Genomic DNA, 72089 nt, shown 5'->3' on the forward strand with positions numbered 1-72089 from the left:
CAAAAAGTTCACTAAAGAAGATTTTATTGCTAAGAAACATGGTAATGAAAGAGAACCTTGGGTTCAAAAGCAAATGCCTTTTCCTGCTAAGAAACTAAAATCAAAGGAAGAAGAACACTATAATAAATTTTGTGATTGGATGAAACCTTTGTTTTTGCAAATCCCATTGACTGATGCTATTAAATTGCCTCCTTATTCAAAGTATATGAAAGATATTGTCTCTAACAAACGGAAAATTCCTAATGAGGAGATTTCTACTATGCTTGCTAATTACTCTTTCAATGGCAAGGTTCCAAAGAAGCTGGGCGACCCAGGTATACCGACTATTCCTTGTTCCATCAAGAATAATTATGTTAGAACTGCTCTATGTGATTTGGGAGCAGGAGTTAGTGTTATGCCTTTTTCTCTTTACAAGAGACTTGATTTAGATAAGTTGATACCAACCGATATATCTTTGCAAATGGCTGATAAATCTACTTCTGTTCCTGTTGGTGTATGTGAAGATGTTCCTGTTCAAGTTACTCAAAACTGCTTAATATTAACTGATTTTGTTGTATTGGAAATGCCTGAAGATGATAATATGTCTATTATTCTTGGAAGACCTTTTCTTAACACTGCAGGGGCTATTATTGATTGCAATAAAGGAAAAGTTACTTTCAATGTTGATGACAAGGAACATACTGTTTATTTTCCCAAGAGGATTGATAAAGTATATTATCATCTTTCAAAGTTTTCAAAAAATTACAAAAATTATACCGTTGGTCTTATTTTTCGAAGAGCAACCTGGGAGTGCCTGGGGCTGACCAGTGGGGCACCCCAGGGCTGCCCCCCATGAGCCGGCGCGGCCAAGGAGGGGGGTGCGCCACCCTGTGGTGTGGGCCCCTCCTTGCCCCACTAAATCATCTCTTCCTCCCATTCTACTCTCTCTCCCGAAAAAACTCGTACCAACTTTCTCTCACTCGCGTTTTTGCTCAAGAACTCAGGATTCTTCGATCTCTTTGCTCAACCCAGATTTCTGTCTGAAATTTGGCACATTTGCTCTCCGGTATGTGACTCCTCCGATTATCCAAATAGAATTTTGTTTGGTTGAGTATATCTTGAATATTTTGTTGTTGTAGGTAACATGTTAAGTGAGCTTGCATGCTTGTTCTAAGTTGTAAAAATTAGTTTTGATGCATGTTTAGCACTCTATCAAGTTCCTAGAGTAGTTTCCCTCAATTATATGTCTCCAAATCAACTTTTATAATGTTTGTTGAAAAATTTCAGAAAATGGAGTGGAATAGGAACCAACTGAACCAACAAGAATTGGAGGTGCAAAGAGTTATGAGAGTTCACCGCGAAGAGGGAGTATACCCCTCTTACTACCCATGCGTTGATTTTATGAGGAGTGCAGGAATCTTGCGAGATGTTCAAAATCTGATTTCCAATGCAGGTTTGGAAGGTTTTGTTGTTGGTGAACCTTACCAATATGCAAAACTAACCATGTCAGTGGTGCAGGATTTTGAATTCAATTGGTCCCAAACTAACCCCATGGTTCGATACAAAATTTATAATAAAACTGTCAACTTGCCCTTTGATGATTTTTGTGCAGCAATTAGAGTGCCACAATGGGGATCATGCGAGAAGGTTAGGGGACTGCCGCAGGAGCTCTTGAGTCTATACAAGATAATTTGTCAAGGGAGAAGCTTCTCAGATGATAGTGGTAAAATCAGTAGTATTCAACTCCCAGCTATTCGCTACTTTGCTTATTTCATCACCAAGTGCGTTCTTGCTAGAAAAAATGCAAATAAGTTATCTATCCAGGATTTGTCTTTCCTAGCTGCTGCATTGCAATGTGATAGGACTTATAATTTGGGTGCTTTGATAGCCTATAGACTTGCTACTAACCGTGAGAAGGGAGGAATTTGTGGAGGTCTCATCGCCTCTCGTTTATTAGCTATGCATGGTGTAGAACCTCACCATCTTGATATTCAGCTCTCCATGGAGAAACTTGACATTGTTTCCATGATTAAACATGACTTTGTTTCTGATTTGTCTAATTTGAGTAATATGTCTTACAAGATAACATTTTACAAGAAAAATTGGAGAACAACTAAGAAAACTGAAAGGTTAGTAGGATTGCCTGCACCTGTTTTATTTAACCTTGATTCCAGGAAAAATTGGTCAGTCACGGAAGATGAACTGAATGCATACATAGAGGGGGATGGCCATCATGCAGGGGACGGCACGGAGGAGGCCGAGGAACACCTCGACTTGTCATCCGATGCAGCGATCTCTTCGCATCAACATTTTGGGCATGTGGAGCCTTCACCCTTTTCTTCTGCACAGGGACCTTATTATGACCACACCATGTATGATCCACCGGCGTGGAACCCTGACCCTCGCTGGGGTTGATCTCCACTTAGGCCAAAAGCCTAAGCTTGGGGGGAGGTATACCGGCATCACTCATTCATTGCATATTACAATTGCCGGATACTTGTATATACTTGTTTAGCTTCTTAAGGTGGTTTCTAATAAGAGGGAGATGATATTTGGGGAAGTGCTGTTTGAAAACAGATTCTGGACTGATACCAAAAACATTCCCAAAAACAGACAGAACGTTATTTTGCGAAGACAATTTTTTTTCATGTTCCCCAGGTTATTATCTAACTTTCATTAGTTGAGCACTTTTCGATTTGAGCAGCGGAAGATTTTCGTAAAAATAGATTATTGTACTGTTGTCAAGTTTGACGAATTTCTGCTACTTTGTGTTTATGTGACTCTTTTAGTTTTCATTTTCTTGTTTTTGCTTTGTTTCTTTCCTAAAACACAAAAAGACCAAAAATATTTCTGTTGTTTCTCTTTACCATTTGTTTATTTTGGTTTCTTGTTCTTATTTTGCTTTATTTGCTATCGTTGGTTTGCTATGAGAAAATCCAAAAATATTTTGCTTTGTTTGCCTGTTTTCTTTTGTTCTTGTTTCCAATTCGAAAACACCAAAAATATTTGTTGTTCTTCTTCGGTTTTGTAAAGTTCATTATGGAGTTCAGCGGTCTCCGGTGGCTGGATCTTGGTTTTCATTCCATATTATTCAAGCTACACAAGTGAAAGGCAATAATGACGATCTACGGCAACTCGACTGTGGTGAGAGGCTGGTATGAACTCTATTTGTTTTCATTTTTGTACATATACTCATCCATGTGAGCATGCTTAGTTGGTTCATGTGAGGTATATGTCATTTAATGAAGTCTAGTAGTTCATGATCTCTCATGTTTAGCTCCAATTTATTAATATGAGTAGCATGTCATAAATATTTGTTTGTATTGTTTTATTCATAGATAGATATGACATTGTGGTATCCTCCTCTGAATAATTCACTTGAATCGACTTGGCACATGCTCACGCATGCATATGACTGAACAAAAGTCAATTAAGCCTCGATGATTTACTTTACCTCAGAGTTCTTGTATCACCTTTATGCCTCCGTTAATTTATTTTGTCGCAAGCATGATTATGACAGTTATTGCTCTCTTGGTTGTCGCTTCCCAGTCTATTGCTAGCCTTCACTTGTACTGAGCGGGAACGCTGCTCGTGCTTCCAAACTCCTGAAAACCAAGTTATTCCAAAGTGTCCACCATAAATACCTATGCATGGCATTTCAAACCATTACAAGTAAATTCTCATGTGCTACCTTTAAACCTTCAAAATACTTCTCAAATTGTGTTAATGTCTTATAGCTCATGAGGAAGTATGTGGTGTTTTATCTCTCAACCTTGTCATTTACTCCTGACGGACTTTCACCAATGGACTCGTGGCACATCCGCTTATCCAATAATTTTGCAAAAAGAGCTGGCAACGGGGTTCCCAGCCCCAATTAATTAACTTTCATCAATAATTCTCTTCACATGTTTTGCCCTGATTTATCAGTAAGCAACTTAATTTGCAAATAGACACTCCTCCATGGTATGTGAATGTTGGAAGGCACCCGAGGATTCGGTTAGCCATGGCTTGTGTAAGCAAAGGTTGGGGGGAGTGTCATCCATAATGAAACTAAAATATATGTGTAAACAAAAGAGAAGAGGGATGATTTACCTTGCTGGTAAAGATAACGTCCTTCATGGGAGCCGCTCTTGAAAGTCTGGTTGATGAGGTAGTTAGAGTGCCCACTATCATTCGTTGACAACAACAAACACCTCTCAAAACAATTTTACGTCTGTTTTTAGAAAAATGAAAAGCTCTAGCACATGTTAATCCCTGCTTCCCTCTGCGAAGGGCCAATGTGGGGACCCCGGACTAGCTGTCCGAAATTCCCTGTTATGTATACAGTTCACGATCCCATGATCAGTGCGCCGTGAACACATAACCGAACTGATATCAAATTACACCATCCAATTACAAAGCGGAATAAGAAAATTACAACATGGTCACATGACCGATAATTACATAATAGCCTCGAAGGGCCTAACTAAACATCAGAGTAGCATCATCACTTCAGCAGCGCAGTACCCAAGTCATCTGCCATAACCCTACAGGCAACTGACTGGGAAGACGTTCCTAGCTCGCATAGACGTCGCCAACTCCTTCTTCATCTGTTGAACTCCTTCAAGTCTGGCCAAGTAAATAGCCAGGGACAAAGCCGTGAGTACATTTGGAATTGTACTCGCAAACCATTTACAAAGTAACATATCAAGGAGAACAAGGTACCGAGGACTAACTAGGAGATCAAGAGGGAATGACCACTTATATAACAAGAATATGTTATGTAGAAGAGAAGAAGTGTTTTAGTGGAGTTAGCATCTCAACTTCATGGGTGAAGGAGATGAGAGAACATATCTAAGACCTCACTACTAGACTTAATTTCGGAAGATCTTTCACGACATAAATGCTTAGGAAGGGTAGACCCAATTTTTATCAATTCCTTTCCGACCACCTCATTGTGGTCATCAACCATTTTACCAGTACACCAAGTACTCCAACACAAAACCCGTTTCTTTCCTTTGTCAAACATTTTCACAAACAAAACACATCAGGCTAAGCAACAGCCAATCCAACCGTCCATGACCACGGACGCGGCTATTCGAATAGATTTAACTCTGCAGAGTTTGCACACTTTCCCCACAAGATCCGCGAGTTTATCATGTGGGCATCATCCCCGCATATCAACTATGCCATGACAAAAACTCGGACATAGCCTTTCGCCTATTCGACTTAGCACGGGATCCTACCCTATGGAGTATGTACCTCCCCGGCACCGTGGCAGCTCACCTCACTTTGAGCGTGGCTCCACCGCCAAGCCAGGAGACCCATAGTGTCTTCCGGACGGGTCAGCCCCGAAGGCCTCCCGTTATACTATTGTCTCCACCAACGACAATCCGGATTCAGGGGTAACCTTACCCTTATATAGTTGTGCGGTGTCCCATGTTAAGAAGAACAAACTACGAGCTAAGCCCCGTCCCACCCCAGGGTAATGTGGTTGCGCGGGTTAATTGTCACGGGTGAATACTTAGTCGCCAAAGTTTTCATAAAACCCAACCTTTTTCACATCCTCATCATTTTTACCAAATCCTTTCCTTTCATAAATCCTCACTTGGGGAAAACATCATGCCCAAGGTTTTATCAAAAACTTTTACAACAAGGTAAAACCTTGAGGGTTTTCCCAACCTAAAGTTTATGTGTGAACTAAGGAGTATAATAGCCCAAAAGTTGCCATTATACCAAGAAGGGTGACAAAGACATCCCTACTCACATTGAGCATAAATGTAGATAATCAAAAGTGGAGCAATTTTAATGAGGTTAACCCATATCTTTACTAGAATTAGAGGTGTCAAAAGGCGATGAACGTAATTCGCATACTTAGAGTAGGTATGCAAAGTAACAAGGAGAACCTTACATACTTGGTGGCAAGTATGTAAAGAAACAAAGTAATCGAAAACCCAAGGAACACAAGGAGCCAAGAGACCAAAGGATGGCAAGATCTCAATCAAGAACATAGAGAACGATGGATCAAAGTAAATGGCTTGCCTTGGCTTATTTGTCCCTGTACTTCTTCAACTCTATCAATATAAGAATCCCAACAATATAAATAAAATCCTTGTCCAATTCCACTTCTTCTTCTTCTCCGGAATTGCTCGCGTCTATCGCCGGAAAATATAAAAGGAACACAATCAATCACATTGCACCAACAAAACAAACATACAACAACCATAACTAACCATGCAGCCAAGGTATAACATACTAAGGACTTATAGATACCACACGACAACTTTAAGAGTTTTAAATTTAGAAAACCCCATTTATTTACCTAGTAAAGGTATGAGAGTATCATAACTTAGCAATTGCCTCTCTCGGTTATCACCATGGTATAAACCAAACATCCCCTGGTACATAACATCATAAAGAGGACAAGAGCATTAGTTTGACATCAAATACATTCACAAATCATTTTCAAACATTTTTGGAAAAGTAGAAAACAGTTTTCCTAACTTAGTTGGCTCACACAACACAACACCCAAAATAGGAAACAACCATATTCCACATCATTTGAAAACTTAAGCAAGACAATAGGGCTAATATTAAGTTGCAGAGGTTTTGTTTTGCAAGCATAAAACAAAGGTTGTCCATTTCTAATAAAAAGAGTTGGTCAAGGGTTTTAAATAAACCAACAAGTTTTGGTCCAACAATGCATGTCACACATATACCTTACTAACAGTAACGAATATGCATGAACAGAGACTAATAATATTTTTCCTAGATGGCCAGTACTAATACAAGACTAACCCAGTTGGAATCACCCAAAAATATTAAACCTACAATTTTAGGAATTTCTTTGAATCTGACTGTACAGAAAACAAGATCTGTAAGCCATAAATCGTAGAAAAATCCTAAAAATATGAGACCACTGGCATTTGAAAGATATTTAAACATAGATGCACACACAATTGGATTTGGGTTCAAATTATTTCTGAAACTCTCACAAATAGATTGACAAGATTACTGCATGTCTATACCATTTGCTTTACCTCTGGAGTTACAGAACAGATAAATGTTTGAAACTTGTTTGAGAAGATTAAGAAAACATTCAGTAGTCCTACAGAACTGGAATCACTCAATTTGGTTCAAATATGGATTTTTGGTGATTTAAAAGCTAACAGCCATGTCTGCAGAACACACAGAACAAGTTTAATTCACCACGAATCGTACATCAATCACAAAAATATGAGGTCAGCTGCATCGGAAAGGTATTGAAAAGCTGGTTCTTACCCAATTTGTTTCATTCAAAAATTCGTTCCCAAGCTCCTGGTTTAATTCGACAAAGTCATACCTGACCAGATCTTGATCTGTGAACCATTTCAGTTTCAGGAGGTCAATCGAAGTGAAACCACCGCCAAAATGAAGGTATTGAAGAGGGCTTTCACCTACAGTTGAGTTTGCTCAAAAAGGTTTCGTAAAACGGAACAAATCTAACAAACAGTGAATCTGCATGTTTACAGAACTTTATTTACCGCGGACAATCCGTAACGAATTTGAGGATGAGACCAACGCCAAGTTGTAGGTCTTTTCCGTATCTATCTGTGGAACTTTGAATCACTCGATTTGGATCTGCGCACGAGATTTGGTAGATTTTACAAGTTCGTACCAGAATCTGAAACAGCAAGATAGCAGAAATTACTGCAAGGATTTGGACGAACTTTGCTCAAGAACTTCAGATCTGAGGATAGCTCAAGCTTCTCCATGCTTGGACCAACATGCACCTGCATCAAGATCCAATCTTAGCAATGGAGGAAGGGGAAGAGGAGAGAAAACCATCTAGGGTTGGGGAGAAGAAGGAGAGGGAGGCTCTCATGGTGAGGAGGAGCTTGAGGGAGGAGGGAGCTTCATCTTGGAGTTCTTTCCATGGCCATGGCCGGCCATGGGAGCTAGGTGGAGCTGAATTTTCGTGGGGGAGAGTAGGAGAAGAGTGTGAGGGAGTAGATAAGGTGGAGGAGTGAGTGGAGAGAAGAAAAATGAGAGCAAGAGGAGTGGAGGTGGCCGGCCAAGGGCCATTTATAGAGGGAGAGGGGGTTGGCTGCCTCCTTTTTGATTGGCTAGGATGGGTGGCTGCCCATTTAATTGTTGGGGTAGTTGAGAGGCAAGTCTTGCAAGAGAAGAAAGTGAGGAGGAAAGTGGCTGGCCGAAATTGCCATGCCAACATAATTGGCCGGCTCCATTCTTGCCAAATACAAGTGAACAATGTGAGGGAGAGGCACAACATCCATGTGAATAGATATGTGCATGATATTGAGGAGAAAATGTCAAAGAGTGACTTTGATGATGATAAAAATAGGAGTAGATACATATAGATAAAAAAGGAGTATGAAGGTGACATGTGCCATGAGAATAATCTCCACCACTTTGGTTGAGACCAACTTATGATGAAGATAGTTCCCAAGGTATATTTGATGATTAGTAGCTTTTATAAGAATTCAATTTTGGAAAGATTGGGATTGACCACATGCAACAATGCGTGAGCAGGTCAAGGTATATGGGATGGTGATGGGGGTTTAGACAATTATAGAGCAAGACTAAGAGACATGGTGAGTGAAGTAACCATGTACTCACAAGGATGAATATGGTGGCAGAAATCACCAATTCATGAGGTCAGGGTGATGATGGAAAAGAATAGAGGATTGAGATGGGTATGATGAGATATAACTTGTTCTTCAAATAAGAGGTAAATTGGGAGTGATTTTGAAAATATCAAATGATCATCCATTTGATCAAAAATTGGAGGATGGAGGGGATACAATGTGGTGGATCAGAGATGTGCATAAGATGTGCAAGAGTTGCCATTTGAAAAAGAGTTTAATTGAAAGGTATGGGACACACCTCAATTGTCTAGAGACAATTGGGAAAGAACCCAAGTGGAAATGGAATTTGAAAAGGTTGAGAAAAAACTAGTTGGAACATAGGAGTTCAAAATATTCTACTTGCTTTCTCAAGTTAGGTAGAGTTTTTCTCTAAGGTAAAAAAAATCAAGAGGGAAACAAGAAATGGTATAGGTACCATAAACAAGCTTTTTGTTAAAACAAAGCAAAATAGAGATAATGTTTTATAAATCAATACTTGGTAGAAATGGGATGAAAAACAAAACCCATTTCAGTTCCTTGTTTTCTTTGAAGAGAAATCTTGGAAAGTTTTAATAAAACTAGAAGTAGTTTTGTGATCAAAACTAGAGAAGGAAAACTGTAGGATTTTTGAGGAGGGAAACTAATTTAGGGAGGAGTGTTCTCAAGGGTAGATGGTGGCTACAAAATGTATCCATCATTCCCACTCTTGGTTTTGTGAAGATTAATCTTGAATAAAAAAAAGAGGTAAAAGTGAAGGAAGTGATCTAGAGTTGAATCATTGGATAGGGTATAAGATCAAGTTGAATATATGTGATGCAAGGGTAGAATGAGACATGCAGGATGTGGAAATTGTAGAGGGAGATGCACAGATGAGATCCATGCATTGAGATCACCAAGTTGTGAATTAAGGATGATTGAGCTATCTTGTACCACAAAGAGAAAAATCAAGATGGCACACCCATGTTGTCATCAGGAGAGAGGTTTGATGTAGTAAGAAGGAAAACAATTCTTCCTAAGCCACACATGTGTTTTATTTGGTGAGTTGCTTGTTTAACCACTAGGGGTGTCGTTCTATGAGGTAGCTCAAGACAAAATTCAACAAGCAAATCAAGACAATTCATCTACCAACAGATCAAGGCAATTCATCATAGCAAACAGATCAAGGCAATTCACCTTAATTAGTCTATAGAAAAAGTTTTTGTTCCCCCTGATTTTTGAAATAAGGACAACTAATCAAGGTTGAAAAAGTTGGGGTGTTACAGATCTTCCACCCTTAAAATAATCTCGTCCCGAGATTACTGGGTGTAGAACTAGAGGGGTTATAAAGTTTAACCAAAGTTAGACTCCATTCTTCTGTAGACGTGCCGTTGTAGAGAAAGTCGTTTGCTTCATCTTCTAGGAGACATGTTGGATTTCGGCCGATGGCGAGCTTCATGAAGAGGTTGACTACTCCATGCAGGTGTTGGATCTGTAGCTTCTTCACGATCCTGGTGGAGGTTCAAGACTGGGGGAGGGTTAGTGCACCCAACGGTGCTTGAGCAGGGTTGAAAACCTTTTTAGAGTTAGCTTGATTTTAGTGGAAGACGAAGTCTTCCACCCTTAAGATTTTTCATCGGGTTCTCGGAAAAACTCAGAGCTTCTGCCTTGTAGTTCTGTCTGGGGCTTCGGAAGAAGTCATCGGTCTTCCTTGTTCAGCTGAAGAATCTTCGGGGGTGACGTGCAGACCACCACTTCAAGAGGCACTCACAGTGTTAACTGAACCATATGGGACGCGCGGCGAGTTAGAAAGTTGAAGAAACGCCTGGTTGGTACCCATATGAAGCAGCAACAGGGGTCGTCGAAGACAATCTTCAGCTTGAGGGTCAGTGCTGATTTCAGTAGCAACTAAGAAGTTAGCGGGTAAACTACGCCTAAAGTCTTGAGTCTTGGAGTATCTTCAGAAGCTTCATTTGATGAGGACCAGGTGAACCATGTGGTGTAGCTCGGCTTTGACGCTATTGTTCTCTCAACTTGTTAGACGGTGTGTTCGAGGGTAGTTTCAAAAAGATATCCTCGCGGTTAGCGCGAGTATACTCCAAGGTTAGACCAAGTTAGCATGTCTTCTCGTAGAGGTGCAGTCACTCTTGAAGGTAGGGCTTCTTCTTTCTTGGCGTAGTGGAGATGCTCCAGCTAATCTTGAAGGAAGTCAGCGTAGATAGGGGTCGGGTTAGTTTTCTTGACGGTTGAAAAACAACTTCCAACGGGTTTAGAGTTAGAGTCTTTCGTTAGTCTACCCAATTTAACTAATAGTTAGCAATACATCGGCGAGGCAAACTTTAATCCTATCATTGCATGTGACACCCATACAACCATAACCAGAGACACAATACCACTAACAGAGGCTACTGGTATTTTTCCTAGATGCACAGTAACAAAACAAGATCAACACAATTGGAATCATTCAAAAATATCTATTTTTCAATTTTTTTTTTGAGACTCAAAATACTAACCAGAAATAGTGATCAAGTTTTATTTATTAAAAATCGCACAAAAATCCTAAAAATACAAGGTCAGTGGCGTCTGAAAGATAATTTCATACTGGTTCTAGTGCAATTGGAATCACATCAATCAGAGCTACCAAACTATTTTTATTAGCAAAACAGTACACTGGCAGATTTCCATTTTTAATTTCTGTTTCACAAATTTCAAACAATTAAAAAGGGCGGAAACGTCTAAATAGCAAGACATACATGCACACAGCAAACAGATACAAACATTCAAGGCAGCACACTAGGGAACCACAAGCAATCATCACACCAGACATGGTACTCTAAGTACCCAGAAATTCCTAATGCGCGGGGTAGCTCAATCAAAGCGATTGAGTTTGTCCTATCCATCCTATAGGTTTGGGGCTGGTCGCATATGTTGACGTCTTCATAACATTAGCATCAGCTTCAACTTGGATCCTTGTAGCAGTTGGTGGTGAAGGGGCCGGGTGTTGAGTCGTTGATGTTGAGGCGGAGGAGAAAGCTGCGTAGAACTTCTAGTCTCGACATCCCGGAAACATGAGGTCTTCGAAGAGGTAGCTGTTGAGGTGCTTCTGAAGTAGAGATCTTCTCGTGGCTGGCCTAAAAATAACTAGTCAAGAAATTGAGAACTTGATCCTTGACGACTGCGAAAGTGCGAGTCCAAAGAGGAACAAGGTCAGCTCTCTGACAGACTTTGGTGACAACCAAAGACATGATCCTTTATCCCTTTATGTGCACGACTAAGTCAGCATCCAATCTTCAATAGCTGTCGTTGGAGATACACGACTCTTCCCGAGGGATTGATCCATCTTTGAGTTTGAGTCTCCGGTCTGAGTTGGGGACATCGTCTAACATGTGGGTTTGAAGTGGATGAGACAATAGAGTAAGAATTTTCAAACATTTTAATAAAGCGGAGAGATAAGAATTTAGAAGCTTTGAAGAAATAAGAGGAGTAGAAGCTATGCTTCCTACTAAAGAAATAATTTGTTTCGTAAATAGTTTTTCCCCATTACTTATCTCCTAACTAACGTCCATGCTAACTAAGGTCTCCTATAGTCAGGATAGCTCTGATACCAGCTCTGTGGGGACCCCGGACTAGCTGTCCGAAATTCCCTGTTATGTATACAGTTCACGATCCCATGATCAGTGCGCCGTGAACACATAACTGAACTGATATCAAATTACACCATCCAATTACAAAGCGGAATAAGAAAATTACAACATGGTCACATGACCGATAATTACATAATAGCCTCGAAGGGCCTAACTAAACATCAGAGTAGCATCATCACTTCAGCAGCGCAGTACCCAAGTCATCTGCCATAACCCTACAGGCAACTGACTGGGAAGACGTTCCTAGCTCGCATAGACGTCGCCAACTCCTTCTTCATCTGTTGAACTCCTTCAAGTCTGGCCAAGTAAATAGCCAGGGACAAAGCCGTGAGTACATTTGGAATTGTACTCGCAAACCATTTACAAAGTAACATATCAAGGAGAACAAGGTACCGAGGACTAACTAGGAGATCAAGAGGGAATGACCACTTATATAACAAGAATATGTTATGTAGAAGAGAAGAAGTGTTTTAGTGGAGTTAGCATCTCAACTTCATGGGTGAAGGAGATGAGAGAACATATCTAAGACCTCACTACTAGACTTAATTTAGGAAGATCTTTCACGACATAAACGCTTAGGAAGGGTAGACCCAATTTTTATCAATTCCTTTCCGACCACCTCATTGTGGTCATCAACCATTTTACCAGTACACCAAGTACTCCAACACAAAACCCGTTTCTTTCCTTTGTCAAACATTTTCACAAACAAAACACATCAGGCTAAGCAACAGCCAATCCAACCGTCCATGACCGCGGACGTGGCTATTCGAATAGATTTAACTCTGCAGAGTTTGCACACTTTCCCCACAAGATCCGCGAGTTTATCATGTGGGCATCATCCCCGCATATCAACTATGCCATGACAAAAACTCGGACATAGCCTTTCGCCTATTCGACTTAGCACGGGATCCTACCCTATGGAGTATGTACCTCCCCGGCACCGTGGCAGCTCACCTCACTTTGAGCGTGGCTCCACCGCCAAGCCAGGAGACCCATAGTGTCTTCCGGACGGGTCAGCCCCGAAGGCCTCCCGTTATACTATTGTCTCCACCAACGACAATCCGGATTCAGGGGTAACCTTACCCTTATATAGTTGTGCGGTGTCCCATGTTAAGAAGAACAAACTACGAGCTAAGCCCCGTCCCACCCCAGGGTAATGTGGTTGCGCGGGTTAATTGTCACGGGTGAATACTTAGTCGCCAAAGTTTTCATAAAACCCAACCTTTTTCACATCCTCATCATTTTTACCAAATCCTTTCCTTTCATAAATCCTCACTTGGGGAAAACATCATGCCCAAGGTTTTATCAAAAACTTTTACAACAAGGTAAAACCTTGAGGGTTTTCCCAACCTAAAGTTTATGTGTGAACTAAGGAGTATAATAGCCCAAAAGTTGCCATTATACCAAGAAGGGTGACAAAGACATCCCTACTCACATTGAGCATAAATGTAGATAATCAAAAGTGGAGCAATTTTAATGAGGTTAACCCATATCTTTACTAGAATTAGAGGTGTCAAAAGGCGATGAACGTAATTCGCATACTTAGAGTAGGTATGCAAAGTAACAAGGAGAACCTTACATACTTGGTGGCAAGTATGTAAAGAAACAAAGTAATCGAAAACCCAAGGAACACAAGGAGCCAAGAGACCAAAGGATGGCAAGATCTCAATCAAGAACATAGAGAACGATGGATCAAAGTAAATGGCTTGCCTTGGCTTATTTGTCCCTGTACTTCTTCAACTCTATCAATATAAGAATCCCAACAATATAAATAAAATCCTTGTCCAATTCCACTTCTTCTTCTTCTCCGGAATTGCTCGCGTCTATCGCCGGAAAATATAAAAGGAACACAATCAATCACATTGCACCAACAAAACAAACATACAACAACCATAACTAACCATGCAGCCAAGGTATAACATACTAAGGACTTATAGATACCACACGACAACTTTAAGAGTTTTAAATTTAGAAAACCCCATTTATTTACCTAGTAAAGGTATGAGAGTATCATAACTTAGCAATTGCCTCTCTCGGTTATCACCATGGTATAAACCAAACATCCTCTGGTACATAACATCATAAAGAGGACAAGAGCATTAGTTTGACATCAAATACATTCACAAATCATTTTCAAACATTTTTGGAAAAGTAGAAAACAGTTTTCCTAACTTAGTTGGCTCACACAACACAACACCCAAAATAGGAAACAACCATATTCCACATCATTTGAAAACTTAAGCAAGACAATAGGGCTAATATTAAGTTGCAGAGGTTTTGTTTTGCAAGCATAAAACAAAGGTTGTCCATTTCTAATAAAAAGAGTTGGTCAAGGGTTTTAAATAAACCAACAAGTTTTGGTCCAACAATGCATGTCACACATATACCTTACTAACAGTAACGAATATGCATGAACAGAGACTAATAATATTTTTCCTAGATGGCCAGTACTAATACAAGACTAACCCAGTTGGAATCACCCAAAAATATTAAACCTACAATTTTAGGAATTTCTTTGAATCTGACTGTACAGAAAACAAGATCTGTAAGCCATAAATCGTAGAAAAATCCTAAAAATATGAGACCACTGGTATTTGAAAGATATTTAAACATAGATGCACACACAATTGGATTTGGGTTCAAATTATTTCTGAAACTCTCACAAATAGATTGACAAGATTACGGCATGTCTATACCATTTGCTTTACCTCTGGAGTTACAGAACAGATAAATGTTTGAAACTTGTTTGAGAAGATTAAGAAAACATTCAGTAGTCCTACAGAACTGGAATCACTCAATTTGGTTCAAATATGGATTTTTGGTGATTTAAAAGCTAACAGCCATGTCTGCAGAACACACAGAACAAGTTTAATTCACCACAAATCGTACATCAATCACAAAAATATGAGGTCAGCTGCATCGGAAAGGTATTGAAAAGCTGGTTCTTACCCAATTTGTTTCATTCAAAAATTCGTTCCCAAGCTCCTGGTTTAATTCGACAAAGTCATATCTGACCAGATCTTGATCTGTGAACCATTTCAGTTTCAGGAGGTCAATCGAAGTGAAACCACCGCCAAAATGAAGGTATTGAAGAGGGCTTTCACCTACAGTTGAGTTTGCTCAAAAAGGTTTCGTAAAACGGAACAAATCTAACAAACAGTGAATCTGCATGTTTACAGAACTTTATTTACCGCGGACAATCCGTAACGAATTTGAGGATGAGACCAACGCCAAGTTGTAGGTCTTTTCCGTATCTATCTGTGGAACTTTGAATCACTCGATTTGGATCTGCGCACGAGATTTGGTGGATTTTACAAGTTTGTACCAGAATCTGAAACAGCAAGATAGCAGAAATTACTGCAAGGATTTGGACGAACTTTGCTCAAGAACTTCAGATCTGAGGATAGCTCAAGCTTCTCCATGCTTGGACCAACATGCACCTGCATCAAGATCCAATCTTAGCAATGGAGGAAGGGGAAGAGGAGAGAAAACCATCTAGGGTTGGGGAGAAGAAGGAGAGGGAGGCTCTCATGGTGAGGAGGAGCTTGAGGGAGGAGGGAGCTTCATCTTGGAGTTCTTTCCATGGCCATGGCCGGCCATGGGAGCTAGGTGGAGCTGAATTTTCGTGGGGGAGAGTAGGAGAAGAGTGTGAGGGAGTAGATAAGGTGGAGGAGTGAGTGGAGAGAAGAAAAATGAGAGCAAGAGGAGTGGAGGTGGCCGGCCAAGGGCCATTTATAGAGGGAGAGGGGGTTGGCTGCCTCCTTTTTGATTGGCTAGGATGGGTGGCTGCCCATTTAATTGTTGGGGTAGTTGAGAGGCAAGTCTTGCAAGAGAAGAAAGTGAGGAGGAAAGTGGCTGGCCGAAATTGCCATGCCAACATAATTGGCCGGCTCCATTCTTGCCAAATACAAGTGAACAATGTGAGGGAGAGGCACAACATCCATGTGAATAGATATGTGCATGATATTGAGGAGAAAATGTCAAAGAGTGACTTTGATGATGATAAAAATAGGAGTAGATACATATAGATAAAAAAGGAGTATGAAGGTGACATGTGCCATGAGAATAATCTCCACCACTTTGGTTGAGACCAACTTATGATGAAGATAGTTCCCAAGGTATATTTGATGATTAGTAGCTTTTATAAGAATTCAATTTTGGAAAGATTGGGATTGACCACATGCAACAATGCGTGAGCAGGTCAAGGTATATGGGATGGTGATGGGGGTTTAGACAATTATAGAGCAAGACTAAGAGACATGGTGAGTGAAGTAACCATGTACTCACAAGGATGAATATGGTGGCAGAAATCACCAATTCATGAGGTCAGGGTGATGATGGAAAAGAATAGAGGATTGAGATGGGTATGATGAGATATAACTTGTTCTTCAAATAAGAGGTAAATTGGGAGTGATTTTGAAAATATCAAATGATCATCCATTTGATCAAAAATTGGAGGATGGAGGGGATACAATGTGGTGGATCAGAGATGTGCATAAGATGTGCAAGAGTTGCCATTTGAAAAAGAGTTTAATTGAAAGGTATGGGACACACCTCAATTGTCTAGAGACAATTGGGAAAGAACCCAAGTGGAAATGGAATTTGAAAAGGTTGAGAAAAAACTAGTTGGAACATAGGAGTTCAAAATATTCTACTTGCTTTCTCAAGTTAGGTAGAGTTTTTCTCTAAGGTAAAAAAAATCAAGAGGGAAACAAGAAATGGTATAGGTACCATAAACAAGCTTTTTGTTAAAACAAAGCAAAATAGAGATAATGTTTTATAAATCAATACTTGGTAGAAATGGGATGAAAAACAAAACCCATTTCAGTTCCTTGTTTTCTTTGAAGAGAAATCTTGGAAAGTTTTAATAAAACTAGAAGTAGTTTTGTGATCAAAACTAGAGAAGGAAAACTGTAGGATTTTTGAGGAGGGAAACTAATTTAGGGAGGAGTGTTCTCAAGGGTAGATGGTGGCTACAAAATGTATCCATCATTCCCACTCTTGGTTTTGTGAAGATTAATCTTGAATAAAAAAAAGAGGTAAAAGTGAAGGAAGTGATCTAGAGTTGAATCATTGGATAGGGTATAAGATCAAGTTGAATATATGTGATGCAAGGGTAGAATGAGACATGCAGGATGTGGAAATTGTAGAGGGAGATGCACAGATGAGATCCATGCATTGAGATCACCAAGTTGTGAATTAAGGATGATTGAGCTATCTTGTACCACAAAGAGAAAAATCAAGATGGCACACCCATGTTGTCATCAGGAGAGAGGTTTGATGTAGTAAGAAGGAAAACAATTCTTCCTAAGCCACACATGTGTTTTATTTGGTGAGTTGCTTGTTTAACCACTAGGGGTGTCGTTCTATGAGGTAGCTCAAGACAAAATTCAACAAGCAAATCAAGACAATTCATCTACCAACAGATCAAGGCAATTCATCATAGCAAACAGATCAAGGCAATTCACCTTAATTAGTCTATAGAAAAAGTTTTTGTTCCCCCTGATTTTTGAAATAAGGACAACTAATCAAGGTTGAAAAAGTTGGGGTGTTACAGCCAATCTTTTACTTTTATGTTGAGTCACCATCCTTTCTTTGAGCACTTTCTTGAGAGCACAACTATCATTCTTAGTATAATATGCTTGTCCCAAAATGTGATTAATTGTGGTATAACTTTGATGTTTTTATCTTTGACAATCTCTACTTCCAGTCTTTCCATGAACTTCAAAGGTGCCCGAGCATTTATGTTTTGCTGTACAAATATGGGCAAGCGAAATACCACTTTATCATATCCTTTTATGAACATTGCAATCCTGCTGGTAGACATGATTCATGATACTTATTATTAATTTGTTGGTACTTTTTCCATGATTGACATAGCTATTAGATGACTTTATTTGCATGTGTCTTATTATGAATTTCCTAAGTACTTGTCCATATCATGAGAATATTTACATCATATGAACAAATGTGCTCGTGAAAGTTCTTTTATCGCACTCAGTTGTTAACTGAATTGCTTGAGGACAAGCAATAAGCTAAGCTTGGGGGGAGTTGATACGTCCAAAACGTATCTACTTTCCCGAACACTTTTGCTATTGTTTTGCCTCTAATTTGTGTATTTTGGATACAACTAACACGGACTAACGCTGTTTTCAGCAGAATTGCTCTGGTGTCTCGTTTTTGTGCAGAAACTCAACTTTCAGGAAAATCCCCGGGATTAATTCCAATGGGCCTATTTTCACAGAGGAATAACGGAGCCAGAAGACCAGAAGGAGGGGGGCCACGAGGCAGCCACCCCACCAGGCGGCACGGCAGGCCCCTGGGCCGCGCCGGCCTATGGTGGCGGCGCCTCGGGCAGCCCCAGGTGCCCCCCTCTGGACTACTTAAGGGTTTCGACCTAAAAATGCACGGGGGTTAGACGAAATCGCCAGAAGACATCCAGAACACCGCCGCCATCGCGAAACTCCGTCTCGGGACCAGAAACTCCGTTCTGGCACTCCGCCGGGACGGGGAATTGGAGGAGATCATCATCATCATCACCACCGACGCCTCTCCATCAACCAGCCATGCTTCCCCCATCCATGTGTGAGTAATTCCCCCGCTGTAGGCTGAAGGGGATGGTAGGGATTGGATGAGATTGATCATGTAATAGTCATAAGATTGTTAGGGCATAGTGTCTAGTATCCGTTGTTGGTACTTTTATGATATTGTTGCAACTTGTTATGCTTAATGCTTGTCACTAGGGCCCGAGTGCCATGATCTCAGATCTGAACATGTTATTGTTTCATGATGATATTCATTGTTTTATGATCATACCTGTAAGTTGTATACACATATTGTTGTCCGGAACCCGAGGCCCCAAAGTGACAGAAATTGGGACAACCGGAGGGGAAGGCGGTGATATGAGGATCACATGTGTTCACGGAGTGTTAATGCTTTGCTCCGGTGCTCTATTAAAAGGAGTACCTTAATTTCCAGTAGATTCCCTAGAGGCCCGGCTGCCACCGGCTGGTAGGACAAAAGATGTTGTGCAAGTTTCTCATTGCGAGCACGTACGACTATATATGGAACACATGCCTATAATTGTTTAGTACTTGGATACCGCTTTATTATTATCTGCAAATGCCCTGCCTTGATTGTTACATGAGTTCTCTTATCCATGCAACGCCCGTTCATCCATCCCTGTGCCTACAGTATTTTAATCCTGTTGTTTACTATAATCACTACTGATGTCTTTGTTACACTGCTACTGATATTTCACTACTGCTATAAAACTGTTGCTACTGATAAACTCTTGCGAGCAAGTCTGTTTCCAGGTGTAGCTGAATTGACAACTCCGTTGTTAAGGCTTACAAATATTCTTTGGCTCCCCTTGTGTCGAATCAATAAATTGGGTTTTACTTGCCTCGAAGACTGTTGCAATCCCCTATACTTGTGGGTCATCATGATGACTTATGCATGATGGTTGAGGCTCAAATATGCTGGATAAAAGGGAGTATGGGGTTGGTAGAATGGTGCCTGCCATGTGTTCGGTCAAATGGCCGCATGAAGCCAACTTTCAAATTTTAAAATGAATTTTGCTGGAGTTGATTCATATATTAATTGGCACACAATGGTGGTGGTGGTGTGCAAAATTGAGTTGGTTTGTGAAATTTCAAAAGTGGCACAATCTTAAATCTGATTTGAGGTACCTACTTTGCTTGATCATAACTTTGAATCTAGCAAGAATTTGCAGGGGTGGTTTTGACCAAAGTTGTTCACCTTGATGAGGTCTTGGATGAGGTGCAAAGAGTTGAGGTTGTTTAGTTTCAAAATCTCTTAATACAGAGGCTCAAAGTAGGTGTCATGTTATAAATGGCAGTTTTGACCATTATCTCATGTGAGCTCAATTTGAATTCAAATTTGATTTGATTTAAGTTTCTTTGATTCAAAAAGTGTTCTTAAGTGTTTAGAAACATTATTCAACCATTGGCACAAGTCAAATTGGCCTAGGTTAAGATTTGGCAAAATGGCCATAAGCACATGTATGTGTTGATTTGGATTTTTCTCATTTCTTTTTCTTTCTTTCTTTGAACCCAAAAGGTGTGGTGTTGTGTTCTTATGTATTATTTGAGTTTAGGATTGTGTTTCATCATTTCAAACAAAGGAGTAGGGCTTAGGCTCAAATTTGCAATTTGGCCATATACCCAGATATGTGAGGGTTTTTGTAATTTCTTATTTTCTTATTTTCTTCCCTTTTTGATCTCAAAGGATCATGGTTAGGGTTTCAGAGATGATGTCAAGCAATTCAATCACAAGGCATGGCAAAGTCATACAATCATGCATCCATATTATGCAACACATGGAAATTAAATAAAGTTTTTGTTAGCTCTAAATTTTGGAAATAGGGAAATTTATTTTCTCTTTGTTTTAAAATTTTGGGATGTTACAAACCCTTCCCCCTTAAACATATCTCGTCCCGAGATTTTAAGATAAGTTAGGTTCCTAAGAGAGATTGGGCAATTGGATTAACAGGAAAACATACTTGGCATGGCCTGAGTTGCTTCCTGTGCTTCTGTTGCATTCATGTGGTAGAGACGGCCGTTGCGGTTGTTCGGGTTCCTTCTAGCTGCAAAGCGGCGCTGTTGCTGGGCAGGTGCAGCGGTATTGGGGGCAGTCTTGGCAAGCTTCTTGGGGCACTCATTGGAGTAGTGACCCACAGTTCCACATTCATAGTAGGTTACCGTTGACTTGTCCTTTGGGGCAATGGGGGTAGCATTGCTCCCAGTCCTTGGGGCAGTATTGGGGTTGTTGTTGCCATTGGGGTGGTTGTTGTTGTTGTTGTGGTTGTTGTTGTTGTTGTTGCTGCTGCTGTTGTGGCCTCCATTATTGGTGGGGTAGTTTGGGCGGTAAGTCGGAGCAGGTGGCTTGTTGTTTCTTGGGGCAAATCCTCCCGTTGAATTGTTGCGGTACTTCTGTGCATTGTGGGGTCCATTCTGGTTCATCATCCTGCGCTTGCGGTTCTCGTTGGCTTGATGCAGCTTCCCTTCCATCAGTATGGCTGAGTCCACAAGGGCTTCCAAGTCAGCGAACGGAATGTTCACTAACACAGTTTGCATCTCGTCATGCAGTCCGTTCAGAAATCTCTCCTTCCTCTTCTCGTTGGTGTCGGTCTCGTCCGGGGCGTACCTTGACAGAGTGAGGAATCTATCGCGGTATTCCACCACCGACATCCTTCCTTGCTTGAGTTCTCGGAACTCGTCTCTCATCTTCTTGATCAGTCCTTGGGGCACATGGTACTTGTTGAACTTGAGCTTGAAATCTTCCCAAGTCATCGTTTGTCCGGCATTCATTGCGCGGGCACTTGTCCACCAGGCTCTGAGAGGTCCTGACAGGTAGTGGGTGGCGAACAGTACTTTTTCTGCGACTTCTACTCCCGCAACTTCTAGGTTGTTCTCCATTGTTTGGAGCCAGTCATCAGCATCTAGGGGCTCTTCAGTCTTGTTGAACATTGGAGGGTTTGTGTTCTGGAAATTCTTCAACATCGATCTATGGTGATCGTGGTTTCCATGGCCTTGATTGTTCTGAGCTATCTACTGCAGTGCTGCAATATTGGTTTGGTGTTCAGCTCTCTCGGCTTCTCTATCGGCCATCATCATTTTCAACATCTGCATCATTGCGTCTTGGTTGGCGCTGCGGGTTGGCGGGGCCATCTGAATATTGAGGTTGATCATGAGATAAGAGGGAAATTTGTATGCTTTGTTTGGGTTAAAGTTCAAAAAGTTTCAAAACTTGAGTAGTGTTGAGGGGGTACAACCAACAACACTTTTTCATTCATACCAAACATCACACATTACAAATCTAGCATACCGTTGGTTTGAAGAACCATTCATTCGTTCTACGATACAAGGGGACATATACAAACTCACACCTACGGAAGTGATCAAGTGAAACTACTACTCATCATCCACATCTATCGGGATGTGGTCATCCTCTCCGGCCTCCAGAAACTCATAGTCTTCCACATCGGTGTTCTCATCTTCCTCGAAATCCTCATCATCACTCAGGAAGGCTGCTCCTCCCTGAATGTCTTCACCTTCTTCTTCTAGCTCCATCAGCTGGTCCTCTTGGGCCTTGACAGTTGCCTCCAAAGGATACTATCTTTGCGCGGAGGCGCGCAATGGTAGCGTCCTTCTTGGCACGCTGCAGGCGGAGTGTCTTGCGCTCATGGGCAAGGATCCAGATGGTATCGGTCTGCTGCGCTAGGTGGGCGTGAGTCTGGTTGGTGTAGACGCGACAGTTGTCCAGCTCCTTCTGGGTCTCGTGCAGCATAAAGTCCAGGTGCTCCACGTGATACTTCAGCTCCGGGTGGGGTGACAGTGCCCTGGGTCCTCCGATGGAGTCATGCCTTGCAAGGTGAGCAAAGAGAGTCCCATAAAGCTCAGTCACATGCTGCCCACACAGACGGGCAAGTGCTTCCTGCATGGCTCTAGCTAGTCCATCTAACCAGTTGCTTTCCATGACAAAGAAATGGATCCTCTCAGAAATAGGAGGCTCCATCTTGCCTCTCAGATCCACAGTGATAACCCACTGAAGTTCCCTTCCGGGCTGGTCGCTGATACGTCTCAAACGTATCTATAATTTCTTATGTTCCATGCTACTTTTATGATGATACTCACATGTTTTATACACATTATATGTCATTATTATGCATTTTCTGGCACTAACCTATTGACGAGATGCCGAAGAGCCAGTTGCTGTTTTCTGCTGTTTATGGTTTCAGAAATCCTACAAAGGAAATATTCTCGGAATTGGACGAAATCAATGCCCAGGGTCTTATTTTTCCATGAAGCTTCCAGAAGACCGAAAGGATTACGAAGTGGGGTGACGAGGCGCCGCCACGCCAGGACCGCGCGGCCAGGGCTGGGCCCGCGCCGCCCTGGTGTGTGGGGCCCTCGTGCCGCCCCTAAACCTACCCTTCCGCCTACTTAAAAGCCTTCGTCGCGAAACCCCAGTACCGAGAGCCACGATACGGAAAACCTTCCAGAGACGCCGCCGCCGCCAATCCCATCTCGGGGGATTCAGGAGATTGCCTCCGGCACCCTGCCGGAGAGGGGAATCATCTCCCGGAGGTCTCTTCATCACCATGATCGCCTCCGGATCGATGTGTGAGTAGTTCACCCCTGGACTATGGGTCCATAGCAGTAGCTAGATGGTTGTCTTCTCCTCATTGTGCTATCATGTCAGATCTTGTGAGCTGCCTATCATGATCAAGATCATCTATTTGTAATGCTACATGTTGTGTTTGTTGGGATCCGATGAATATTGAATACTATGTCAAGTTGATTATCAATCTATCATATATGTTGTTTATGTTCTTGCATGCTCTCCGTTGCTAGTAGAGGCTCTGGCCAAGTTGATACTTGTAACTCCAAGAGGGAGTATTTATGCTCGATAGTGGGTGCATGCCTCCATTGAATCTGGGATAGTGACAGAAAGTTCTAAGGTTGTGGATGTGTTGTTGCCACTAGGGATAAAACATCAATGCTTTGTCTAAGGATATTTGTGTTGATTACATTACACACCATACTTAATGCAATTGTCTGTTGTTTGCAACTTAATACTGGAAGGGGTTCGGATGATAACCTGAAGGTGGACTTTTTAGGCATAGATGCATGCTGGATAGCGGTCTATGTACTTTGTCGTAATGCCCTGATTAAATCTCATAGTACTCATCATGATATATGTATGTGCATTGTTATGCCTTCTTTATTTGTCAATTGCCCAACTGTAATTCGTTCACCCGACATGCTATTTATCTTATGGGAGAGACACCACTAGTGAACTGTGGACCCCGGTCCATTCTTTACATCTGAAATACAATCTACTGCAATTGTTCTTTACTGTTCTTCGCAAACAAACATCATCATCCACACTATACATCTAATCATTTGTTTACAGCAAGCCGGTGAGATTGACAACCTCACTGTTACGTTGGGGCAAGGTATTTTGATTGTGTTGTGCAGGTTCCACGTTGGCGCCGGAATCCCTGGTGTTGCGCCGCACTACACTCCGTCGCCAACAACCTTCACGTGTTGTGGGGACCCCGGACTAACTGTCCGAAATACCCTGTTATGTATACAGTTCACGATCCCATGATCAGTGCGTCGTGAACACATAACCGAACTGATATCAAATTACATCATCCTTTACAAAACGGAATAAGAAAATTACAATAAGGTCACATGACCATTACTTACATAATCGCCTCGAAGGGCCTAACTAAACATCAGAGTAGCATCATCACTTCAACAGCGCGGAGCCCAAGTCATCTGCCATAAACCCTACAGGCAACTGACTGGGAAGACGTTCCTAGCTCGCATAGACGTCGCCAACTCCTTCTTCATCCATCGTGTTCCTCCAAGTCTGGCCAAGTAAATAGCCAGGGACAAAGCCATGAGTACATTGGAATTGTACTCGCAAACCATCAAGAAGGTGATAACAATTCTAACTAGAGAAGACAAGAGAGGAAGAATAGTTTCTCTTGTGAATATAACATGTAGAAGAGAAGAGATGTTTTTGGTGGAGATAGCATCCAACTTCTCGATTGAAGGGGGACACTTCCAGAATTTTATCTAAGACATCTCTATATCTCTATTGAAGAAGATACTTCAAAAGAGTTCTACAACATAAAACACTAGGGAGGGGGTAACCCAATTTATTTCCTTTCCGACCATCTCCATATGGTCATCACAATTTTCCCGTACCTTCCCGGTACTCCGAAAACAAGTTCCTTCCTTTCCTTTGTCAAACACTTTCATAAAACAAAACTCTTTAGGCTAAGCAACAGCCATTCCAACCGTCCATGACCGCGGACACGGCTATTCGAATAGATTTGACTCTGCAGAGTTTGCACACTTTCCCCACAAGATCCGCGAGTTCATCATGTGGGCATCATCCCTGCATATCAACTATGCCATGACAAAAACTCGGACATAGCCTTTCGCCCATTCGTCTTAGCACGGGATCCTACCCTATGGAGTATGTACCTCCCCGGCACCGTGGCAGCTCACCTCACTTTGAGCGTGGCTCCACCGCCAAGCCAGGAGACCCATAGTGTCTTCCGGACGGGTCAGCCCCGAAGGCCTCCCGTTATACTATTGTCTCCACCAACGACAATCCGGATTCAGGGGTAACCTTACCCTTATATAGTTGTGCGGTGTCCCATGTTAAGAAGAACAAACTACGAGCTAAGCCCCGTCCCACTTCAGGGTAATGTGGTTGCGCGGGTTAATTGTCACGGGTGAATACTTAGACGCCAAAGTTTTCGAAAACAAGATTTTCTTTCCAACCATCTTTGCCAAGATCCTTTCCTTTCATAAACACACACTTGGGTAAGTCCAACTCACCCAAGGTTTTCATAAAACATTTACAACAAGGTAAGCCTTGAGGGGTTCCCAACCTAAAGTTTCATGAGTTGAACTACTATTGCACTACGGCCGAGATGAGAGTCATCACGCCATAGTTGGTGTGAAAATGAGTAATGGAGTGGATCATACTTGCTTAAGGTAAGCATGTACTATGACCACACAAGGAGGATTATACTTTCAGATTTGTGGTGCTAAATATACAACTTAGATAGTGGATTATCACTATCCAACATACTCTCCAATGGGTACACGGCATACTCCTCTCAAGTTGAGAATACACCAAGATCATGACATTGATACCTCTATACTACAAAAGTGGTGGGTGTAGTGTAAGTCATTATCTTGAGATGGAACATGCTCAAGTCGAGCATACAAGATAACCAAGAGGAATAGCACGGCCATGATACCATGTATCCCATAATCACAAAGACAATAGTGGAGTATCACCACTAGGGAGTACTCCACTAGCAACCATTCATATATGACAATAATAAGGAGAACAACACACATAGAACCAAGGTGCTTTGGACATCAACAAATGACATCCAACTAGACACCGAATCAGAGGTCAAAAGATGGCTTGCCTTGGCTTATTTGTCCCTGTACTTCTTCAACTCCATCAATATAAGAATTCCAACAATATAAATAATCTACTCATCTGATTCCACTTCTTCTTCTTCTTCGGAATTGTTCGCATCTATCGCCGGAAAATATAAAAGGAACACAATCAATCACATTGCATCAACAAGACAACATTCAACAATCAACAACTAACCATGCAGCCAAGGTATAACATACTAAAGACCTATAGACACCACAAAACAATTTTTAAGAGTTTTAATTTAGAAAACCCCATTTAATTACCTAGTAAAGGTATGAGTGCATCACAACTTAGCAATTGCCTCTCTCGGTTATCACCATGGTATAAACCAAATATCCCCTGGTAGATAACATCATAAAGATGACAAGTGCATTAGTTTGGCAACAAAAACATTCACATTATAATTTGAAACATTTTTGGAAAAGCGGGCAATCATTCTCCCTATTTTAAGAAGCTTACATAACACTACACAAGAATAGGAGCAAATGATATGCCCCACCATTTGAAGACTTAAGCAAAACAAAAGAGCTAAAGTTAAATTGCAGAGGTTTTGTTTTGCAAGCATAAAACAAAGGTTGCCCATCTCTACTAAAAAGAGTTGGTCAAGGGTTTTAAATAAACCGAAAAGTTTTGCTTCAACAATGCATGTCACACATAAACATTACTAACAGCAACAAATATGTATTAACATAGACTAATAATATTTTTCCTATATAGCCAGTACTAATACAAGACTAACCCAATTGGAATCACCCAAAAATATTAAACCTACAATTTTAGGAATTTCTTTGAATCTGACTGTACAGAAAACAAGATCTGTAAGCCATAAATCATAGAAAAATCCTAAAAATATGAGGCCACTGGCATTCGAAAGATATTTAAACAGAGATTCACACACAATTGGATTTGGGTTCAAATTGTTTCTGAAACTCTCACAATTGGATTTACAAGTTTACTGCATGATTACACCATTTGCTTTAACTAAGGAGTTGCAGAACAGATAAAGGTTTGAAACTTGTTTGAGATGATTAAGAAAACATTCAGTAATCCTACAGAATTAGAATCACTCAATTAGGTTCAAAAATGGATTTTTGATGAATTAAAAGCTAACAGCCATGTCTGCAGAACACACAGAACAAGTTTAATTCATCAAAAATCATACACAAATCATAAAAATATGAGGTCAGCTGCATCTGAAAGGTATTAAATAGGTGGTTCTTAACCAATTGGTTTCATTCAAAAATTCGTTTCCAAGCTCCTGGTTTAATTCGACAAACTCAGATCTGACCAGATCTTGATCTGTGAACCATTTCAATTTCAGGAGGTCATTTGAAGTGAAACCAACGCCAAAATGAAGGTACTGGAGAGGTCTTTCACCCACAGTTGAGTTTGCTCAAAAAGGTTTCGTAAAACGGAAGAAATCTAACAAACAGTGATTCTGCATGTTTGCAGAACTTTATTTACCTTGCAAAATCCGTAACGAATTTGAGGATGAGACCAACGCCAAGTTGTAGATCTTTTCAATACCTATCTGCGGAACTTTGAATCACTCGATTTGGATCCGCACACGAGTTTTGACGGATTTTACAAGTTCGTACCAGAATCTTCTCCATGCTTGGACCAACATGCACCTGCATCAAGATCCAATCTTGTGAGAGGAGAAAGGAGAAATGGAGAGGGATTCAGCTAGGGTTAGGGGAGAAGAGAGTGAGAGGGAAGCTCTCATGGTGAGGGGAAGCTTAAGGAAGGAGGGAAACTTCATCTTGGTGGATTCCCATGGCCATGGCCGGCCATGGAGCTAAGGAGGAGCAGCAGCTCGTGGGGAGGGGTAGGAGGAGAGTGTGAGGGAGTGGAGAGTGAAGGAGATGAACAAAGGGGAGTGGAGGTGGCCGGCCAAGCTCTTATATAGAGGGAGGATGGTGGCTGCCTCCATTTTGATTGGCTAAGGTGGGTGGCTGCCCATTTAATTGTTGGGGTAGTTGGGAGGCAAGGCTTGTGGAGGAAGAAAGTGAGGATAAACATGGCTGGCCGAAATTGTCATGGCCGGCTCCATTCTTGCCAAGCACAAGTGAGCAATGTGAGAGAGAGGCACAACATCAATGTATATAGGCCAAGACATGATGTTGAGGATATAATGTTCATGAGTGATTTGGATGATGATAAGTATAGGAGTAGATACATATAGATAAAAATAAGTGTGAGGTGATATGTACTCCAAGGATAATTGTTACCACTATGGTTGGGACAAACATAAGATGAAAAATAGACCCAAAGGTATATTTGATGACTAGAAGTTTTTGTTTGAATTCAATTTTGAAAAGATTGGGACTGACCACATGCAACAATGCATGAGCATGCCAAGGTAGATGGGATGGTGATGGTGGCTTAGTCAATGATAGATCAAGATTAAGATAGATGGTGAGTGAAGTATTCATATACTCACAAGGATGAATATATTGACATAAATCATCAATTCATGAGGTCAAGGTGATGATGGAAAAGAATAGAGGATTGAGATGGGTATGATGAAATATGAGTTGCTCTACAATTAAGGGGTCAATTGGGGAGTGATTTGAAAGTACCAAATGATCATCTACATGATCAAGAATTGGAGGATGAGGGAATACAATGTGGTAGATCACAGAGATACACAAGATGTGCAAGAGTTGTCATTTGAAATAGAACTTATTTGAAAAGTATTTGAAACACCTCAATTGTCTAGGGACAATTGGGAATAAGCTCAAGTGGAATGAAATTTTGAAAGTGTTGAGATAAACTAGTTGGAACATAGGGGTTCAAAATATTCTACTTACTTTCTCAAGTTAAGTAGAGTTTTCTCAATTTTAAAGTAAACAAGAAATGGTATAGGTACCATAAACAAGCCTTTTGTTAAAAACAAAGCAAAATAGAGAGAAATGTTTTAGAAATCAGTGCTTGGTAGAAATGGGATGAAAAACAAAACCCATTTCAGTTCTTTGTTTTCTTTGAAGAAATATCTTGAAAAGATTTAATAAAACTAGAGGTAGTTTTGTGATGAAAACTAGAGAAGGAAAATCAATAGGATTTTTGAGAGAGAAAACTAATTTAGGGAGAAGTGTTCTCAAGGGTAGATGATGGCTACAAAATGTACCCACCATTCCCACTCTTGGTTTTGTGAAGATTAAACTTGAATAAAAACAAGAGGTAAAATTGAAGGAAGTGACCTAGTGTTGAATCATTGAATAGGGTACAAGATCAAGTTGAATATATGAGCTGCAAGGATAGACTGAGACATGCAAGACGTGGAGGTTGAAAAGGGTGTTGCATAGATGAGATCAATGCATTGAAGTCAACAATAACAGTTGTGGGTGCTTAGAGATCAATTGCCAAAGTCTGGACATTTTAAGCCTGTCAACACAGATGGTCGATATGGCCTCAAAACCAACAAGAATGAGTGGGTATAAGAGAGGGATGTAGCTAGGGGTAGATGATCCCAAGTTTTGAATTAAGTATGATTGAGCTATCTTGTACCACAAAGAGGAAGATCATGATGGCACACTCATGTTATCACCAGAAGAAGAGCTTGATGTAGTAAGAAGGAAAACAATTCTTCCTAAGCCACACATGTGTTTTATTTGGTGAGTTGCTGGTTTAACCACTAGAGGTGTTGTTCTTTGAGGTGGCTCAAGACAAAACTCAACAAGCAATCAAGACAATACATCTACCAACAGATCAAGGAAATTCATCACAACAAACATATCAAGGCAATTCATCTAATTAGTCTTTTAGAAAAAAAATGTGTTCCCCCTAATTTTTGCAATAAGGACAATTAATCAAGGTTGCAAAAGTTGGGGTGTTACAGATCTTCCACCCTTAAAATAATCTCGTCCCGAGATTACTGAGTGTAGAACTAGAGGGGTTGTAAAGTGTAACTAAAGTTAGACTCCATTCTTCTGTCGGCGTGCCGTTGTTGAGAGGTTCGCAACTACATCTTCTGAGAGACATGATGGATTCCTGCCGATGGCGAGCTTCATGAAGAGGTTGACTACTCCCTGCAGATGTTAGACCTGTAGCTTCTTAACGACCCTAGTGGAGCTCACGACTTCGGAAATTTAGTGCACTCAATGGTGCCTTAGGAGGGTTGAAAAAATATTTAGAGTTAGCTTAAATTTAGTGGAAGACGAAGTCTTCCACCCTTAAAATTGTTCATCGGGGAGGGGCGTTAAAAACTGTAAGCTTCAGCCACGGGTCTCGTCGGGCGCTCCTTGGAGAAGTCACTAGTCTCGCGTCTTGAGGCGAACATCTTCAGAGGGCGTTGTGTAGTCCACGGCTTCGAGGGGAGCTGGTGCAATCCCACGTTTCCAATGTTGTTTTTGAAAGATTTAAAATTTGAGGGTTAGCTCCAACTTTTAGGGGAAGACGAAGTCTTCCACCCTTAAGATTTTTCGTCGGGCCTACGGAAAAACTCAGAGCGTCTGCCTTGCGGTCCTGTCGGGCTTCTGAAGAAGTCATCGATCTGCCTTGTTCAGTTGAAGAATCTTCGAGGGCGACGTGCAGACCACAACTTCAAGAGGCACTCACGTGTTAACTAAACCATATGGGATGCGCGGCGAGTTAGTAAGTTGATGAAACACCTAGTTGGTATCCATATGAAACAGCAACAGAGGTCGTCGAAGACAATCTTCAGCTTGCGGGTTGGTGCTGACTTACAGCATTTGGTGAGCGGTAAGTTGCACCTAGTCTTGAGTTCTGGAGGTATCTTCCGGAGTCTTCACTTGATGAGGACCAGATGAACCATGTGATGTAGCTCGGCTTTGACGCTATTTTTCCCTCACCTTGTTAGAGGGTGTGTTAGAGGGTGGTTTTCAAGAAGATATTCTCGAGGTTAGCGCGATTACTCCAAGGTTAGACCAAGTTAGTATGTCTTCTCGCAGAGGTGCAGTCACTCTGGAAGGTAGGGGCTTCTGCTTTCTTGATGAAGTGGAGATGCTTCAGCGGATCTTGAAGGTATTGGCTTTTGCTTTGTTGGCGTAGTAGAGATGCTTCAGATGACCTTGAAAGTAGTCAGCGTAGATAGGGGTCTGAGTTAGTTTCCCTGACGGTTGAAAAAAAACCTGCTAACGGGTTTAGAGTTAGAGTCTTTCGTTAATCTACCCAACTAACTAACAGTTAGCAATACATCGGCGAGGCAAACTTTAATCCTATCATGGCATGTGACACCCATACAACCATAACCAGAGTTAAAATACCACTAACAGAGGCTACTGGTATTTTTTCTAGATGCACAGTAACTAAACAGGATCAACACAATTGAAATCGTTCAAAAATATTTATTTTTCAATTTTTGAGACTCAAAATACTAACCAGAAACAGTGATCAAGTTTTATTTATTAAAAATCGCACAAAAATCCTAAAAATACAAGGTCAGTGGCATCTGAAAGATAATTTCATACTGGTTCTAGTGCAATTGGAATCACATCAATCGGAGCTACCAAACTATTTTTATTAGCAAAACAGTACACTGGTAGATTTCCATTTTTAATTTCTGTTTTACAAATTTCAAACAATTAAAAAGGGCGGGAACGTCTAAATAGCAAGACATACATGCACAAAACAAATAGATACAAACACTCAAGGCAGCACACTAGGGAATCTACAAGCAATCATCAACCCAGACATGGTACTCTAAGTACACAGAAATTCCTAATGCGCGGGGGTAGCTCAATCAAAGCGATTGAGTTTTTCCTATCCATCCTATTGGTTTGGGGCTGGTCACATATATTAGCGTCTTCATCTTGCTGGCATCGACTTCAATAGGGATCCTTGTAGCAGTTGGTGGTGAAGGCACGGGTGTTGAGTCGTTGATGTTGAGGCGGAGGAGAAAACTATGTAGAACTTCTAGTCTCGACATCCCGGAAACATGAGGTCTTCGAAGAGGTAGCTGTTGAGGTACTATTAAGGTCGACAACTTCCTGCAGCTGGCCTAAAATTACTAGTCCAGAACTGAGGACTTGATCCCTGATGACTGCAAAAAGTGCATGTCCACGGAGGAACAAGGTCAGCTCCCTGACAGACTCTGGTGACAACCAAAGACGTGATCTAATTATCCTTTTGTGGGCACACTAAGTCTGCCTCCAATCTTCAATAGCTGCGGTTGGAGATATATGAGTCTTCCTGAGGGATTGAGCCATCTTCGAGTTCAAGTCTTTGGTCTGAGTTGGGGACATCGTCCAACATGTAGGTTTGAAATGGATGAGACAATAGAGTAAGAACTTTCAAACATTCATAAAGCGGGGAGGTAAGAGTTTAGAAGCTTTGAATAAATAAGAGGAGTAGAAGCTATGCTTCCGGTTACAGAAAGAATTTGTTTGGTAAATAGTTTTTCCCCAAGTACTTGTTTCCTAACTAACGTACATGCTAACTAAGGTCTCCTACAGTCAGGATAGCTCTGATACCAGCTCTGTGGGGACCCCGGACTAACTGTCCGAAATACCCTGTTATGTATACAGTTCACGATCCCATGATCAGTGCGTCATGAACACATAACCGAACTGATATCAAATTACATCATCCTTTACAAAACGGAATAAGAAAATTACAATAAGGTCACATGACCATTACTTACATAATTGCCTCGAAGGGCCTAACTAAACATCAGAGTAGCATCATCACTTCAACAGCGCGGAGCCCAAGTCATCTGCCATAAACCCTACAGGCAACTAACTGGGAAGACGTTCCTAGCTCGCATAGACGTCGCCAACTCCTTCTTCATCCATCGTGTTCCTCCAAGTCTGGCCAAGTAAAAAGCCAGGGACAAAGCCGTGAGTACATTGGAATTGTACTCGCAAACCATCAAGAAGGTGATAACAATTCTAACTAGAGAAGACAAGAGAGGAAGAATAGTTTCTCTTGTGAATATAACATGTAGAAGAGAAGAGATGTTTTTGGTGGAGATAGCATCCAACTTCTCGATTGAATGGGGACACTTCCAGAATTTTATCTAAGACATCTCTATATCTCTATTGAAGAAGATACTTCAAAAGAGTTCTACAACATAAAACACTAGGGAGGGGGTAACCCAATTTATTTCCTTTCCGACCATCTCCATATGGTCATCACAATTTTCCCGTACCTTCCCGGTACTCTGAAAACAAGTTCCTTCCTTTCCTTTGTCAAACACTTTCATAAAACAAAACTCTTTAGGCTAAGCAACAGCCATTCCAACCGTCCATGACCGCGGACACGGCTATTCGAATAGATTTGACTCTGCAGAGTTTGCACACTTTCCCCACAAGATCCGCGAGTTCATCATGTGGGCATCATCCCTGCATATCAACTATGCCATGAAAAAAACTCGGACATAGCCTTTCGCCCATTCGTCTTAGCACGGGATCCTACCCTATGGAGTATGTACCTCCCCGGCACCGTGGCAGCTCACCTCACTTTGAGCGTGGCTCCACCGCCAAGCCAGGAGACCCATAGTGTCTTCCGGACGGGTCAGCCCCGAAGGCCTCCCGTTATACTATTGTCTCCACCAATGACAATCCGGATTCAGGGGTAACCTTACCCTTATATAGTTGTGCGGTGTCCCATGTTAAGAAGAACAAACTACGAGCTAAGCCCCGTCCCACTCCAGGGTAATGTGGTTGCGCGGGTTAATTGTCACGGGTGAATACTTAGACGCCAAAGTTTTCGAAAACAAGATTTTCTTTCCAACCATCTTTGCCAAGATCCTTTCCTTTCATAAACACACACTTGGGTAAGTCCAACTCACCCAAGGTTTTCATAAAACATTTACAACAAGGTAAGCCTTGAGGGGTTCCCAACCTAAAGTTTCATGAGTTGAACTACTATTGCACTACGGCCGAGATGAGAGTCATCACGCCATAGTTGGTGTGAAAATGAGTAATGGAGTGGATCATACTTGCTTAAGGTAAGCATGTACTATGACCACACAAGGAGGATTATACTTTCAGATTTGTGGTGCTAAATATACAACTTAGATAGTGGATTATCACTATCCAACATACTCTCCAATGGGTACACGGCATACTCCTCTCAAGTTGAGAATACACCAAGATCATGACATTGATACCTCTATACTACAAAAGTGGTGGGTGTAGTGTAAGTCATTATCTTGAGATGGAACATGCTCAAGTCGAGCATACAAGATAACCAAGAGGAATAGCACGGCCATGATACCATGCATCCCATAATCACAAAGACAATAGTGGAGTATCACCACTAGGGAGTACTCCACTAGCAACCATACATATATGACAATAATAAGGAGAACAACACACATAGAACCAAGGTGCTTTGGACATCAACAAATGACATCCAACTAGACACCGAATCAGAGGTCAAAAGATGGCTTGCCTTGGCTTATTTGTCCCTGTACTTCTTCAACTCCATCAATATAAGAATTCCAACAATATAAATAATCTACTCGTCCGATTCCTCTTCTTCTTCTCCGGAATTGTTCGCATCTATCGCCGGAAAATATAAAAGGAACACAATCAATCACATTGCATCAACAAGACAACATTCAACAATCAACAACTAACCATGCAGCCAAGGTATAACATACTAAAGACCTATAGACACCACAAAACAATTTTTAAGAGTTTTAATTTAGAAAACCCCATTTAATTACCTAGTAAAGGTATGAGTGCATCACAACTTAGCAATTGCCTCTCTCGGTTATCACCATGGTATAAACCAAATATCCCCTGGTAGATAACATCATAAAGATGACAAGTGCATTAGTTTGGCAACAAAAACATTCACATTATAATTTGAAACATTTTTGGAAAAGCGGGCAATCATTCTCCCTATTTTAAGAAGCTTACATAACACTACACAAGAATAGGAGCAAATGATATGCCCCACCATTTGAAGACTTAAGCAAAACAAAAGAGCTAAAGTTAAATTGCAGAGGTTTTGTTTTGCAAGCATAAAACAAAGGTTGCCCATCTCTACTAAAAAGAGTTGGTCAAGGGTTTTAAATAAACCGAAAAGTTTTGCTTCAACAATGCATGTCACACATAAACATTACTAACAGCAACAAATATGTATTAACATAGACTAATAATATTTTTCCTATATAGCCAGTACTAATACAAGACTAACCCAATTGGAATCACCCAAAAATATTAAACCTACAATTTTAGGAATTTCTTTGAATCTGACTGTACAGAAAACAAGATCTGTAAGCCATAAATCGTAGAAAAATCCTAAAAATATGAGGCCACTGGCATTCGAAAGATATTTAAACAGAGATTCACACACAATTGGATTTGGGTTCAAATTGTTTCTGAAACTCTCACAATTGGATTTACAAGTTTACTGCATGATTTCACCATTTGCTTTAACTAAGGAGTTGCAGAACAGATAAAGGTTTGAAACTTGTTTGAGATGATTAAGAAAACATTCAGTAATCCTACAGAATTAGAATCACTCAATTAGGTTCAAAAATGGATTTTTGATGAATTAAAAGCTAACAGCCATGTCTGCAGAACACACAGAACAAGTTTAATTCATCAAAAATCATACACAAATCATAAAAATATGAGGTCAGCTGCATCTGAAAGGTATTGAATAGGTGGTTCTTAACCAATTGGTTTCATTCAAAAATTCGTTCCAAGCTCCTGGTTTAATTCGACAAACTCAGATCTGACCAGATCTTGATCTGTGAACCATTTCAATTTCAGGAGGTCATTTGAAGTGAAACCAACGCCAAAATGAAGGTACTGGAGAGGTCTTTCACCCACAGTTGAGTTTGCTCAAAAAGGTTTCGTAAAACGGAAGAAATCTAACAAACAGTGATTCTGCATGTTTGCAGAACTTTATTTACCTTGCAAAATCCGTAACGAATTTGAGGATGAGACCAACGCCAAGTTGTAGATCTTTTCAATACCTATCTGCGGAACTTTGAATCACTCGATTTGGATCTGCACACGAGTTTTGACGGATTTTACAAGTTCGTACCAGAATCTTCTCCATGCTTGGACCAACATGCACCTGCATCAAGATCCAATCTTGTGAGAGGAGAAAGGAGAAATGGAGAGGGATTCAGCTAGGGTTAGGGGAGAAGAGAGTGAGAGGGAAGCTCTCATGGTGAGGGGAAGCTTAAGGAAGGAGGGAAACTTCATCTTGGTGGATTCCCATGGCCATGGCCGGCCATGGAGCTAAGGAGGAGCAGCAGCTCGTGGGGAGGGGTAGGAGGAGAGTGTGAGGGAGTGGAGAGTGAAGGAAATGAACAAAGGGGAGTGGAGGTGGCCGGCCAAGCTCTTATATAGAGGGAGGATGGTGGCTGCCTCCATTTTGATTGGCTAAGGTGGGTGGCTGCCCATTTAATTGTTGGGGTAGTTGGGAGGCAAGGCTTGTGGAGGAAGAAAGTGAGGATAAACATGGCTGGCCGAAATTGTCATGGCCGACTCCATTCTTGCCAAGCACAAGTGAGCAATGTGAGAGAGAGGCACAACATCAATGTATATAGGCCAAGACATGATGTTGAGGAGATAATGTTCATGAGTGATTTGGATGATGATAAGTATAGGAGTAGATACATATAGATAAAAATAAGTGTGAGGTGATATGTACTCCAAGGATAATTGTTACCACTATGGTTGGGACAAACATAAGATGAAAAATAGACCCAAAGGTATATTTGATGACTAGAAGTTTTTGTTTGAATTCAATTTTGAAAAGATTGGGACTGACCACATGCAACAATGCATGAGCATGCCAAGGTAGATGGGATGGTGATGGTGGCTTAGTCAATGATAGATCAAGATTAAGAGAGATGGTGAGTGAAGTATTCATATACTCACAAGGATGAATATATTGACATAAATCATCAATTCATGAGGTCAAGGTGATGATGGAAAAGAATAGAGGATTGAGATGGGTATGATGAAATATGAGTTGCTCTACAATTAAGGGGTCAATTGGGGAGTGATTTGAAAGTACCAAATGATCATCTACATGATCAAGAATTGGAGGATGAGGGAATACAAAGTGGTAGATCACAGAGATACACAAGATGTGCAAGAGTTGTCATTTGAAATAGAACTTATTTGAAAAGTATTTGAAACACCTCAATTGTCTAGGGACAATTGGGAATAAGCTCAAGTGGAATGAAATTTTGAAAGTGTTGAGATAAACTAGTTGGAACATAGGGGTTCAAAATATTCTACTTACTTTCTCAAGTTAAGTAGAGTTTTCTCAATTTTAAAGTAAACAAGAAATGGTATAGGTACCATAAACAAGCCTTTTGTTAAAAACAAAGCAAAATAGAGAGAAATGTTTTAGAAATCAGTGCTTTTTAGAAATGGGATGAAAAACAAAACCCATTTCACTTCTTTGTTTTCTTTGAAGAAATATCTTGAAAAGATTTAATAAAACTAGAGGTAGTTTTGTGATGAAAACTAGAGAAGGAAAATCAATAGGATTTTTGAGAGAGAAAACTAATTTAGGGAGAAGTGTTCTCAAGGGTAGATGATGGCTACAAAATGTACCCACCATTCCCACTCTTGGTTTTGTGAAGATTAAACTTGAATAAAAACAAGAGGTAAAATTGAAGGAAGTGACCTAGTGTTGAATCATTGAATAGGGTACAAGATTAAGTTGAATATATGAGCTGCAAGGATAGACTGAGACATGCAAGATGTGGAGGTTGAAGAGGGTGTTGCAAAGATGAGATCAATGCATTGAAGTCAACAATAACAGTTGTGGGTGCTTAGAGATCAATTGCCAAAGTCTGGACATTTTAAGCCTGTCAACACAGATGGTCGACATGGCCTCAAAACCAACAAGAATGAGTGGGTATAAGAGAGGGATGTAGCTAGGGGTAGATGATCCCAAGTTTTGAATTAAGTATGATTGAGCTATCTTGTACCACAAAGAGGAAGATCATGATGGCACACTCATGTTATCACCAGAAGAAGAGCTTGATGTAGTAAGAAGGAAAACAATTCTTCTTAAGCCACACATGTGTTTTATTTGGTGAGTTGCTGGTTTAACCACTAGAGGTGTTGTTCTTTGAGGTGGCTCAAGACAAAACTCAACAAGCAATCAAGACAATACATCTACCAACAGATCAAGGCAATTCATCACAACAAACAGATCAAGGCAATTCATCTAATTAGTCTTTTAGAAAAAAATGTGTTCCCCCTAATTTTTGCAATAAGGACAATTAATCAAGGTTGCAAAAGTTGGGGTGTTACACGTGTTCCTTGACTCCTACTGGTTCGATAAACCTTGGTTTCTTACTGAGGGAAACTTGCTACTATACGCATCACACCTTCCACTTGGGGTTCCCAACGGGCGTGTGCTTTACGCGTATTAAGCTAAATTTTTGGCGCCGTTGCCGGGGAGATCAAGACACGCTGCAAGGGGAGTCTCCCACATCCAATCTCTTTACTTAGTTTTTGTCTTGCTTTACTTTACTTTATTTGCTGCTTTGTTTGCTCTTATATCAAAAACACAAAAAAATTAGTTGCTAGTTTTACTTTATTTACTGTCTTGATCTCCATATTAAAAACACAAAAAATTAGTTACTTGCATTTACTTTATTTAGTTTGTTTTATTTACTACTGCTAAAATGGGTACTGTTGAGAATACTAAGTTGTGTGACTTCACTAGGACAAATAATAATGATTTCCTATGCACACCTATTGCTCCACCTGCTACTACAGCAGAATTTTTTGAAATTAAACCTGCTTTACTAAATCTTGTTATGAGAGAGCAATTTTCTGGTGTTAGTTCTGATGATGCTGCTGCCCACCTTAATAATTTTGTTGAACTTTGTGAAATGCAAAAGTATAAGGATGTAGATGGTGACATTATAAAATTAAAATTGTTTCCTTTCTCCTTAAGAGGAAGAGCTAAAGATCGGTTGCTATCTTTGCCTAAGAATAGTATTGATTCATGGACTAAATGTAAGGATGCTTTTATTGGTAGATATTATCCTCCCACTAAAATTATATCTTTGAGAAGTAGCATAATGAATTTTAAGCAATTAGATAATGAACATGTTGCTCAAGCATGGGAGAGAATGAAATCTTTGGTGAAGAATTGCCCTACCCATGGACTAACTACTTGGATGATCATCCAAACCTTCTATGAAGGATTGAATTTTTCTTCGCGGAACCTATTGGATTCAGCTGCTGGAGGTACCTTTATGTCCATTACTTTGGGGGCGGCAACCAAGCTTCTTGATGATATGATGATAAATTACTCTGAATGGCACACAGAAAGAGCTCCACAAGGTAAGAAGGTAAATTCTGTTGAAGAAACCTCCTCCTTGAGTGATAAGATTGATGCTATTATGTCTATGCTTGTGAATGGTAGATCTAATGTCGATCCTAATAATGTTCCTTTAGCTTCATTGGTTGCCCAAGAAGAACATGTTGATGTGAACTTCATTAAAAGTAATAATTTCAACAACAATGCTTATAGGAATAATTCTGGTAACAACTATAGGCCATATCCTTCTGCTAATGGTAATAGTTATGGTAATTCTTATGGTAGATTTGTTTCGCCTAATGAGGAAAAGATGTTAGAAATTGAAAGAGCTACTAAGAGCTTTATGCAATCACAATATGAGCAAAATCAATTGTTTACTAAGACTATGAATGAACAATCTTCCTTGTTGAAAAATATAGGAAATCAACTTGAAAATTTAAATATAGAGATTTCTGGTTTGCAAACTAAGCTTTCAAATGCTGAAAACCGAATCTCATACATGTCTGCGTCACAATCTTCTTTAATTAATAAAATGGCTGCTAAACCTAAGGATAATGATAATAAAAAAATTTACTACAGCAAACGCCATCCAAGTTCGAATTAATGAAAATATTAGATTGATGGCTGAATTGCATGCTAGGTGGGAAAGAGAAGAAAACGAAAAACTTGCTAAATAAAATAATGTAGCTAAAGTTTGGGCTATTACCACCACTAGTAATGATAATGCTTCACATGTTGCTACACCTCCTACTATCAATGGTAAAATAATGGGTGTTGGCAATGTTTCTACTTCTAGTGCAAAGCGTGCAAAATTGCCTGAAACTGCTAAAACTGCTGAAACTGTTTGTGATAAAACTGCTGAAATTTTTCAAAATATTGGGGACAATGATCCCATTGCTGTAGATCATAATGGTTTAGATTTTGATGATTGTCACATCTCTGAAGTTATAAAGTTCTTACAAAAACTTGCTAAAAGTCCCAATGCTAGTGCTATAAATTTGGCCTTTACAAAACATATTACAAATGCTCTCATAAAAGCTAGAGAAGAGAAACTAAAACTTGAAACATCTATTCCTAGGAAGTTAGAAGATGGTTGGGAGCCCATCATTAAGATGAGGGTCAATGATTTTGATTGTAATGCTTTATGTGATCTTGGTGCAAGTATTTCTGTTATGCCTAAGAAAATCTATGATATGCTTGACTTGCCACCATTGAAAAATTGTTATTTGGATGTTAATCTTGCAGATAATGCTATAAAGAAACCTTTGGGGAGGATTGATAATGTTCGCATTATGGTTAACAATAACCTTGTCCCCGTTGATTTTGTTGTCTTGGATATTGAATGCAATGCATCTTGTCCCATTATATTGGGAAGACCTTTTCTTCGAACTGTTGGTGCTACCATTGATATGAAGGAAGGTAATATTAAATATCAATTTCCTCTCAAGAAAGGTATGGAACACTTCCCTAGAAAGAGAATTAAGTTACCTTATGATTCTATTATTAGAACAAATTATTATATTGATGCTTCGTCTCTCGATAATACTTGATTCACACTTTCTGCGCCTAGCTGAAAGGCGTTAAAGAAAAGCGCTTATGGGAGACAACCCATCATTTTACTTCTGCACTTTGTTTTATATTTGAGTCTTAAAAGTTGTTACAACTGTAGCAACATCTCCTTATCTTTATTTTATTGCATTGTTGTGCCAAGTAAAGTCTTTGATAGTAAAGTCAATACTAGATTTGGATTACTGCGCAGGAACAGATTTTTTGCTGTCACAAAATTGAGCCGCCCCTGCTGTAGAAAATTTAGAAAAATCTGCCAATTTACGTGCGTGATCCTCAGATATGTACTCAACTTTCATTAAATTTGAGCTTTTCCATCTGAGCAAGTTAAGTGCCCCATAAAAATTCTTCTTTACAGACTGTTCTGTTTTGACAGATTCTGCCTTTTATTTCGCATTGCCTGTTTTCCTATGTTTGATGCATTTCTTTGCTCCATTAACTTTCAGTAGCTTTGTGCAATGTCCAGAAGTGTTAAGAATGATTATGTCACCTCTGAATATATGAATTTTCAATTATGCACTAACCCTCTAATGAGTTTGTTTCGAGTTTGGTGTGGAGGAAGTTTTCAAGGGTCAAGAGAGGAGGATGATACAATATGATCAAGAAGAGTGAAAAGTCTAAGCTTGGGGATGCCCCTGTGGGTCATCCCTGCATATTTTAAGAAGACTCAAGCATCTAAGTTTGGGGATGCCCAAGGCATCCCTTCTTCATCGACAACTTATCAGGTCACCTCTAGTGAAACTATATTTTTATTCCGTCACATCTTATGTGCTTTACTTGGAGCGTCTGTTTGTTTTTATTTTTGTTTTTGTTTGAATAAAATCGGATCTAGCATTCTTTGTTTGGGAGAGAGACACGCTCCGCTGTTTCGTATGAACATATATGTTCTTAGCTTTACTCTTAATGTTCATGGCGAAGGTTGAACTACTTCGTTCATTGATATATGGTTGGAAACAGAAAATGCTGCATGTGGTAATTGGTATAATGTCTTGAATAATTTGATAATTGGCAATTGTTGTGCTCATATAGATCATGTTTAAGCTCTTGCATCATGTACTTTGCACCTATTAATGAAGAACTACATAGAGCTTGTTAAAATTTGGTTTGCATGATTGGTCTCTAGAGTCTAGATATTTTCTGGTTAAGGTGTTTGAACAATAAGGAGACGATGTAAAGTCTTATAATGCTTACAATATGTTCATATGTGAGTCTTGCTGCACCGTTTTATACTTGAGTTTGCTTCAAACAACCTTGCTAGCCTAGCCTTGTATTGAGAGGGACTTCTTCTCGTGCATCCAAATCCCCTTGAGCCAAAAACTATGCCATTTGTGTCCACCATACCTACCTACTACATGGTATTTCTCTGCCATTCCAAAGTACATTACTTGAGTGCTACCTTTAAAATTCTATTCTTTGTCTTTGCAATATATAGCTCATGGGAAAATAGCCTTAAAAACTATCGTGGTGAAGAATATGTACTTATGTATTTTATTTCTTAATAAGTTGCTTGTTGAGCGGTAACCATGCTTCTGGGGACGCCATCAACTTTTACCTTTGTTGAATATCATGTGAGTTGCTATGCATGATCGTCTTGTCTGAAGTAAGGGCAATTTTCATGATCAAATGGTTTGAGTATGCATATTGTTAGAAAAGAACATTGGGCCGCTAACTAAAGCCATGATCCATGGTGGAAGTTTCAGTTTGGACAATTAATCCTCAATCTCTTATGAGAATTTTATCTGTTGATGAATGCTTATGCATTAAAGAGGAGTCCATTATCTGTTGTCTATGTTGTCCCGGTATGGATGTCTAAGTTGAGAATAATCAAAAGCGAGAAATCCAATGCGAACTTTCTCCTTAGACCTTTGTACAGGCGGCATAGAGGTACCCCTTTGTGACACTTGGTTGAAACATATGCTATGCAATGATAATCCATGTTAATCCAAGCTAATTAGGACAAGGTGCGAGCACTATTGGTATACTATGCATGAGGCTTGCAACTTATAGGATGTCTTATACATAACACATATGATTTATTACTACCGTTGACAAAATTGTTTCTATGTTTTCAAAATGAAAAGCTCTAGCACAAAAATAGTAATCCATGCTTCCCTCTGCGAAGGGCCATTCTTCTACTTTATTGTTGAGTCAGTTTACCTACTTCTTTCTATCTCAGAAGCAAACACTTGTGTAAACTGTGTGCATTGATTCTTACATGTTTACCTATTGCACTTGTTATATTACTTTGTGTTGACAATTATCCATGAGATATATATGTTGAAGTTGAAAGCAACTGCTGAAACTTATATCTTCCTTTGTGTTGTTTCAAAGCTTTCTACTAAGAATTTATTGCTTTATGAGTAACTCTTTTGCAAGTCTTATTGATGCTTGTCTTGAAAGTATTATTCATGAAAAGTCTTTGTTGTATGATTCAGTTGTTTACTCATTGTCTTCACCATTGCTTCGAATCGCTGCATTCATCTCATATGCTTTACAATAGTATTGATCAAGATTATGATAGCATGTCACTTCAGAAATTATCTTTGTTATCGTTTACCTACTCGAGGGCGAGCAGGAACTAAGCTTGGGGATGCTTGATACGTCTCAAACGTATCTATAATTTCTTATGTTCCATGCTACTTTTATGATGATACTCACATGTTTTATACACATTATATGTCATTATTATGCAGTTTCCGGCACTAACCTATTGACGAGATGCCGAAGAGCCAGTTGTTGTTTTCTGCTGTTTATGGTTTCAGAAATCCTACAAAGGAAATATTCTCAGAATTGAACGAAATCAACGCCCAGGGTCTTATTTTTCCACGAAGCTTCCAGAAGACCGAAAGGATTACGAAGTGGGGCGATGAGGCACCGCCACGCCAGGGCCGCGCGGCTAGGGCTGGGCCCACGCCGCCCTGGTGTGTGGGGCCCTCGTGCCGCCCCTAAACCTACCCTTCCGCCTACTTAAAGCCTTCGTCGTGAAACCCCCAGTACCGAGAGCCACGATACGGAAAACCTTCCAGAGACGCCGCCGCCGCCAATCCCATCTCGGGGGATTCAGGAGATCACCTCCGGCACCCTGCCGGAGAGGGGAATCATCTCCCGGAGGTCTCTTCATCACCATTATCGCCTCCGGATCAATGTGTGAGTAGTTCACCCCTGGAATATGGGTCCATAGCAGTAGCTAGATGGTTGTCTTCTCCTCATTGTGCTATCATGTTAGATCTTGTGAGCTGCCTATCATGATCAAGATCATCTATTTGTAATGCTACATGTTGTGTTTGTTGGGATCCGATGAATATTGAATACTATGTCAAGTTGATTATCAATCTATCATATATGTTGTTTATGTTCTTGCATGCTCTCCGTTGCTAGTAGAGGCTCTGGCCAAGTTGATACTTGTAACTCCAAGAGGGAGTATTTATGCTCGATAGTGGGTTCATGCCTCCATTGAATGCAGGACGGTGTGAGAAAGTTCTAAGGTTGTGGATGTGCTGTTGCCACTAGGGATAAAACATCAATGCTTTGTCTAAGGATATTTGTGTTGATTACATTACGCACCATACTTAATGCAATTATCTGTTGTTTGCAACTTAATACTGGAAGGGGTTCGGATGATAACCTGAAGGTGGACTTTTTAGGCATAGATGCATGCTGGATAGCGGTCTATGTACTTTGTCGTAATGCCCTGATTAAATCTCATAGTACTCATCATGATATACGTATGTGCATTGTTATGCCTTCTTTATTTGTCAATTGCCCAACTGTAATTCGTTCACCAAACATGCTATTTATCTTATGGGAGAGACACCACTAGTGAACTGTGGACCCCGGTCCATTCTTTACATCTGAAATACAATCTACTGCAATTGTTCTTTACTGTTCTTCGCAAACAAACATCATCATCCACACTATACATCTAATCCTTTGTTTACAGCAAGCCGGTGAGATTGACAACCTCACTGTTACGTTGGGGCAAAGTACTTTGATTGTGTTGTGCAGGTTCCACGTTGGCGCCGGAATCCCTGGTGTTGCGCCGCACTACACTCCGTCACCAACAACCTTCACGTGTTCCTTGACTCCTACTGGTTCGATAAACTTTGGTTTCTTACTGAGGGAAACTTGCTGCTATATGCATCACACCTTCCACTTGGGGTTCCCAACGGGCGTGTGCTTTACGCGTATCAGTCGCCCACTTGAGTTCCAAGGAACTCCGGGTGCGGGCGTCCGAGATGCTCAGACAAAGCGTCTAAGTCCCTCTCGAAGATCAAGTTCCCACCATTCCCCAACTGATAAAACTGGGTGTTGCTGGGCAACGCCATCTGAAAGAGAATTGGATGAGTAAGTTAGAGAAGTGCAAGTGTGTCAAATTTTATGTATAATTTCCAGAAAAGTATAGCATGAGTTTCTCTTTTGAAAAAGATCTCAAAGGTAAGAGTGTGAATAAGTTTTCATACATATCCACTTCATTGGTTTTGAAACTAAGTTTTTCAGCCATCCATTCTAACTAGGGTCTCCTAAGGTCAAACAATGGCTCTGATACCAACTTGTCAACACCCGGATTTTTAAGTCCAGATGCCTATTATGCCATACATCGCAATCCCAGGAATATTGTTTTTGTGAGACATAATAGAATGATATCACAACACATCATTCATTACATACCATAATCGTCTTACAAACAGAGGATCACATGATCCAGTCTTACAACATAGTGGATCTAGAGATCCAAATACAAAACACATTGCGGAAGCGAATTAGCGGTCGTGGTCCATCTGTTCCACAGGCAACTGTTGACGTCATGAGTAGTCCTAGTTATCATAGACGTCTTGCTGTCCATCTTCATGGTACTGGTTCTCCTCTTCATAGTCTGGCCATTTGAATAGCCAGGGACAAAGCCATGAGTACTTTAAAGTAATCGCAAACTAATACTAATGTAAGTACTATCAACTATGGTAAGGGGGTGCTAAGATCTAGGTTCATTTGCATAAAGCCAATTTTATTTCATAAGCACTTTAGTAATAAAAGACTATTCATTTGCCTAACTTACTCAAGTGGGAACATTAGTGTCATTCCCACAACTCTGGTGTGATCAATTCAAATTCACCTTTCAAGTTCAAGTCACAAGTCACCCTTCACATGTCACATTTTTGAAATTGGTCTGATGACGGAACAGTATGGCCTTTCCAACCGTCCATAACCGCAGACACGGCTATTCGAATAGTTTTACACTCTGCAGAGGTTGTACTCTTGTGCCACAACATTTGATTACATCCGTCAGGGATAGCCCTGAATAATCATACTCAGTATGCGGATCATCAACCATAACCTTTCACTTACATATCCTAGTATAGGCACCTCTCCCCATGAGCTTGGCCCCCCAGTGAAGACAAATCATCAACCTGGGAACTGCACAGGGCTTGGGCCGGACATTCACCTCATTTCACGTCATTTCACATCATTTCACTTTCAACGGAGGCAGCCTCAGCATAACCCCTATGACGCTTGTTTAGAGGGAGCCCATACTAAGACACATAAACTTCAAGTTAAACAATACCCATAATCAGGTATTGTGGGGGTAATTGTAAAATTGGAATGGTATCGCATCCGAACCCAACACTACAAGAAAAGTTCTGATAGACAACGTCTCAAAATCGTCCGCTAAGGGGTATTTTTCGTCGCCTATGGGCCTAACCCGACGATATGGGTTTTGTTGTCGAAACTGCGTCAGGCAAAGTCCTACGACAATTTTTTCGGTCCGTCGCGCTTGGGCGCCCTTCCGCCACGGAAAATCGGACCGTTGCAGAAGTGTTTCCGGGAGCCCGTTGACTGCTGACGTCATGCAAACTGACACGTGGCAGACGCCGTTAGCGCGATTAACGGCGTTAACCGCTGAAACCCCGTGGTAGATGGTAGGCCCACACGAGGCCTGCCACGTCTTAAGCGGGCCGGCCCATTAAGTTTGCGGGCCGGGCCAGCTGACTTAGTTTGACCGGTCAACTATACAGCTGGGCTGGTCCATTAGTTACGTGGGCCGGGCCTAATCTCTAAGGTTGACTGGTCAAAACATTAATGGGCCGGCCCACTAAGCATGTGGGCCGGGCCGAATGCACTCATTTGACCGGTCAACAGGCAAAAGGACCGGCCCACAAAACATGTGGGACCCACTTTCCTGTTATCGGGCCGGCCCATTTACCAAGTGGGGTCCACCTTAAAGCAAGTGGGCCGGCCCAAGAAGTTATTGGGCCGGCCCAATTAGCATGTGGGTCCCACTTTCCTGCTATCGGGCCGGCCCATTTAGTGCGTGGGGTCCACATTAGATCAAATGGGCCGGCCCAACAAGCCAGTGGGCCGGGCCAAAAGCACAGGTGGGTCCCACTTTCCTGTTAATGGGCCAGCCCATTTAGTATGTGGGGTCCACCATATAGCAAGTGGGCCGGCCCAACAAGATAGTGGGCCGGGCCAAAAACACAGGTGGGTCCCACTTTCCAGTTAAAGGGCTGGCCCATTTAGTATGTGGGGTCCACCATATAGCAAGTGGGCCGGCCCAACAAGATAGTGGGCCGGGCCAAAAGCACAGGTGGGTCCCACTTTCCAGTTAAAGGGCCGGCCCATTTAGTATGTGGGGTCCACCATATAGCAAGTGGGCCGGCCCAATAAGATAGTGGGCCGGGCCAAGAACACTGGTGGGTCCCACATTCCTGTTAAAGGGCCGGCCCAGTTTGTAAGTGGGGTCCACCATAACGTAATTGGGCCGGCCCAACAAGATAGTGGGCTGGGCCAAAAACACGGGTGGGTCCCACTTTCCTGTTAACGGGCCGGTCAAGTTTGTATGTGGGGTCCACCACAGAAGCAATTGGGCCGGCCCAACAAGATAGTGGGCCGGGCCAAAACACATGTGGGTCCCACTATCCTGTTAATGGGCCAGCCCATTTGATAGTGGGGTCTACAACAGAAGCAAGTGGGCCGGCCCAAGTAGAATGTGGGGTCCACGATAAATCAAGTGGGCTGGCCCAATAAGTAAGTGGGCCAGCCCATTTAGTTGCTGTTTATATGCCGGCACAATAGGCGCTTCAGGATTTTGCGGGCCGGCACATATGTGATTTCGCTTAATTGGGGCGTTTAAGGGATGGGAATTTGTGATTTAGATACTGAGAATATTTACGCAGCATTGATTTCTATCGGATAGCCTCACTTACCACAAGAAACAAAGAAAAAATGCGCGAAAGAACTATAAAAACTAACTAAATATTACATCAGCTGCAAGGCTTTGAAAAATATTACAGAAGCCAGAGAAATTGAATGGTAATTAAACCTAGCAATTCAATGAAGCGATCCGGCAATCTTTTAAGTTGTCCATGCAGCACTTATATCTGAAACAAAGACATTACAAGTTAAGACAGCAACAATGGAAAGGCAAAGACACTACAATATTGTTTGCCAAAGAATTCGGAACTCATCATTTCGTCGTTATAACAAGATCATTGTAATGCGCACAATAAGCAAACAAAGAGTGCATGCCGCATAGCAACAGCCAATATAACAGAGCACGTTAAAATGAAACAGAAGACTTACTACTGTCGAGTCCCATGCAAACCAACATGTTCAGGGAGTACAAAATTTGCATGAACAACATAGTAGCAGGCTATAAATTTTGTAACAACGACTGAGCAAGATGAAGTTATGATGGCTACATCTACAGAGCAGGGAATGTAAACCAAAAATAGAAGTTACGATGGCAAAAGCTAAAGAGGAGGGAATGTGAACCAACATGTGCCAAGTGCAATTACTTCATTTTGGCCGTGAACTAAATAATACTCCTGAACTTGTAGTGAAGGGGATGCAAATCAAGATGTTTCGGGATATAAACTTGTAATGAGCAACACATAGAGGATAGTTAATGCTGGAGCTTAGGATGGACCAGATACAGAATATAGTGGGATCACCTGTGAACTTGTATAAGAGGGAATGCAAACCAATATGTTCAGCACTCCATATGTGAGCGTCATGCCAAGTCAGAGAAACAAGTCAATAATGCAGCTTTTGAAGAACAAGATGGCACGCAAAATTATTATCTAGTAGTATGACAAGTTTATTTGTACTACAGGCTAGATAGCAGAGTGATAGCATGCCAAACTAAGTCCTTACTTTGTTAGCTTACAATGAAGTAGATACAAAACAATGGCATCACCTGTAGTACAGGGAATGCAAGCCAACATGTTCATGGAGTAAAAAATTGGCACAAACAACATAGTAGCAGGCCATAATTTTTGTAACAACGACTGAGCGAGATAAAGTTATGATGGCTAGATCTACAGAGAAGGCAATGTAAACCAAATATAGAAGTTACGATGCCAAAAGCTATAGAGCAGGGAATGCGAACCAACATGTGCAATTACTTAAAATTGGCCATGAACTAAATAATAGCAGGATGTTACTATAATACCTATAATTTTTGTAACAACGACTGAGCAAGATAGAAGTTATGATGGCTACATCTACAGAGCAGGGAATGCAAACCAAAATGTTCAATCGCTTAAAGTTAGCAATGAACTAGAAAATAGCAAGGTGTTACGGTCATAGCTAGGAATGAACTAAAAGAGCTTCAGACAAACAAGCATATGAACCCAGAACATGGCGCTAAAACAAGGGACTTACATTAGGAGAAGCACTATGTGGGAGTCACAGCAGATCTTCCTGGGGTTGATAGATCCGGTGATGAAGTACGCAACATGTGCTACTTGGGGTTGGAGAGACGGCCATTACACTTCATGGTTACTCATCTCATCTGCAAAAATGTAACGGTGCATCGTTAGCACAAACAGGTTCCCCCAAGATTAAACAATAACTTGCAGGCAAGCAATAGAAAAGCGACAGTAGAAGAGTTTAGATCATGCACGACGCCGGTGAAGCAGATCCGGTTCATGCACAGCGGTGTCGGTGAGCAAGATCCGATCCGGTGGACGACGGATCCGGCGAAGCGGCTCCGGTGGGGTGGACGATACCGCAGCTGAAGCGACTGCGGTAGACTACTGGATGAGCATATGGTTTCGAGGTTCGGCGGGGATGATCCGGTCCGGTTGATGACGGCGTCGATGAAGCGGCTCCGGCAGGCAGCCGGATGACGAGGATCGCGAGGCCTCGGGTAGGCCAGGGAAGTCCGGCGGGGATGTTCCGGTGCGGGGGTCGTGGAGGTGGGAGAGAGGGACTTGGGAAGTTCCGGTGGGTGGTCTGAGGGAAATGAATTTTTTTTGGGAGGGTTTCCGGGCTAGGGAGGTGGTGATCCAAAAAATGACGGGCAGACCCCCCCACCAACCGACTTTGCTGTCATCTCCACAGGGGTAGAATGGGAATTTGGAAGCGTGTGAATTTTTTGTATTTTGTGGGCGGGAAGTTTTGCCGCTATGAGATTTTGAATTTGGCTAAGGTCCAAGTATAATGATAAAAAATTGTGAGACCGTACTAGTACCTCTGTTCAAGGCCGAGTGCAAAATCAAATCATCATCACCTTGAATATCGGTCAGTACCATGATCATGATCTATCTCTGAAATTAGTGTATCCGCTAGATCTTGCAAAGTGTAATGATAAAAAGAATTGTGAGACCGTACTAGTACTTCTCTTCTAGGCCGAGTACAACATCAAATCATCATCACGTTGAAAATTTGTTACCAACTTACCATGATCATGATCTACCTCTGAAAATGGGCGCATCCGCTAAAACTTGCAAAGTATAATGATACAAATTTGTGAGACCGTACTAGTACTTATGTTCAAGGTCGAGTGCAACATCAAATCATCATTACATTGAAAATTGTGTTACCATGATCATGATATTTCTCTGAATTTGGTGCATCCGCTAAATCTCGCAAAGGATAATGATAAAAAAAAATTGTGAGATTGTACTAGTTCTTATGTTCAAGGCTGAGTACAAGATCAAATCATCATCACGTTGAAATTTGTTACAATGATCATGACATATCTCTAAAATTGGTGCATCCGCTAAATCTTGCACGTGGCGCATCTCGGTGCCGGAGCAACAGGTCGGTGCTATCAAGGTTGAGGCGTCGGTAGCGTCATCGAGCTCTCCTCTCTTGATAGATCTTCTACATGGCGCGGCGCACCACCCGCTGATAAGCAGTCACATGTGAGACCGAGGTGGAGACGTCCCCGGCATCCTCAAGGCGCGGCCGCCCTTCTACGAGCTAGCGTCGACTCAAGGTATGAATCCATGTGGTGTCGCGCCCCTTCTGCCGATGAAGTGGGTGCCTTAGATTTATTGTTCTTCTCTTATGATTATTTTGAGCCGAACATGTGTGCTCTTTCTCTGAATATATTGCTTGAAAAGCTTACCAAGTTACTTAAATTCACTTCGTTCTTAATCTTGCGAGCTAATATTGTTATTTTTAATGAACGGTGGTGCGCGCAAGGAGAATTATTTGTGGGTGTGTTGAGCTGTTAGGCATAAGTCGAAATCCTCATCTAAACGAGGCCTCAGCTTAACACATAAAAAAGGTGTTCAATCTCGCCCACAATACCCTCTTCTTTCATCTCCCTTTATTGGAACTTGTTTTGCAGACAAGGAAAGTGGCACGTGTAATGTGAGTAAAACCCTCTTAGCCAAAATCATGTACGAGCAAGATTTTCTATACTGTAGATGCCCCAATTGACTCTCATCCCCAAAGTAGTTTTTTATGTCAGTATAGACTTCTTTACTTGATGTATACTATCGTACATGGCATGCATTTGCCTAATGAGCAGCATTGTATTGCTATTCTAGCCAACCTGACCGATATGTCAAGCTTCATGCACGAGATGCCATGTTTAATTTACTCCCTCGCTCTGATCCATATTTCTTGGTGTGAAATGAATGTGAATCGGAGGGAGTACTTTTCTTAGATAGTACTATATCATTTCAAAAAAAGTACTACTACATCACAAATGCATCAAAAGAGTACTACATCACAAGACCACCACGGTTGTACTAGTAGAGTTTAATGCTGAACTTCCAAAGGGATTAAGATTACACATATGAACTTTAAACATGACCAGGAGCATGAGGGCCAGCAGCAGGGGCGTTGACGTGGAATAAGCTAGGCAAGACGTAATTCTGGAGGAAGAGGCCATATGATGCGTGCTTGGCCTTGGTTGCAGGGCGGTGCTTCCCCCGATGTACTTCGGCCTACACCCATCGCATGTTGGATCAGGCTGCGGATGTCCTTATGGAGAATTTTGCCACATAATGGGCAAAATAGCTCCCCGCGCATGCAGAAACGAATTTCACCACCCTTCAGCCGCTTGAGAACATAGCGGCTTTTCCGGTCCCTGCGCACCTTGTTGTTGTCCATGTCATCAGAATACTCCTATGAATTATTAAGTACTACATAATCAGGTTTTTTATGACAGATCGAATAAATACTCCACTAACATAATCAAACCTTAGAAACCCTAAAATTAAATGTGTAGAACAAGTAAATGGCAGAAGAAATCGTAATAAATCATGAGAAACCCTATGAACAACCATGAACATAAGCCACAACAATTGCAAGTCCACTAAGTATGAACACATAAATTGATTATATGACTACATGGCAGATTAGTCGAAATTAAACTAGAATCTGATCTTACAAATCGCAGAATCAATTACATCTACAAGAACAAGGTAGGATATCAAATCAATCAAGAACCAGGCTCGTGCAAACCATGTGAACAGCAATATGACACAAAGAGGATTGGGACAGTTTCGGTAAAAGAGTAGTACCTCCTTGTCATCACCCTCAACATCCTCCTGGAACTGAACGTTTGGGCCGAAATCGTCGAAGGGGTCGAGGTTCACGTCCAGCACCAGGCCTAGGAAGACCTCGCCGTGGTGGCCTGCAACGCCGTGCACATCTTCGGCGGGATCAACAACGTTGGTATCCACCTTCTGCTCGACGGCCAGGACGCCCGTTTCGACCGAGGTCGAAGAATCAGACAAGCAGAGGAGACGAGCGGCATGGGTACCCGGTGAAGCCTCACCCGTCGTGACGGCCAGGACGCCCATTTTGACCGAGGTCGAAGAATCAGACAAGCAGAGGAGACGAGCGGCCTGGGTGCCCGGTGAAGCCTCACCCACCGCGACGGCCACTACCGTAGAGGCATCCTCTGCGCGGGCGGCCGCCGATTGCTCCGCCTCGTATGCAATACCTGTCTTCATGTTGTTGCGGTTGGAAACGGGGAAGTCGATGTATCAGAGGTGCGGTGAGTGGATGGGGTTTTTTCACAGTGTGGGGGAGGCAAGTTGGGGGAGTGGAGAGGACGAGCTCGCGAGAGATGATGAGGCCGATTATTTTATAGCCTCTAACTCTCTGTATCTAGTAGTGGACGCGTGAAGTCGTGCATGTACTCGACTTTCCACTTTCTGGGAAACGTGTACGAAACTTTTTTTTGGACCATTTAACTTCATGTGGGGCTCATGTACACCAATACTTCCAAACGTCATAAGTAATTCAAAATCATTCAGAATAATATGAGACCTTAACATTTTATTTTTTGTGTCAGATATTGTTTATGAAAAATAACATCCTTCAAAAAATAAATCCCCTATGCCAATCCGATCATGCCCGTCTACTCCAACTAGCTTCCTCGAGTAATTTGGCACCTTACATTCTTAAAATGAACCAAAATTTGGCACAGGGGTGCATCATCACATGGAAAATGATGTTACCATTCTGTCTTCCCATCTTTGTTTGAATTTTTCAAAATTGTCATGCCCTAACGGAAAAAAATGTACTCCTTCTAAGAAGCATGTATCAGAATGGCATTACCAAAACCTAGGGGTGGGGTGGGGGTGGGGGGCACATGGTGGTGTGATGATACATCACATTTGGACCACACAACACCATTTGGACCAACCAAAAAAACCACCCTACACACACCCTGGTCAAAACTAGTTTGACCAATATTACAAAAGTTGTACGGAGTACATAATTCAGAAACCGTCAGAAATATACGAAGCATTCAGGAGTCCCCCAAGTCAGTGACTTTGAGTCACTTACAACTGTGGTCCACGTATCAGTCACCCAAAGTCATGGCAAACTCAGCTTGGCAAAGTCACCGACAGACAAAGCAAGCAATGAACAGACAACTCCGTAGCACTGAAAAGACATCTCACTGAAAAGGCTAGTACTACCTTTTCTTCCCGGATAAGCAAAAATAGCTGATCGGTACTGACGAAATGCACCAGGTCCGCAATGTACTCCAGCTATAAGTGAAGCATGCCTACCACTGAAGAGGAAATTCAAGATTCACCACTTGTTGGTCTAATCTATCGCAGCTTCCATCAGTTGGTCATCTAATTAACGATTTAACGGATTAGAAAAATAAGCGGTGGAATTAGAAGTACTAGTAGCGAAATGTGCAAAATATATTGTCCTTCCCGAGGGGGTTTGTCCAGAAGAGGGCCGGATGACAATGTCCCGGGTGCATCCAGAAAGGAGAGGGGTAGTTTCTAATACATGTAAGAAATTATTTTACAAAAACGTACATACTAAGTAGTACAACTATTAGTACAGTACTACTATTTCGAGGGAAAATGCCATGTCGTGCGACCTCTAATCAATGAGTAGAAGTTGTAGGTGCGCATAACATGCATTGCTGAAAGCTGGTTCTGCTGGAATTTGAGCTCAGCCGGGGCGGATTCTGCGAAGTTCGCCCGACGTCACTCATGTATCCCACCAAACTGCTCACTTCTTTCAATGTCTCTTCTCTTTCACTGCAGCTCTCCAACATCAGGTGCATCAACTTATCTTGTGCCTTCTGCTTATCGAGAAGGGCAAGGATGGCGATGTCAGCATATTCAAGGTTCAACTTTTGGAGCTCTACTTTATCCTGAAGAAGGATTTTGTACTCTATATCAGACTTGTCTCTTTCGAGGCACACAGTCTTGAGTATGCTGCTGGCTTCCTCCGCTGATGCAATGTTCCTCTCTTTCTGCTTAATCAGCTCGTTCTTCAACATGTCGCGCTCATTGCGAAGGCTGCAAATGAGCTCCACAAGAGTTTTCGAATTCTTCTTCTTGGCAGCCAAATCGTCTCGGAGGCAATCACACTCTAAGCTGAGCTCCTCGTTTTTTTCCATCAAGATGGCGATAGTGGTGTCGATAGTCGGCGCCGCTTCCTTCAGGGCGAAATCATTGGTAGCAAGTAAGCGCAAAGGAAGAAGAAGAAGAAGAAGATAACTACACAGTGCTTGGTGCTACCTCATTTCACCGGGGTAGGGCCGGGTTGAAATCATCGGACGACGATGATTCCTTGGTCGTGGAAGTTGGTGCAGTACGGGCGTCGTTGGAACTTCCAACCCTTTAAGATGTATAACCATAGAGACTCTTAAAGAGCTTGAGCCCGGGAAGAAGAAACGAAAGTACATGGCGAAGGAAACTAACCCGGTGAGCACAGCACGGACGCGTTTCGGCGGCGGTGGCGACGGCGAGCCCACTTGGTTTCTGGAACCGTCTCTCGAAATTTCGAGCCGGCGTTTTTTATCCGCGTACTTGACCGCCGACGACCTGAAGTTTGAACACATTAATTGCTGGAGGAGAGAGCGACGAAAGAAACGAAAGTACATGGCGAAGGAAACTAACCCGGTGAGCACAGCACGGACGCGTTTGAAGGAGATATGCCCTAGAGGCAATAATAAAGTGGTTATTATTTATATCTTTATGTTTATGATAAATGTTTATATATCATGCTATAATTGTATTAACCGAAACATTAGTACATGTGTGATATGTAGACAAACAAAGAAGTCCCTAGTATGCCTCTTAACTAGCTTGTTGATTAATGGATGATTAGTTTCATAATCATGAACATTGGATGTTATTAATAACAAGGTTATGTCATTGTATGAATGATGTAATGGACACACCCAATTAAGCGTAGCATAAGATCTCGTCATTAAGTTATTTGCTATAAGCTTTCGATACATAGTTACCTAGTCCTTATGACCATGAGATCATGTAAATCACTTATACCGGAAAGGTACTTTGATTACACCAAACACCACTGCGTAAATGGGTGGCTATAAAGGTGGGATTAAGTATCCGGAAAGTATGAGTTGAGGCATATGGATCAACAGTGGGATTTGTCCATCCCGATGACGGATAGATATACTCTGGGCCCTCTCGGTGGAATGTCGTCTAATGTCTTGCAAGCATATGAATGAGTTCATAAGAGACCACATACCACGGTACGAGTAAAGAGTACTTGCCAGGAGACGAGGTTGAACAAGGTATAGAGTGATACCGAAGATCAAACCTCGGACAAGTAAAATATCGCGAGACAAAGGGAATTGGCAATGTATGTGAATGGTTCATTCGATCACTAAAGTCATCGTTGAATATGTGGGAGCCATTATGGATCTCCAGATCCCGCTATTGGTTATTGGTCGGAGTGAGTACTCAACCATGTCCGCATAGTTCTCGAACCGTAGGGTGACACACTTAAAGTTGGATGTTGAAATGGTAGCACTTGAATTATGGAATGGAGTTCGAATATTTTTTCGGAGTCCCGGATGAGATCCCGGACATCACGAGGAGTTCCGGAATGGTCCGGAGAATAAGATTCATATATAGGATGTCATTTTATGTGAATTAAAATGTCGCGGAAGGTTCTATGGAAGGTTCTAGAAGGTTCTAGAAAAGTCCGGAAGAAACCACCAAGGAAGGTGGAGTCCACAAGGGACTCCACCTCCATGGCCGGCCAGCCCTAGTGGGGGTGGAGTCCCAAGTGGACTCCACCATAGGGGGCCGGCCAACCCCCACATGGGAGGTGGGAATCCCACCTTTGGGTGGGAGTCCTAGTTGGGCTAGGTTTGCCCCCTCCTATGGAAGGTTTTGGTTTCGGGTCTTATTCGAAGACTTGGACACCAACACTTGGGATCCACCTATATAATGAGGGGCCAAGGGAGGGGGCAGACCACCCCAAGACCATAGCTTGGCCGCCCCCCTTGAGTGGCCGGCCACCTCCCAAACCCTAGCTTTGCTCCTCCACTTCATATTTCCCGCGTAGCTTAGCGAAGCTCCGCCGGACTTCTACACCGCCACCGACACCACGCCGTCGTGCTGTCGGAATCAAGAGGAGCTACTACTTCCGCTACCCGCTGGAACGGGAGGTGGACGTCGTCTTCATCAACAACCGAACGTGTGACCGAGTACGGAGGTGCTGCCCGTTCGTGGCGCCGGAACCGATCGTGATCAAGATCTTCTACGCGCTTTTGCAAGCGGCAAGTGATCGTCTACCGCAGCAACAAGAGCCTCATCTTGTAGGCTTTGGAATCTCTTCAAGGGTGAGACTCGATACCCCCTCGTTGCTACCGTCTTCTAGATTGCATCTTGGCTTGGATTGCGTGTTCGCGGTAGGAAAATTTTTGTTTTCTATGCAACGTTATCCTACAGTGGTATCAGAGCCGTGTCTATGCATAGATGGTTGCACGAGTAGAACACAATGGTTTGTGGGCGTTGATGCTCTTGTTATCTTTAGTTTGAGTACTTTGCATCTTTATGGCATAGTGGGATGAAGCGGCTCGGACTAACTTTACATGACCGCGTTCATGAGACTTGTTCCTCGTTCGACATGCAACTTGTATTGCATAAGAGGCTTTGCGGGTGTCTGTCTCTCCTACTATAGTAAAGATTCAATTTACTCTTCTATTGACAACATTAGTATCAACGTTGTGGTTCATGTTCGTAGGTAGATTAGATCTATAACGAAAACCCTAAACCACGTAAAATATGCAAACCAAATTAGAGAGCGTCTAACTTGTTTTTGCAGGGTTTGGTGATGTGATATGGCCATAATGTGATGATGAATATGTATGAGATGATCATTATTGTATTGTGGCAACCGGCGGAGCCTTATGGTTGTCTTTAATTTTCATGTTGAGTAGTATTTCAAAGAAGTTGTAATAGTTGCTACATGAGGTGAACAACCATGAAGACGGCGCCATGAACCTTGACGCTACGCCGACGATGATGGAGATCATGCCCGTTGATGATGGAGATCATGTCCGTGCTTTAGAGATGAAGATCGAAGGCGCAAAGACAAAAGGGCCATATCATATCACATATGAACTGCATGTGATGTTAATCCTTTTATGCATCTTATTTTGCTTAGATCGCGACGGTAGCATTATAAGATGATCCCTCACATTAATATCAAGATAATAAAGTGTTCTTCCCTCGTATGCACCGTTGCATTGTTCGACGTTTTGAAGCATCTCGTGATGATCGGGTGTGATAAACTCGACATACAACGAGTGTAAGCCATGTTGCACACGCGGAATACTTGGGTTTGCTTGACGAGCCTAGCATGTCTGAGACATGGCCTCGGGACAACGGAAACCGAAAGGTTGAACACGAGTCATATGGATGATATGATCAACATGTTGATGTTCACCATTGAAGCTACATCATCTCACGTGATGATCGGTTTTGGTGTAGTAGATGTGGATCGTGTACCACTTAACAACTATGAGGGATGTTGTATTAAGTGGGAGTTCATTAGTAATTAGATTAAAACATGAACTAATTATCATAAACATAGTCTCGAGTAGTATTTTGAATTAATTTTGTAGTATTGGCATCCGTTTACTACTATGCGCTAGTCTTGTTATTGAGATAGAAATCTTGTTAAAATCTGACAAGAAACTTTACGGATTGGTACCGTATTGTTAAAGAATCAAGAATTGATTAAGTCCTATTGCAAACTTTTAGTAAACCTCACATTGTTGATTCAAAGAGCTATGGTTTCAATTAGTACCTAAAGTTATCTTGTCTCCATGAAACTTGAAAGTTCAAATATGTTTGAAAAATAAGGAGCTGAAAATTTAGTTTTCAGAAATAATCAAGGTATGAGATATATGTGATATCTAAGACCTTATTGCAAGATGATAGAATATAATTTGGTGAGACTACATAAACTCATAAGTTTTATGGGAATGTATGAAGGTTGAAGACGCAAGAGCGTCACAATCCTCCAGCTATTGGGGCACTAATGATATTCGCATATCCATGAAGTTATCATCCTTAATATGCACCATTGCTAAGACTCGATCGTTTGAAGCATCACGTGATGATCGGGTGTTATAGATTCTACGTGTGCTTACAATGGGTGCAAGCCTGATTTGCACATGCGAATACTAAGGTTAAACTTTATGAGCCTAGCATGTACAGACATGGTCTCAAAAAGTTGTCATGAATTGATGGATAAAATTATGAGTGAAATTGTTCATCATAGTTACTAATATGTGAAATCTAGAACACTTGTCATATGATGATCAACTTCAAAGTAAGAACCTCAAGGTTATTGGTATTTGACCAACAAACCTAGAAGTTATTGATGTTGAAATGTTTTTCTGAATAATGAGGAAAGCTAAAAGAGAAAGCGCAAAAGATATTTTGGCAACAGAAAAGAAAAGACTAGAAAGTCTAGCTCAGGTGTATATAAATGATATACATGTTATGGTTGTATTCCTAGTTAAGTCACACAATGAAATTCTTGGGTATTAATACCATATTGGTTGGTATGAAGTGTCATACAAAACAACGCAATTCAAGAATACAATGGCCTAAGTGGTGACAAGGAATATGATAAGAATGTTCGCCTGGAACAAAAATAAAGTGTTATTATGTTCGTCGTTGGCATTCTATCTAGCCCTTAGAATTTATAATAAAGAGCTTAATAAATTGTTATTTTTGCTCTGGTCAAATGAAAACAATGAGTTGTTCAAATTATGACATTACTCCATGTATGATGGATAAGTTATTATAAATCTTAAATGGTGAAACACACATACATAACACTGACGCTAAAAATGCCATAAGGCAAATGATTTGAATTCCACTTATTTGTGGAACCGCAATTTAGGTCATGTTAGAAAGGATCGCATGAAGGAACTCCATGCAAATGGATTTTGGAGTCATTCGATTTGTTGAATCGTTTGGCACTTGCAAAATCTTTTCTAAAAGGTAATGACTGAAATACCGTTCATAGGCCGAAGAGTTGAACGGGCAACTAACTTAGTGAAAACATACATAATGATATATGTGGTTCACTGGGCATAGTTGTGTGCGGAAGATTCTTCTACTTCATGAAAACTTTCAAACAATGAATTGAGTATATATGTGGATATATTCAATAAGGAAAAGTTTGAAACATTTGAATAGGATTCAAATAAATTTCAGCATGAAGTGGAAATCATCGTAATAGAAATCAAATATCTATGATTGGATCATGGTGGAAATATTTGAATTACGAGTTTTAGCGAACATCTAAGAGAGTTATGAAATTGTTCTACAACTTACGTTTCTTGGAGTATCATAGTGATGATGAAGTATCCAAGAGATATATCCAAACTTTGTTGGATCAATGATGAGATAAAATATTGATGCCATTATATTTTTGTGGATTATGCTTTAGTGACTACCGCTTTTACACTGAATAGAGCATCATCATGATCCGTTGAAATGACACCATACAAGTTATGGCATGGGTATAAACCCTAATAGTCAACCAAAATCGGATGAATGTCTTTGTTGGTTATCCCGTAGATTTAATTGGGAATTCTTCCCACGAGACAAAGACAAAAGTGTTTGTCAATGTTTATTATTTACGAAAAATTGTTTCGAGTGACGTATTTGAGTGGGAGGACAATATAATTTGATAAGGTTTATGAACAGGAGCATAAAAATCCGAGTAGCGCAGCATCGGAATTGGTTTCGAAGCGGCCACGACGATCATGGCTCTCATGACTACAAAATGTTTTAGCCATGGAGATCGAAGTACATATTGAACCTTGTAGGTATGGTTTACTTTGTGATCAAATAAATGATTTGTGGACAAAGGATTGATTTTGATCAATGATAAACCAACTACAAAACAAAGAAGTTATGATGGGCCCCGACTCGTTAAAATGGCCATACGCCATGAAATCCAAAATAGATGAATACTTTTTGAAAGAAAATAGATCTATAAAATTGATGGACTTGGATGAAATATCCTTGAAGAAGCTTAACTTGTCGAAAAGTTGTTTACGACAAAGTTCAAAGAGTTGACTACGACAAGATTAGATCTTCCGTAGCAATGCTTAAAGTCTATATGGATTATTCTAGTAATCACTACATATTTCCTTTATGAGATATGTTAGTAGGATGGCAAAATACATTACTTATCAGAAGTGTGTATTAAAAGGTGTATACAAGATACAACCAAGAGTTTTGCTGATCCATGGAATACTAGATAGGTATACAAACTTCAATTTGATGAAGTAAGTATAGCGGAGTTTGAATCTTCACTAGATGAAATAGTCAAAGAGTTTTTGATTTCATCAGAAACAATGAAGAGGCTTGCATTTGCAAGAAATTAAGTGGGAGCGCTAAGACACATTTATAATACTTTATGTAGGTGACATATAGTTGGTTATAAATGATGTAATTATATACTTGATTAAAAAGGTTTCATTGAGAATTAACTTCAATGAAAGGATATGGACTGAAACAAATTTAGTGTCAAGATCTATGAAGATAGATTGAAACACATAAATAAGTTTAAGTCAAAGTACATATGATGGATATTGAAGAAGTTCAATATAGAAATATTAAGAAAATGTTCTTGTCATGTGAAGGTTTAACAAGACTTGAGTGTATCTGACACTCAATGAGTAAAAACACATGAGTGATTATAGATCACGAATAATATGTACACAATCAGATATCATGTGCTATAAAATGTTATGAGCATATACCAGAATGATTCATATGATGATCATTGGACGACAGTAAGAATATCCTTGAGTACTTTAGAAGAACTAAGGATATATATATATATTTTTATATGAAGAAATGACAAACAAATCGCTGTAAGGTGTTACACCGATATTGGTTTTGTCACATATAAAATATAATCTCAAATTAGACAAAGTGTTGTTTAAAAGGTAGCACAATGAGCTAGAAGTTGTCTATGCTAGATTTAGAAGAGTTCTAAATATTGTGACGGATTCTACAAAAGAAGGCAGAGTATGTCATTGTTTTGACAATGACAAAGGATGTTAAGTCAAGAGGTTCTTTGAGAACTTGGTGTAGTTCCGACAGAGTCAGAACTTTGAAGCTATATTGTGTGTGACAATATAAGTGACATATTTCAGACAGCGGAATTAAGGTTCCACCAGAAGATCAAACATATATAATGCCAACTCATTTGGAAATGAGTGATGCGTTGAGACGCAAATGAATTACAAAATACATACGTTTCTGAGCGTGTCAGATCCGATGACTAAAAACCTCTCCCGTGAGCAATACATGATAAAGCACCAGAAGGCCAAGGTGTTATATCTTTACAAATGTAAACTAGATTATTGACTCTAGTGCAAGTGGGAGACTGAAGGAGATATGCCCTAGAGGCAATAATAAAGTGGTTATTATTTATATCTTTATGTTTATGATAAATGTTTATATATCATGCTATAATTGTATTAACCGAAACATTAGTACATGTGTGATATGTAGACAAACAAAGAAGTCCCTAGTATGCCTCTTAACTAGCTTGTTGATTAATGGATGATTAGTTTCATAATCATGAACATTGGATGTTATTAATAACAAGGTTATGTCATTGTATGAATGATGTAATGGACACACCCAATTAAGCGTAGCATAAGATCTCGTCATTAAGTTATTTGCTATAAGCTTTCGATACATAGTTACCTAGTCCTTATGACCATGAGATCATGTAAATCACTTATACCGGAAAGGTACTTTGATTACACCAAACACCACTGCGTAAATGGGTGGCTATAAAGGTGGGATTAAGTATCCGGAAAGTATGAGTTGAGGCATATGGATCAACAGTGGGATTTGTCCATCCCGATGACGGATAGATATACTCTGGGCCCTCTCGGTGGAATGTCGTCTAATGTCTTGCAAGCATATGAATGAGTTCATAAGAGACCACATACCACGGTACGAGTAAAGAGTACTTGCCAGGAGACGAGGTTGAACAAGGTATAGAGTGATACCGAAGATCAAACCTCGGACAAGTAAAATATCGCGAGACAAAGGGAATTGGTAATGTATGTGAATGGTTCATTCGATCACTAAAGTCATCGTTGAATATGTGGGAGCCATTATGGATCTCCAGATCCCGCTATTGGTTATTGGTCGGAGTGAGTACTCAACCATGTCCGCATAGTTCTCGAACCGTAGGGTGACACACTTAAAGTTGGATGTTGAAATGGTAGCACTTGAATTATGGAATGGAGTTCGAATATTTTTTCGGAGTCCCGGATGAGATCCCGGACATCACGAGGAGTTCCGGAATGGTCCGGAGAATAAGATTCATATATAGGATGTCATTTTATGTGAATTAAAATGTCGCGGAAGGTTCTATGGAAGGTTCTAGAAGGTTCTAGAAAAGTCCGGAAGAAACCACCAAGGAAGGTGGAGTCCACAAGGGACTCCACCTCCATGGCCGGCCAGCCCTAGTGGGGGTGGAGTCCCAAGTGGACTCCACCATAGGGGGCCGGCCAACCCCCACATGGGAGGTGGGAATCCCACCTTTGGGTGGGAGTCCTAGTTGGGCTAGGTTTGCCCCCTCCTATGGAAGGTTTTGGTTTCGGGTCTTATTCGAAGACTTGGACACCAACACTTGGGATCCACCTATATAATGAGGGGCCAAGGGAGGGGGCAGGCCACCCCAAGACCATAGCTTGGCCGCCCCCCTTGAGTGGCCGGCCACCCCCTCCCAAACCCTAGCTTTGCTCCTCCACTTCATATTTCCCGCGTAGCTTAGCGAAGCTCCGCCGGACTTCTACACCGCCACCGACACCACGCCGTCGTGCTGTCGGATTCAAGAGGAGCTACTACTTCCGCTACCCGCTGGAACGGGGAGGTGGACGTCGTCTTCATCAACAACCGAACGTGTGACCGAGTACGGAGGTGCTGCCCGTTCGTGGCGCCGGAACCGATCGTGATCAAGATCTTCTACGCGCTTTTGCAAGCGGCAAGTGATCGTCTACCGCAGCAACAAGAGCCTCATCTTGTAGGCTTTGGAATCTCTTCAAGGGTGAGACTCGATACCCCCTCGTTGCTACCGTCTTCTAGATTGCATCTTGGCTTGGATTGCGTGTTCGCGGTAGGAAAATTTTTGTTTTCTATGCAACGTTATCCTTCAGCGTTTCGGCGGCGGCGGCGGTGACGGCGAGCCCACTTGGTTTCTGGAAGCGTCTCTCGAAATTTCGAGCCGGCGTTTTTTCTCCGCGTACTTGACCGCCGACGACCTGAATTTTGAAGACATTGCTGGAGGAGAGAGCGATGAACAAATGTTTGTTAGGTGGAGAGAGGAAGAAAGTGAATGGAACGAGAGAGTTTAGCGTTTTGCCCTTATAGTCATAGTCGCTAACCGTGACGCGGGAAGGTTGGTCGTCGGCGTTTAATGGTCTCCCGCGTGGAAACCGAGGCGGCCACGAGGCAGCGGCTGGCCACGCGGCGTCCAGTCGCCTACGCCGCCGTAAATGAGGGTAGTTGCCTACCACCACCAGGTGACATGCACCTTTTGCATGTCACCGTGTGACATGCGGCCTAAATTCAAATTTAAACATTGCGAAAAAAATCATGCATCCGGTGACATGCCCATGGCATGCCACCGATGAAGAGTTCCGTGCCATGCACTCTGGCACTCTGCGCCGTCTTGGATCAGAAAATGAGCGAAGAACGAGGACGAGGCACTAGTTCAAATTTAGGATGAAGTTTAAGTTTTATTTTGGTTTAAATTAGATTAGAGGGAGTAGTACTCTTATTTTATTATATTACTCGTACTTGTGTTGATGTAGTAGTATTATTATGGTGGTGTACTTGCATTCATGTACTTGTTTCAGCTGTTTTGGTGAAGGAGACATGCATCACCTTTTTTGGTGATGTATCTAGTCGTCCTGTAGCCCTTGTCAAATTCCTCTGATATACTGATGGGAGGGCTTGTTCACCCCATACTGATGGGAGCCCTTGTCAAATCGTAATCATAGTTTTAAGTTTCGAAACCAATGAAAAATATCCTGCTACGTGCAAAATCTCAATGTGAAAATCTTAGTATATATTGTAGACTGCACAAAAATTAAGAAAATATGGCAGGTAAAATTATACTCCGTATTGGAATTGTGCACTACTCCCTCCGTCTCACTACTTACGGCGCATTTTTCCCCGATATTACTCGATGCTTAAGGCGCGGGTGGTTGTGGTTCAGTTATCTCCCTAATTTGCACCTGCTTTCCTGTTTCCACTAGTCGAAAGTCGAAACCTGGCCACATTAACCCAAGATCCTGAAAAACTGTTGGTCTATCCCGAAACGAGGAGGTTTAAGGAAACGAGGAGTCCAGCGCGTGCGGAAGGTGCTTTAATCGTGCGAGCATGCAGGGGCAAAATGAGGAAACTAGCGATTACTTTCTCTCCTGCCAGTCTTATACCTTAATAAATGGGCAAACTGAGCACGTTGTAGCTAATCCTTTTATTAATTAAGCAGCTATATTAGTCAATAAGATTGCCTTATGTTTTTCCTCAGGCGGGAGGATTCCAGTTTAGTTGACCGTTCCGTGCTGACGTGTGGGGCTAGTAGAAAGGGACCGCGTGGGACAGGACGAGACCGCGTTTGGTTGTACGTCAGCAGGAGCTGGGTTCTGTCTCTCTCGGCGCGAATTGGCATTTTTAAGAGCACCTTTTCCCCCTCTGTCTCTTTGTCTTTTTTAACCAAATTAGTATCAAATCTAGAGAAGCTTGCATTTCTGTCTTTCTTCAATTGTTTGTGCCTTTTGGCCCTCGTTGTTTGCCCAATATGGCAGCAAATCTAGTACTCCCTCTGGTCCATATGTATGTAGTTAAATCTAGAAGCAAATCTCCACGGTAATGAACGACAAATTCACAGTCATAGTAAATCGAGAAAACAAAGTAGGGCCAACAAAATATAGTAGAATAGGGATAGATAATAGGGATCCCTCCCTAGATAATAAGCTGCATACACAGCAGCCAACATAGTAACAGGTTCGAGGTTCTTCACAACACCATCATACTAACAACATAACAACAAGGGATCCCTAGCTAACAACAAAATAGAAGCAGCTTTGCAGTAGCAGCACACGTCCAGGACTCCGCCTACCCCATCTGCCTCTGCCTCCACTTGTTGCTCCCCTTGGGAGCCTTGGGCTTGAGCGGAGGCATGCGCCCGGCGGAGATCTCCACCCGCTGGATGCTGCGGAGGTGCATGCCGAGCGCCATGTGCTTGGCGCGGAAGGAGTGGGGGTTCACCGACGCGCCGACCTTGGGGTTGGTGTTGCCGATGTTCTCGGCATGCGTGAGGAGGCAGTTGAAGTCAGTGCCGCCGAGCCTCCTAGTGCAGAAGGGGCACCTGTAGACACCCTTGGCGAAGTAGGAGACATACTGGCCGAACTGCAGCCTCCGCAGCACCTGGCGAGTCTTGACGTCATGGTGCTCGTCGTCGCTGCCGACGTCGCTGCCAGACAGCTGATCCATATCAAACGGTAAGTATTAGTGAATGAGATGCAACGATGACTAACGTGCATGATAACAAAGTAAGGAAAAACAGAGACAGCCTCAGTTAGAGTGGACACGATTATATGTCTACAGGGATGGTTTTAACGAACCAAAGCTCATGCACAACAGAATTGTACACAGCAATGGTTCGCTGAACCCACCCTGTAAAAATTTGTGCCCAACGATTCATCATAGGCAAAGAAATAGATTCCAGATCTGAATTTGAACAGATTCCAGAATATTTGCAAAATTAAACGGTTGATATCTTTTGATTTGTGCATAAAATAACTGACTGAGATCCCATAAATTAACTGATTGAGATCCCATTATTACTTGCACAAATTAACCGAACGGTCGAACTCCAAATCTTAAACGAAATCAAGAAGGGATCAAAGACAAATGGAATAAAATCGGCGCAAATATTAACCCAATACTCATCCAAATCTATAGATCGGCACTAATAGTTACTAGGGAACCAGCAAAAATAGGGTTCAAAGAGGAATGGGGAACAAAAAAATGAGCAAACCACAGTTACCTCGTTCCATGGGTCGTCCATGCAGGTGTCGTAGGGGTTCGGAGGCGAGATGTACGGCACCTCCTCATAGGGGTCCCATCCCGGCGGAATCCGACCGCCACCGGCGGCGGCGACTTCCGTTGAGGCGACGGCGTCGAAGAGGGAGGCGTCGCGCTTGGAGCCGACGGCGTCATGGACAATGGGATTCGCATTCTCCTTGAACATCTCGCCGGCAGAGAGGGAGAGGGTTTTTCGCTTTGGAGAAGATGATGGGACGTGAGAGGAGGCGTTGCATGAGCTAGTGAGAGTGACAGAGAGAGTGCGAGGAGGCGTCTATAAAGGCGAGGGGTGGTTAATGCAACCCGCGTCCTACGCGTCCACCATTGATCGTCTGCACGTCTTGGGCTTCTGCAACGCGACACGCGTCCACGATTGCACGTCTTCGACTATTGCACCGCGACCCGCGTCTACGCGTCAACAATTGCACGTCTTCTACTTCTGCACCGCAACACGCGTACTCGAGTCTAATACTCGCTAGTGCAATATACTCAGTTTTACCTCAAGTGGATGGTCAACAGAGAGTCAACAAATGGGATTAACTAGTTAAATGAGTCAACAAATGGGATTATCAAGCTTACTTATTCGTTTTCACGTGTTAAACTTGTCTAAATCTTGGTCAAACCTAGGATTTGATCAAGATTCGAATGGGCAGAAAATTCCAAAAAAAAACAGAAAAATGAAAAACCAAAGCACATAGTATTGTTATGTCATATAGTAAGCATTACATTTGATAAACAAGGTCTAGACATATTCAAACCATACAAATCATGTATCTACCCTCTAACCCCTAAACTATGTCTTATGAAGTCAAGCATGAAGAGAAGTGGTTTTGGGTTTCAAACATGGAAATTTGAAACACCTCCCAAAAACTTCATTTTAGAGTGACTAAGAAGGATACATGCTTCCCTTTTCATTTTCATGTTTTAAACTTGTTTAAATCTTGGTCAATCCTAGTATTTGACCAAGATTCAAATGGGCATCAAAATTTAAAAAAATCACAAAAATGAAAAACCAATGCACATAGTTTTTCTTATGTCATATAGTAAGCATTCAAGTTGATAAACAAGATCTATACATATTCAAACCAGACAAATCATGTATCTATACCCCTAACCCCTAAACTCTGTCTTATGAAGTCAAGCATGAAGAGAATTGGTTTTGGGTTTCAAACATGGAAATTCAAAAACCTCCCAAAAAGCTTCATTTTAGAGTGACTAAGAAGGATCCATGCTTACCTTTGCATTTTCATATTTTAAACTTGTTTAAATCATTGTCAACCCTAGGATTTGACCAACATACAAATGGGCACAAAATTAAAAAAATCAGAAAAATGAAAAACAAAAGCACATAGTCTTCTTGTGTCATATCGTAAGCATTCAAGTTGATAAACAAGGTCTAGATATATCCAAACCAGACAAATCATGTATCTACCCCATGTCGATCTTATGAAGTCTAGCATGAAGAGAAGCCGTTTTGGGTTTCAAACATGGAAATTTCATGAACATCCCAAAAGCTTCATTTTAGAGTGACTAAGAAGGATCAAGGCTTACCTTTTCATTTTCATGTTTTAAACTTGTTTAAATCCTAGTCAAATCAAGGATTTGACCAAGATTCATATGGACATAAAATAAAAAAATGAAAAAATGAAAAACCAAAGCACATAGTCTTCTTATGTCATATAGTAAACATTAACGTTGATAAACAAGGTCTAGACATACTCAGACTAGACAAATCATGTATCTACCCCCTAACCCCTAAACTCTGTCTTATGAAGTCAAGCATGAAGAGAAGTGCATAGTTTGGGTTTCAAACATGGAAATTTAAAAAAACTCCCAAAAACTTCATTTTAGAGTGACTAAGAAGGATACATTCTCCCCTTTTCATTTTCATGTTTATACTTGTTTAAATCTTGGTCAAACCTAGGATTTTACAAGATTCAAATGTGCATCAAAATTCCAAAAAAAAGATAACTGAAAAACCAAGGCACATAGTTTTCTTATGTCATATAGTAAGCACTAAAGTTGATAAACAAGGCCTAGACATATTCAAACAAGAAAAATCATGTATCTACCCCTACCCCTAAACTCTGTCTTATGTAGTTAAGCATGAAGAGAAGTGGTTTTGGGTTTCAAACATGGAAATTTCAAAAACCTCCCAAAAGCTTTATTTTAGAGTGACTAAGAAGGATCCATGCTTACCTTTTCATTTTCATATTTTAAACTTATTTAAATCATTGTCAAGCCTAGGATTTGACCAAGATTCAAATGGGCATAAAATTAAAAAAGATCAGAAAAATGAAAAACAAAAGCACATAGTATTCTTATGTCATATATATAGTAAGCATTCAAAGTTGATAAACAAGGTCTAGACATATTCAAATAATACAAATCGTGTATCTACCCCTAACCCTAAACTCTGTCTTATGAAGTCAAGCATGAAGACAAGTGGTTTTTGGTTTCAAACACGAAAATTTCAAAAACCTCCCAAAAGCTTCATTTTAGAGTGACTAATTAAGAAGGATCCAGGCTTACCTTTTCATTTTCATGTTTTAAACTTGTTTAAATCTTGGTCAAACCTAGGATTTGACCAATATTCAAATGGGCATAAAATAAAAAATAAAAAACCAAAGCACATAGTCTTCTTATGTCATGTAGTAATCATTCAAGTTCATAAACAAGGTCTAGACATATTCAAACCAGACAAATCATGTACCCCCTAACCCTAAACTCTATCTCATATATGAAGTCAAGCATGAAGAGAAGTGTGGTTTTGGGTTTCAAGCATGTAAATTTCAAAAACCTCCCAAAAGCTTCATTTTAATTAGACTTACTTTTAAATTAAGAAGGATCCAGGATTAATTACATTTTCATTGTCATGTTTTAAACTTGTTTAAATCTTGGTCAAACCTGGGATTTGACCAAGATTCAAATGGGCATAAAAATTCAGAAAAAAAAATCGAAAGAATGAAAAACCAAAGCACATAGCCTTCATATGTCATATAGTAAGCATTCAAATTGATAAACAAGGTCTAGACATATTCAAACCAGAAAAATCATGTATCTACCCCTAAGGCCTAACCCTAAACTCTGTCTTATGAAGTCAAGCATGAAGAGAAGTGCTTTTGGGTTTCAAACATGGAAATTTCAAAAACCTCCCAAAAGCTACATTTTAGAGCGACTAAGAAGGATCGATGCTTACCTTTTCATTGTCATGTTTTAAACTTATTTGAATCTCAGTCAAATCCTAGGTTTGACCAAGAGTTAAACAAGTTTAAAACATGAAAATGAAACGGGAAGTCTGTATCCTTCTTAGTCACTCTAAAATGAAGCTTTTGGGATGTTCTTGAAATTTCCATGGTTCACTTCATAAGACGGAGTCTAGGGTTAGGGTAGACATATACATGATTTGTCTGGTTTGATTATGTCTAGACCTTCTTTATCAACTTTAATGCTTACTATATGACATAAGAAAACTATTTGCTTTTGTTTTTCATTTTTCTGTTTTTTTTATTTTGATGCCCATTTGAATCTTGTCAAATCCTAGGCTTGACCAAGATAATTTAAATAAGTTTAAAACATGAAATGAAAAGGGAAGCATGTATCCTTCTTAATCACTCTAAAATGAAGTTTTTGGGAGGTTTTTGAAATTTCCATGTTTGAAACCCAAAACCACTTCTCTTCATGCTTGACTTCATAAGACAGAGTACGTGATTTGGTTTTTCATTTTTATGTTTTTTGTTCTTCCCTTTTGAATCTTGGTCAAATCCTAGGTTTGACCAAGATTTAGACAAGTTTAACACATGAAAACGAATAAGTAAGCTTGGATCCTTCTTAGTCACTCCAAAATGTACCAATTGATAGATGTGTTAACTTTGCTTCATGAAAAAATAATGTCATGTAAATGAGTTAACTTGGATTTCCTACCCTTGAATCCATAGGAAACTTTTTTCTAATGCACTATAATAATCAATCGAGTTTTTACACCAACAGGTCTGTCACTTACGTGTGGTGCCCACTTATGAGGTCCCACACTTCAGTGAGCACAAGTCACGTGCAATAGGTACGCAAACTCCCAGCCATCTTCTTTGTCAAGAGAAGACGCATCAGGATGCGTATCGGTTGTCCCTCTCACAAAAGAAAAATCCTATTAACAGAGGTTCGAGTGACGCCAAACATCCAAATCCAGATGCATCCCAACTTGGTACTATCTCCTTCCCTAATTACGATACATATATTTTTTCAGCCAAGTCAAAATTCAAAAGATTGAGGAACTCTACATAAAAAATATCAACATCTACAATTTTAGAAGCACATACTACGAAAGTATTATTCAGAGAAGTCTTGAATAATACGTTTTTATCGAGTACAAATAATGTCAGTTGGAACTAGACTTGTAAGACACATGGCCACAAATCTTTCGTCAGAAGAGTCGAATCTGCAAATCAGTAGTTACAAAAGCGACCCAGCTTAGGGATGGATAATATGACTTAGGCAATATAAACGTTGAAATATATGTATCTTGACATATTTCAGTTGTAGATACATCCATTTTAACATCAAGTAATATGGATCGGAGGACTAGCTAAAGAACAATGAGAGTCGGTGCTTCTCTCCCCCAGCCTACCTGGCGGAGCGGCCCTCCATCAGGTCAGGTGGTGATTCCGCTTCTCTCCCTGGAACTCCTTATCCCCCAGCCTACTCGGCGACGTGCGCTCCTCAGCTACCTCCGCGAGGGCGCCTCGGTGACCTACGCAAAGGTGGCTGGACTCGGAGCACATCGACTTCCTTCTGCGGTGCCTGGATTGGATCGACCATCCCGCGCGTGTCCTCCACCATATTGTTTTTCTTCAAGATGTTGTCATCCATCATCTTCTTCACCGCATCATGTTGGGTGTTGAGGCTCCCATTGAGAGCTTGAACGCACCTGTTTGATAGCT

General features: G+C 41.1%; 1 long non-coding RNA gene across 5 annotated transcripts; it reads right to left on the reverse strand.

The window, feature by feature from the left end:
• Positions 1-4277: 4277 nt before the first annotated feature.
• On the reverse strand, positions 4278-16223 carry LOC127302475 (uncharacterized). Of its 5 annotated transcripts, XR_011742463.1 has the most exons (7): positions 15583-16219; positions 15397-15493; positions 15155-15309; positions 14196-14271; positions 13916-14028; positions 6001-6113; positions 4278-4587 (listed from the first exon to the last, which is right to left on the reverse strand). It is a non-coding gene; the product is annotated as an uncharacterized lncRNA (long non-coding RNA). The 5 variants fall into 5 exon arrangements; XR_011742466.1 differs by lacking the exon at positions 14196-14271 and having other exon boundaries at positions 15583-16223; XR_007852897.2 differs by lacking the exons at positions 13916-14028; positions 14196-14271 and adding an exon at positions 6281-6356 and having other exon boundaries at positions 15583-16216.
• Positions 16224-72089: the final 55866 nt, after the last annotated feature.

The sequence above is a fragment of the Lolium perenne genome, chromosome 1 (genome assembly GCF_019359855.2).
Source record: "Lolium perenne isolate Kyuss_39 chromosome 1, Kyuss_2.0, whole genome shotgun sequence".
In the NCBI taxonomy this organism is placed as follows: domain Eukaryota; kingdom Viridiplantae; phylum Streptophyta; class Magnoliopsida; order Poales; family Poaceae; genus Lolium; species Lolium perenne.